The sequence below is a fragment of the Acomys russatus genome, chromosome 14 (genome assembly GCF_903995435.1).
Source record: "Acomys russatus chromosome 14, mAcoRus1.1, whole genome shotgun sequence".
In the NCBI taxonomy this organism is placed as follows: domain Eukaryota; kingdom Metazoa; phylum Chordata; class Mammalia; order Rodentia; family Muridae; genus Acomys; species Acomys russatus.
The window spans coordinates 34,916,754-34,987,770 of record NC_067150.1 but is presented as its reverse complement, the minus strand read 5'-3'; the positions used below and the strand labels follow the sequence as shown (position 1 = coordinate 34,987,770).

Below are 71,017 nucleotides of genomic sequence, written 5' to 3'. Positions count from 1 at the left end.
TCACTAGCCATGGGCAGGAGCAGACTGTTAATGGACACCCAGACTTGGCATAGAAGACAATACCTTCTATCTGCATCTTACACCTGCGACATAGGAAGGCTCTTAAACCTATTTCACAGATAGGCAAATGGAGGCTGGACCAAGGGCCATCCTCCACCTCCGTGTTGCCCACATCTTGGGTCCCTGGAGAATGGGAAGAGAAAATAGTGACATGAACAGACCACACTGGCAGCAGTGTTGCCCTCTTAAGAGTGGGGGGGGGCGGGGTGGAAGGGTTGCACACACCCTGCTTTTTTCCTGCTCTAGAGGATGGAAGCAGGTGGAGCGTCTTCCAGGGTTCATCTTTATGTGTCAGCTTGACTGGGCCACAATGTTTTCGGAGGCTTGGGCATCCATTGTCCTGGGTGTGCTCAGGGGCTTTGTGAGCTTAGCATTCAAGGCTGAAGAAAGCAGACCTCTCTTCTCGAAAAAGGGCTGACCCTCCTGAGGTGAGAAGGAAGCTCCCCAGACCGGCAGCTTTTGAGCTGGGATGTTGGTGTTTTCCTAATCAGCAAAAGCACCTGGCCTTCCTGGGTCTCCAGCGGGAAGCTGCACCCTCAGCTTTGCTGGGTCCCCAGATTGCTGCCTGTGGGACTTGGAGCTTGCCAGCCTGTGGAGAGGAATGGATCTCCTCCTCTATAGATGTGTGCTTACATGGCTGTTTCTCTGGAAGCCTCGGTTAATATGAGGCCCTCAAATGGGCCCTGACTGACAGAGTGCTAAGAATCCAGGCTAATAAGGCAGGAGGCGTCCTGTCCTGACACTCATACAGACTCCACTCAGGAGCCACTCTGTCTTTCACCAAGTGTTCCTTCAAAATGATTTACTGATGCCTTGCATGACTTTGAGGACATGGGCACACCAGGGAACAATGCAGACAGCAGCTCCTGCCTTGTGGAGCTTAGATTGCTTTGCGAATACGAGGAAATGAGTATTATCATATTATGAGAGATACTAAAACCCTGGTTAGGTTCTATTGCCAACTTGACACAACCTTAGAGTCACCTGGGAAGGGGGACCTCAGTTGAAGAGTTGCCCTCAATCACACTGACTCATGGCTGTATCTGTGAGAAATCCTCTTGATTCATAATTGATGTGGGAGGGCCCAGCCCACTGTGGGTGGTAACAGCCCTACGCAGGTGAGTCTGGCGTGGGGACAAGCTGTATAAGAAAACAAGTTGAGCATGAGCCAGGGGGCAGGACAGTAAGCAGAATTCCTCCATGGTTTCTGCTTTACTTCCTGCTGGAGTTCTGATCCTGACTTCCCTCTCTAAAGAACTATGATCTGGGAGTGCAAGCCTGGTGTTTATCACAGCAACCAAAACCAAACGATAACAGCGTTTAAAAATGAGAAGTTGACCAGGCCAAGGTGACCATGTGTCCTGGAGCGAGGACAAAGGAAACCTCAGTGTGGTGAAGAAAATTGAGAAGATTTGGAGGAGGTGAGAGTTGTGGAAAGATCATTCCAGGTAGAGGGAAAACCCAGCACTGTTTTTCTGGAGGCTTCCAGGAGCCACACGAAGGCCAGTCAGCTGGTGCAGAGCATGAGGTGGCCTGTGGCTGGGTCACACGGTGCCTCGGGGGCTCCAGCAGAAAAGCTGTGTGATCTAAAGAGGGTGTGGAAATGGGCCCTACGGCTACCTGTATAAGACACAGACAGAGGAGTCAGCTAAAAAGCTTATGTCTAAACCCCAGTGGTACTGGGGCGGGGTTTGAGGTGGAGTCAGGCAAAAGGATGGAGACCTTTCCTAGGGCTGAGCAGGAAAAGCAACCCTTCTGCTCCTCTCTGCCCATCTGTCCCAGGACTCCAGGGGAAAACCTTGGCACTACTAGGAATGGAGTAGCTTTCTCTGGTGGGAGCTAGGGAGACTGAAAAGAAAGGCCAAGTCTGTCTTATTCCCAGCAACTCGAAGAGTTATTTTCATCTTGTTTATTAAAATGCATTGTGTGTATGTGTGTGTACTTGTGTGAGGTTGTGCACCACATGTATGCAGGCATCCTCAGAGGTCAGAAGTCAGAGGTCAGAGGTGTTGAACATCCTAGAACCCCTTTTACGAGTGGTTGTGAACCTGGATATGAGTGCTGGGAACCAATCCTAGGCCCTCTGTAAGAGCAGTACGTACTTTTAAACAGTGAGCCATCTCTCCGGCTTCTTGGTTTGTTTTGTTTTGGTTTGGTTTGGTTTTTTGTTTGTTTGGTTGGTTGGTTGGTTTTGTTTAGGTTTGGTTTGGTTGGATTTTTGAGACAAGGTTTCTCTGTTAGCCTTGATTATCCTGGACTTGCTTTGTAGACCAGGCTGGCCTCAGGCTTACAGAGATCCACCTGCCTCTGCCTCTCAAGTGATGGGATTAAAGGGGTGCGCCACCACCTCCCAGCTTGGGTTTTTGTTTTGTTTTGTTTTTTTTAATAAGATAGGATTTGTGCTGTGTAATCTAAGCTGGCCTTGAACATCGTCATCTTCCTGCCACAGCCTAGAGAGTGCTGGAATTACACATGTGTGCATCCCCACACCAGGCTGACAGTAATTAAGGACTGATGGCACCAGTGCCAGGGGAAGAAAGGAGAAAATATTAGCCACACCTGTGTGTACACTCAGGTGTATATTGCAATTCCACCAATATGAAAGATGTACCCCATATATTTCACAAGCAGTAATCAAATACGCAACACCCTCTACTGTGGAGGTTTATGCAAGCAACAGGGTCTCACAGAACATTCTAGAGTTTAGGTTTCTCCTAAACTCCTGGCATTGCCACCAGCCCATGGCTGTGATTGAACGTGGGCTGGTATTTTCATTTGCACTACTGGGAGGAAAAGAAAGGGAAATAACAAAAATATTTACTGGCCCTTCTCCCATGCCTCAGGGGTTTAGCCTCCTTTTTGCTGTTTCAGATAATGATCCTCCTTTGCTGCCAGAATATTTCCTCATTTGTGTGTTCATTTGTGTGTGTGTGTGTGTGTGTGTGTGTGTGTGTGTGTGTGTGAGTGTGCTACATACAAAGCAATATCTATATATATGGCACACTTTTAAGTTTAAGGGTGTTCATGGTTTTCTCCGTGGCTTATTCAAATCTTGACAAATAATGAAACAACAAAGTCTTGGTTACTGCATTTGCCACTTTTGTGTCATGAATGTTCCCACCCTGGCCGGTTGTGAGCCACTGAGCAAACTGATCATGGCCTTGGGAATCCACACATCGCTGTGTGCTCTTATATAGAAGTTCTCCCAGGCAGAAACGGCACGTATAAATAACCTCAAGAGCATAGAAAAATAGTAAAAATGTAGTGAAATAATTAGAAAGTAATGAGTTTTGAGTATTTATTGCCTTTGTGTTTAATACAACTTGTTTAATTGTACTTTATATAATTCAGTTTTTAGTGGTAGCTGCATTGAAAACTAGCTTTCAAAATGACTGAAAGTTTAACACTTGACTCTCATGACCAGGCATCACCCAGCTCAGGGTCGCCCCTGACTAGGTGGTACTCACAGAATCACCCATCCTCCCAACTTAGGCCAGGAAGCTATTCCTGGCAAGAATGAAGAAACTGGACATTCAAGGGGCAGGATGACTTACCCAAGGCACCAAGTAGGTGCATTCTGAAGTGCTGAGGTAGGCTCAGGATGTGACTGCTGGAGGGAGGGGAGATAGCCAAGGAGCAATGAGGATCTGACAGCAACTCCAGGATGTGGGGTGCTGCACCCCACACCCACATTGACACTGCAATCCCTCCTCCCAGACCCTGGTGGACCTCCATGGAGGTGCCATAGAGAGTGTTAAAGATAAGTCTTACGACTATGGCTGACCAAGCAGCCAGCCACCAATGGCATACCAATTGCACACCAATCAAATAAATAATAAATTTGTACATAGGACATGTAAGAGCCCTAGACCACAGCCCAAATGCCAATTCTGCTGCTGAATAAGTGGAATATACTTCCCCAGGCTACTAGGAGCACAGTGGGATATCTCTTTCCCAGAAAGTACAGATTTGAAATTCAACCCAACTCAGCCTTGGTCACCATGGGGAGGATGCTAGTGGAGTGAGTGGCAGCCCTGAGAGAAACAGGACAAGAATCGTAAATTCAAAGATTAAAAATTGAACAGCAGCCCACTTTGCAAGGTCTGCTGCAAATCACCTTCATGGTGGTAGGGGCCTCAGGAGTCCAGATTCCAAGCCCAGAATGTTCTCTGGAGGGTCAAGATGTCAGCAGCTCTTTGCTCTTCTAAAGAAAACTGGGGCTGGAGAGGTGGTTCAGTGGTTAAGAGCATTGGCTGCTCTTCTAGAGGACCTGGGTTCAATTCCCAGCACCCACATGGCAGCTCACACAACTATCAGTAACTCCAGTTCCAGGGGATCTGATACCCTCAAACACACACACACACACACACACACACACACACACACACACACACACACACACACAGAGAGAGAGAGAGAGAGAGAGAGAGAGAGAGAGAGAGAGAGAGAGAGAGAGAGAGAGATGTACGTGTAGATATGATGCCAGGAGCCATCGAGGTCCCCCATGCCGGGCGTGAAGAGCAGCAACAGGAGCATTACTAAATCATTATTGTTCTGAACAGTATTAATAGAAAAGCGTGCCTGGAGCTGGGGAGCGTGCCTGCCCCCGGGTGTGGTAGAAGAGCTAATGTTCTGTGACGCCTCCCAGCATGGAGGCCACGCGCACATATATTTTTCTCATTTGATTCCCACAACAAAGCAGCATAGGTAGGTCAGCGTTTTCTTCTTGTTTGTTTTGCAAACCAGGAATTACATGTTGAGGGAGGTAAACGGTCTCCCCAGGCCACAGAATTGAGTATCAAGGGAATAAGAGCTTGAAACTGTCTTCTGTTTCCACACCCCACCCTTTCTCTCCTCACTACCTACTCAAAGGAGCTGGGAACCGGGCTGGATCCTGGCGAGGTGGGAAGGTAGAACTGGGGTTTGTAGTGAGGCTCCAGCAGTGTGGCCTTGGCTCCCCCTGGACAGTGAGGCTCATATGACAGGCGACAGCCACCTCCTAGGGCTGCTAGGGCTGGCTGAATCCTCCGGAAACAGAACATATCAGCTTATCATCCCAAAGGTTCTAGGAAAAAAGTGTAGCCCCCTACGTCTTGCCTGTCATTCCAGAGGCAGGAAGTGGATACAGGCGCGCGCGCGCGCACGCACACACACACACACACACACACACACACACACACACACACACACACACACACACACACACCCCAGTTCTCAGATCAGAAGTGATTTCTCCTCCCTGCCCCAGGTTCCCGCCTCTCTCCTCACAGCACCTGGAGCTTCCTTGGGGGGTGGGGTGGGGTAGGGTGCTGGACTCACAGTCCGGAAATGTGCTAGGGAACTTCCCCCCACCCCTCCACCCCCCTATCTCCCCCACCCGGGCCCTCAGGTGGTGACTGACTGAATTTGATGCTGGTGGCTAGGGTGGGGTGGGGTGGGGGGAACTTGCCCTCTGAAACACAGTGAGCTCAGCTCCAGTCTTTGCCTTAGAGCTGGCCCTGGATGTATTTTTCCCCAGAGCCATGTTTTGGGAGGAAATGTGGGCTATGTGGAAAACATGATCTGACAGCCATCCAACCCCACCTGTTCCTCCAGCTAAAGCTAGATGGGATAGAATGTGTTCCCGTGGGTAAGTATGCCTTCCTCCCTTATCCAAGGAGGCCAGAGCAGGCAAGGTGAGATCGTCCCATCAAGCAGAGTGGCAGGGTGACAGGATGGCAGGGTGGCAGGGTGGCAGGGTGGCAGCATGGTGGGGTAGCAACGGGAACATTTGGAGGTCTCCCCTATTCTCCAAGGCAAGTGTCCCTCCCTCCCTACCGCTCCTAAACTTCAGACATCACTGCATTCCATTAGACAGTCATCCATATGCCCAATGTCCCTCGTGTGCCATCACCTTGTCCACTGACACTTCCCCAGGGCAAATGGGCATCGTGAGACCCTCAGCAACTGACATTGGCACACTCTGGCACACGCAGGGCAGGCTGCCATCACACTCAGGCACACGCGGGGCAGGCTGGCATTCTAAGGCTTGAGACGAGGAGGGGTCCACTGCTAAGGAGTGCCATGTCGCCCAGGTCCTGTGTTTTGATTTCACCCAGCTGTGCCTGTGTGCATTTAGATTAATCCTGTTAGCTGGCAGGAGCGGGGCTACCGCTGTTTATCAAGAGTTCTCATGTGATTCGGCTTGATATGCTGAGTAACGCGGAGCACTGCAGAGCGCCAGTCTCTTCATCTCTCCCCAGCCTCGGCGAGAGGCAGAGGGCCATGAAGAAACTGGACCCCCAACAGCAGAGGGAGGTGTGGAGTCTAACCCAGTCACAGAACTAAGCATCCACTATCCCTCCCCTACTGCCCTCCTCAGCCCCTGCCCAGAGCCACGCTTTTATCATAGCCAAAGACTCCTGGGCCTGAGGGGACCCTACCACTCCTTCCTTAGAGGAGCTGGTAACATCTGTCTGCTTTTAAAGGTATGTGCTGCAAGTGAAGTTGGTTGTTGTTGATGGTACTCTTGGCAGCGTTCCCAGCGTCCAGCTACAAGGACAGACTGGGGATGCACATTTGGAGCAGGGTCCGGTCTTGACTTTGTATCCTTTGGGAAAGCACTATACATATGACCCCTCATTAGTTCATCTGTTAGTTGGAGTAATCTGCCCCTCATCCACTCATGGGATAAATTTAAAGACCAAGACCAACAAAATCAGTTCTGTTTGTCACTTTACTCTTTAAAAAGGGGGAGAGGGGGACCTCATCTGCCCTAAGCTGACTTCAAACACGCAGTATATAGCCAAGGATGGCCTTGACCTGTCTCTTCCTCTCAAGTGTTGGGATTACAAACATACATTGCCACACCTGGCTTATGGAGTGCTGGCCTCAAACATAGAACTTTGTGCATAATGAGCAAGCAGTCTATCAGTTTAAACACACACACACACACACACATGCACGCATGTACTCACGCACACCTAGCCGTTTGTAGAGGACAAGGTTTTGCTATGTAGACAAGACTGGCCTCAAACTTACTGCAAACTTCCTGCCTCTGCCTCCTGAGAGCTGGGATGACAGGTGTACACCACCACGTCCAACTTATCATGTACACTATGTCCACCAGTGGGGACTGACACCCTCACACACCTGGTACGGAGGTCAGAGGGTCTGAAATCATGCCTCCAGGCCTGTCATACATGGTCAATCTTGGAGAGACCTAAGATCATTTATAACCATTTGCACAGGGTCACCATGGCATGATAGCCTCTATGTGGAGGCAGCAGGGGAGGGGGGTGGACCTCTCCACCCCACTTTCCAACCCCCACCCCCTGCAGTGAAGATGATGAGAGAAATTGCTCAGTTGGATACCTCCCTGAGAAAGACAGTGGACACTACCAACAGGTCTGGGATCAGCGCTGAACTCCACTCTCCATGGCTATACTTGAGGCACAAGATCCCAGAAGGAAGTCCCAAATTCCACTTACACTCCACCCAAAATGCCCATGAGCAAAGCTACCACGCCTCAGCCTCCACCACTCCCCAGCCTCCATTGCTCCTCAGCCTCCACCACTCCCCAGCCTCCACATCTTACCCTCAGCTCAAGTTCTGATATGGCTTTAATTCTCTTTTCAATAGCTTTCTTCATAAAGAATTTAAATGCCATATAGTTTACTCATTTAGAATGCACAATTCTGGGCTGGAAGGTGGCTCAGCCAGTAAAATGCTTGCCTGAGCTCACACTTCCAGAAGCCACATTTAAAATGACAGGAATGGTAGCTCGTGCCTGTAATGCCCGCACCCGGGAGGCAGATCCCAGAGACTCACTTTTTGGCTGCATTTTGGTCGTTTGTATCCTCCTTAGCAAAAGGCACAGCCAGAGCTTTTGTCCATATTATAATTGGGCGCTTGCCTTTTATTAGCTAGCTGTGTTTTTATATTTTTGGATTGCAAGCCCCTTGGTTCCGATTTGAATATCTAGCTGAGCCCAGTGCTGTGGCTCGGGAGGATGATCACAGTTCTGCTTAGACTAACTCGGGCCCAAATTTTCCTTCTGATGCTTAATGGTGGAGTGTTTATTATAGACCCCTCTATGACGCAGGGAGAGCCACACAGAGGAAGTAACATACACCAGGCTCTGGTGTGTACTTGGAGCTGGGAGATTTCTTTCTTCCTTTTTTTATACAATATATTTTATTGTATTTCTCTCCCCTGGCTCCTCCTAGATCCTCCATACCCACCCAATTTCATGTTTTTTTCCTGCTCAAAACAAAAACACAATGAAAATCAAAACAAACAAAAATACCAATAAGAAAAAAAAGAAAGAAAGAAAGAAAGAAAAGAAAAGAAACAAAAAACTCACACACAAAAAAAAGAAATAAAGAAAATAACATGGAATCCATTTTGTGTTAGCCAAGTAGTCCTGGGCATAGGGCCTGCCCTGGAGGGTAGCTGATGTACCCCGTGTCACTCCACAGAAGAAGACTGATTTTCCCTTTCCTAAAAGGCATCAATTACAAATGGATTTTTGGTTATGGGTAGGACTGTATTCACCTCCCTGTGCCAGTGTCTGATTTGAACCCGCGTGTGCTGTCACAGTCTCTTGCGGGTTCATTTGTGGACCAGTGCTGACCACTTCTCATCTTCCCTGAAATATGTAAGGAGCCACCTTATTCCTACTTGGCAGGTAACACTGAGCCACCAGGAACTGGCTGGGGATAGTGATGTGGTAAGCGACAGAACTGAGACCTGAACCCATGTCTGTGAAACCCCAGTAATGGATCCATGTTGCTTCCCCAAAGCTGACAGTCAGTGTGTGACAACTGAAGGAGTGTTCAAACACTTTCCCTGACAGCGCTACTTCCCATAGGCCTAGGATGCCCACTGTGTGCAGCCTTCAAGGGGAGATGAGACGCTGGCCAGAGGTAAATTAACTCTGCATCCATCCCTGACTTTCAGCTAGTCAGCTACCAGGAACATGGCCCGCGCCTAAGGTGGCAGCATGCAGACTGATGGGCACGAGAGAGCACCTATAGGGGCTTGCTCACACTGGCCACACAGCAGTCCTATGCTTGCTTGGCTCTTTGAGTGAAACCACTTTGGAGCTAAGCTATTGTAGCTTTGGGGCATGTAGGATCCCCACCTGAATCTATGAGGCCAGGTTTGTCTTAGTGGGAACAGTGACCAACAGTAAGTTGATGCTAGTACCCTTCTACACATACCCGAGGCAAGGGAGACCCCTCCAAGCCCCAGCCAACCTTCTAGACATCTGCCAGCCTCACCTTCATCTCTGCAAGATCACACCCACCATGGAACCATGGCAAAGGCCCACATGGGGGCTTCTCTCCTGTCCTTAATAATTCAGTGGTCTTCTTCTTCCTGGGAAAACACCAAATGGCGGATGACGCCGGTGCGTGCAGCAGAAGAGCCTGGAGGACCCGGGGCCCAGGATTAGGAGGATGAGGCTGCTTTGGGCAGAGGATTCGGCAGAGGTCTTAGGGGTCACGGTCATGGCCACGGGGCTCGTGGAGGTAAAGCAAAAGACAAGGAGTGGATCCTGTCACCAAGTTGGGCCGCCTGGTTAAGGACATGAAGACCAAGTCCTTGGAAGAGATCTATTTGTTCTCCCTGCCCATTAAGGAATCGAGATTATTGACTTTTTCCTGGGTGCATCCCTAAAGGATGAGGTTCTCAAGATCATGCCAGTGCAGAAGCAGACCAGCAGACCAGGTTCAAGGCTTTTGTCGCTATTGGAGACTACAATGGTCACGTTGGTCTTGGTGTTAAGTGTGCCAAAGAGGTAGCCACTGCTATCCAAGGGGCCGCCATCTTGGCCAAGTTTTCCATCCTCCCTGTGCGGAGAGGCTACTGGGGAAGCAAGATTGGCAAGCCACACACTGCTCCATGAAAAGTGACAGGACGCTGTGGATATTTTGGTGCGTCCCATCCCCGCCCCCAGAGGCACTGGCATTGTCTCTGCTTCTGTGCCCAAGAAGCTACTGATGATGGCCGGTATTGATGACTGCTACACATCAGCCAGGGGCTATACTGCCACCCTGGGCAACTTTGCCAAGGCCACCTTTGATGCCATCTCCAAGACCTACAGCTACCTGACACCCGACCTCTATAAAGAAACTGTGTTTACCAAATCTCCTCGTCAGGATCATCTTGTGAAAACCCACACCAGAGTCTCTGTTCAGAGGACCCACGCTCCAGGATGGCTACCACATAAGGATTTTATACAAGACAAATAAAGTGAATTAACTCTGTTTAAAAAAAAAAAAAGGATTCAGTGGTGCATGTCTGGGATCCTAGCACTCAGGGAAGCAGAGGCAGGCGCATCGCTGTGAGTTCTAGGCTAGCCTGGTCTACAAAGCAAGTCCAGGATAGCTAAGGCTACACAAAGAAACCCTGTCTCAAAAGGAATAGGAGGAGGAGAAGAAGAACCCAGGCTTGGGCTGGAGAGAGACGGCTCAGCAGAAAAGAGCACTGGCTGCTCTTCCAGAGGTACCGAGTTGAATTCCCAGCAACCATATGGTGGCTCACAACCACCTACAATGGCATGTGGTACCCTCTTCTGGCACCTAGGCATACATGCAGATAGATCATTCATATACATAAAACACAAAAATAAAGCCTTCAGACTCAAAGAGCATGCAGACACTGTCACTCCAGGGATTGAATGGGTGGCAGGCCAAGCCAGGTCCAAACGGTGTTCTAAAAGCAGCAAGGAGCCCTGTTTGCCCTGGGGAAAACTGAGTTCCATCAGCCTAAGCCATACCTGCAAGGCCACATTACATCTGGTAGCCTGGGGCTGGAGGATGGGTAGGGTGGCCTATCCTAGGCTGCACCTTCTTCAAAGAACTTTGCCACTGGGCTCCCACCTTCCTCGCTGTGAAATGGATTAGTGACCCTTGCCTCACTCAGCACAGTGTGGGGATCTGTGAGTTTTCAAGGTGGTCTCCAGAGCTAACAGCCTGTTGAGCCTATCTGTGAAAAACCTAAAATTATAGACATGGAAAACAGTCGATGAATGGTTGCTACAGTCCAGGGAAGAGGGAGAGAAGAGGGTGTAAGGTTTGGATTTTTTTAAAGTATTCATTTGTATTTCAGTTTTTCACAGATTTATTTATTCACTTATTATGTATACAGTGTTCTGCCTGCAGGCCAGAAGAGGGCATTAAATCATATTATAGATGGTTGTGAGCCACCATGTGTTTGCTAGGAATTGAACTCAGGACCTCTGGAAGAGCAGACCGTGCTCTTAACTGCTGATCCATCTCTCTGGGCCTTTATTTCAATTTTTAGTTATGTATATATGTGGGTAGGTAAGTGGGGGTTAATATGCACATGAGTGCAGGTGCTCAAAGAGGACAGAAATGGCATCAGCTCCCCAAAACTGGAGCTACAGGAGATTGTAGGTTGTCTGACATGGGTGCCGAGAACCACACTTGGGTTCTCTGCAAGTGCAGAAAACACTTTGAGTTGTCTCTCCAAGCCCTGGTTTGGATCATGAATTTCTCCTAACACTTGTCTTTGAAGGCCTGGTTCCCATTGCAGCGGTGTTCAGAGTGGGACTTTCAGAAGGTACTAGACCTCTAGGGCTTTAACCGCCTTGGGATTCATGATTTACCAGGCTGTTGGGAGGAGGTAGACTCTTTAGGCGGTGGAGGAACCTCACTGGAGGAAGAAGGTCATGTGACCCTGCGGTTCCTCCCTCCTGGATGCCATGGCATGAGCAACACACACACACACACACACACACACACACACACACACACACACACGATTCCAGCTTCTGCCACAATATGCTGACCCCCACTGGCCTAAAAGCAACCAGGGACTAAAACTTCTGAAACCACAGGCCAAAATAAACCTTTCCTTTTTGAACCGGTTTCTCTCTAGTATTTTGTGACAGCAATGGAAAGCTGACTAACACAAGGGCCCTGTGAAAAAGCGATCTTTTTTTTTTTTCAGCAGGATGACCTGCAGTTTGACAACTATAAGTTATCTCAAAATAAAATATTTAATTTTTTTTTTTTTTAAGAAAACGAGAGTTAGTGAAATAATGTCAAGCAGAGAATAACAATCCGTGACAACATTACCTATCCCCCAAGGGCTCCTTGACAAGATAGTGTGTCCTGGGAATTTGTGTCAAATAAAACCATCACAGCAAATGAGGAGAGAGGCCAGGTAGGAAAAGCTTCATCACAGGTATAATATCTATTTATTTCTGTGCCTGCCCTGACTGCTTAATAAATGTGGAAGGGAATGAATGAATCAATGACTAGATGAATGAATGATGGAGCCAGCAACCTGTTGATCTCTCAGGAAATGAAGTGGAGTATTTGGGGCTAAGCCAACAGCACTCTGCAGCCTGGATGAGCCAGTGCAGGTCCTCACCTTGCCTCCTGCATGGAGCACTGGGAGCAGTGGGAGCACTGGGAGCAGTGGGAGCAGGCTGCGTGCCTGCGAGGACGGCAGAGTGATGCACTTTAATTAGCGCAAGAGTAAATTACATCGGACGAACAGAGCCCCGGCTCCTCCCGACGGCGCGGGGAAAATGGAAGCCTAGCATTTCCAATTTAAGGTTTAGTTAGATAATGCCTATTGGTGCCAGTAGATTACAGAGTGGATATTAAATCCTGCAGGATTTGGATTCGGAGCGTACAAATGGAATCCATAAGTAGAGGGAAGCAGCCGGAAGGAGCTGGCCTGCTGTCCTCAGTTAATGAGGAGCCTTGCTGTGGCAGAGCGGCTGGTGTACAGCCGAGTCCCAGGGCATCCACTCCTAGGCAGGTCTGGAGGATACAGTTGTCACAGACATGCCAGGGCTTAAGCTGGCTTTTCTCACTAGCTTCCTGAGCAGGCTTGAGTGGGACACTGACGGAACTGAGGAACCTGCATCTTTCTCCACTTCCTGTCCTCCCTCCAGCCAACTCCTATGCTGCCTTCAAAACACCTCAAGCCTCTGCCTGGATTCCTGTATTAGCCAAAGGACCCCAGGCTCTCTCTGGCATTGCATTCACCACCAGTTCTCTTAGACCTTATTTTTTCCTCACCTCTCACTCTCAGGAAGAGTGTGGCACAGACTTCCTCTCCCACACCCCCCTCCCCAGATGGGAAGCGGTGCCTGATACACACGTGAAGAAGAAGAAGAAGAAGAAGAAGAAGAAGAAGAAGAAGAAGAAGAAGAAGAAGAAGAAGAAGAAGAAGAAGAAAGATGTCTCCATCTGATTCCTAGTTCCCTCTCAACAGCCAGTGTGCTTTTGAATACATGATGTACTCACAGCATTGGAGACTGAAGACCCTTAAAAGGACCTCAAGGGAAAGTCCCTCTGCTGCCCTGCCATGTGGCTTCCAGATCTACTGTGGGGACAACAAACCTGTCCAGGGGTCATTCGCCTCAGCCAAGCCAATGTATCTGTGACTTTCCACCTTTGAACAGCAGAATTCAACACACACTATTCAACTCCGGTGTCTTCACTTTGAAACCCTTTCGTGGTGGAGGCTGTGCCTGGGTTGCTCTGCGGAGGCCATCATCGTGCGTCTGCTTATTTCTGAGCCAGGCTTTGCTCTGAAGGGGTGAGAGCAATAGCCAAGAGCTACAGAGATGGACTCCTGGGTTTTAGTTTTCCTTCAGATGGGGCACAGTGGGCTCTCAGAATCCGAGAAGGTCTTGTTCTGGGATGCAGTGGATAGCAAATTCCATGGATGATCTAGCCTCGTGTATAAAACCACGTCCTTTCGTGCAACCCACACGTATCCTCCTGTATACTGTACATGGCATCTAGAGGACTCACCATGCCTCAGATGATGCAAGCGCTATAGAAATAGGGAGTCAGGTTGTTTAGGGGCTAATGACAAGATAAAAATGCCTATACATGTTTAATGTAGATGCCGGGGTGGTGGTTTTTTTTTTTTTTTCCCAAGTAATTTTCTTCCCTTGTTGCTTAGATGCAAGGGTACAGACTCTGCAGAGCCACTGAGCTGGCTGCACCAAAGTTGATTGGCATCTTTTGATAGCCTCTGTGGTATTCCCGGACCAGCATCTTCAGGAGTGTGGACCCCAGGACCTGAAGCCTTGGACGGAGACACGGATACCACCAGGGAGGGTGGGTCTTCCCTAGAATGGAGATGACATCACACAGGCTCAGCGTGAAGGCTCAGGCTCAGGGGAGGTGGATGAAGCGGTTTATTGTGTGAATTAATTACCCCAGCCATCCTTACATGTAGCGGCCGGCCCTGCACTCAGGAAGGAGCCTGGCCCCTGTCCCTCCCTCAGTTTGGCACCCCTACCAGACAAAGCTTGGAGGACCTGTAGCTACATGCACACGGGGAAAGAAAGGGCCCAGGCTCACCTGGCCACTGCGTGCACAGTCAAGCAACCTCAAAGATCAGCAGTCCTTTGCCTACATGGGAAAATTCCGTTTCCAAGCCATCATCGGCACAAGAGCGGTGGGCAGGGAAGGACAGGGCCACCCTTGTCCTATTCATTTGTTCATGAAACACCTGTCCGCCCCTGACAACAAGGAGCCAGGCCCTTTGTGGGCCAGTGCTTGCTTTCATCAAATCCCCACATTTTAGCACATGATTAGTCCCATTTTGTAGACAAGAAAACTAAGGATGAGAAAGGAAAACAGGTATCTTGTTCTATTGACCCAACATGCTCCCTCCCAGGCAGGCATAAGAGAGAGGCGATCTCTGGATCAGCAGTCCTTTGCCTACATGGGAAAATTCCGTTTCCAAGCCATCATCGCACAAGAGCGGTGGGCAGGGAAGGACAGGGCCACCCTTGTCCTATTCATTTGTTCATGAAACACCTGTCCGCCCCTGACAACAAGGAGCCAGGCCCTTTGTGGGCCAGTGCTTGCTTTCATCAAATCCCCACATTTTAGCACATGATTAGTCCCATTTTGTAGACAAGAAAACTAAGGATGAGAAAGGAAAACAGGTATCTTGTTCTATTGACCCAACATGCTCCCTCCCAGGCAGGCATAAGAGAGAGGCGATCTCTGGCATAGTAGCCTCCTTAGCCCTTGGCAGTGGAGGCAAAGCACCTTCACTTGCTTGTCCAGCTTATCAGCCCTCCGTCCACAGCTGCTTCCTGCTTAGCACAGGGCAGCATCCCTGACTGCCTGCCCAGCCACCTCTTCCACACTGGGCTCCTGGGTAACGTTTCTACAGCCATCCAGTTCGTGTGGACCTCTGCTCAATCTCAGTGTATGCTGAATCCTCCTCTCAGGCCCCCACCCCCATGGAGACTGCTTTACCATACGCTGCCAGCTCACCTCCCCCCCCCCAAGTGAAAGCTAGACTCAGGCCCTCTCCACCCTGCAGCCCTCCACCACTCCTGTGCTTACCTCTTGCCATGACTCCAATAATGTCACCCCTTGGTGCCTGACAAGGATTGATTACAATACCTAGCCCCCATGAGCCACAGATGCACAAGCCGCTTGTGTAAAATGCTGTGAAATTTGCATATAACCCACACACATCCTCCTCCTGTACATTTCAAATCTTACCAATTTCCTATACCTGATACAATGTAAATGCTATGTAAATAAGTGTATTGTTTAAAGAATAATGACAAAGAAAAAAAGGTTCCCATGTTCTATACTGGTGCAATTTTTTTTTTTTTCTGTAACATTTTTAATCTGCCTTTGGTTGAATCTGCTGATCTGGAACCTCAGATACAGAGAGCATGGAGGGCATGCTAGGACTAAATGAATAAATTGAGTTTTGTATCTGACCCCAATCCTGTCCACTCAGGGAGACTCCTGTATATCTGCTTCACCTGGGCCTAGGAAATAAACTCATCAGGTCCAGGTCACACCTGTTAGACATTGGAGACACGCCTTCATCCCCAAGGCCATCAGAGTCCTTCTGAACATAGGCTCCCCTAGCCAGGCCCCCTTACTAACAGATTAGCCTCCTACAAGTAGGTCATTGTCAATAACGGGGCTTGCATCCCACCAATTCATTGCCGTTGAAGGTCCTCAAGTAACAACATACCAATCTTAGAAAGAAAGAAAGAAAGAAAGAAAGAAAGAAAGAAAGAAAGAAAGAAAGAAAGAAAGAAAGGGTCTGCCAAGGACCAATGGGCCATCGAGATAACAAACCATTGTGTTCAATTGACATTAATGTATCGATAACCATGAGCCCAGTCAAGAATCTTCCTCTCCCTCTCTGCCCCTTCCCTCCTCTAGAGTCCTATCCATCCTGGTGGATCTTGGGGACCCTGGAAGTACTTTCATCACCTAGGGGAGACCTGATGCATCTAGCCCTGTAGAATCCTCATCTACTGGCCCCAAAGGGACCAAGGGACCAGCTCTCTCTCTCGCCCTCTCTCTCTCTCTCTCTCTCTCTCTCTCTCTCTCTCTCACACACACACACACACACACACACACACACACACACACACACACCACACTACCTCTCTCCCTTTCTGAGCCTCAGCCTTGGCAAGGTGATGGATTCTGAACCAGAAGTTGGCACATCCACCAAGTGATTAGTGTTTATCTCCCTTGTTTATGTGGCTGAACAACAGCTCGTTTTCGAACTTAATAGTCAATACTCAGAAAGACAAAACTGCTCTGGTCACTCTGGGAAGATGGCTTGAAGATGTGATGAGAAAGCAAACATGAACAGGGGACTGCAGAAAGATGGTGCGTCCACAGCCCCTGCTCAGGCCAGTCCTACAGCTGGAGTCCCACTGCAGAGTTCACAGAAATGTGCCAGGCCCTGCTGGGACAAAGGGCACGCCCTTCACTCCTGCACAGATTGGGGGTTTAATCCTCCAGCATTATGCACCCTAGACCATCTTGTCCAGGACAAAAAGGCAGGCTTAGCTAATGAGTGTGGGGGCAGCAGGTTGGCCCTCTTTATGGAAGAGGTAGTCGAGCAACGCAACACACACATACACACACACACACACACACACACACACACCCTGCAGATGAGTGTGGCTTTGTGTGCATTAATCATGGTGAAATGCTGCCACCTCCTGGTAAGTTCTAGAACTCCAGGAACCTGAGTCCAGGCATTCTAGAGCTAGGAAATGCATGGGGGGGGGGGGGTCCTCATCACCAAATGCAGAAGCTATGGGAGGTGGGGAATGGGGTGGCAGGGAGCAAGTGAGCTTTAATCCTAACATGTGAGAGGAAGATCAAGAGTTCAGGGTCATTCTTGGCTACATAGTGTGTTTGAGGCCAAACTGGGCTACAAGAGAGGCTCCAAAATTAAACGGTATTATGATAGATGAACATGTATGAAAATATGAAAAATATATAATAACAACAACGATGACGGTGGTAGACTTAAGCTTCTGACCAGGTTATCGGTGTTCATTGTTGTTGCTTTGATGGTTATAATAAAGTTACAATCTCTCAATTAGTGGTCACTTACAAGACTAATATTTGCAAATGTGGTTTGGGAACTCACTGTCATCTTCCAATGATGCAAATATGGATGGTACCACTTGCCCAAAGTCATGCATGGAACAGCCAGGACCCCAGGCCAGGCCAAACGGCCCTGACTATGCACTGTCATCTGGCTCCTCACATGCAGAGAAGCCCCAACACATCACTGTGTATCTTCCTAGGTCCCCTTTGTGTCTGATACCCCACTCTCCCACTGCCTCTACTTAGGAGACTATTTCTGAATTTCCCAAGCTTGCCTATGTGTGGGAATCAGTGTTCCAGGACATAATGCCATTGTCCCTAGAGTCCTGGAGGCCCAGAGCAGAGAGCAGAGTTTAAAGCTTGTAGGGCCTCCCTCAGCTCTCTCTTCCTAACTGAAAGCCTTCTCCTGGGTTGAGGCCATTGAGGGGGGGGGGCGGCACCCTGAGGGTGGATCCTAGTTCATCCCTGATCCCAGAGCCTGCCTGTGACCAAGCACATTGCCCAGATCCTTCTGAGCCTCTGTACTATGACCATTGAGCATGGAACCCAGCAATGATCCAGTGGAAACTCTGAGAAAGGCTGGAGCCAGAGATGGTAGATGGCTTGCCCAGTTCTACTGAGAGGATGACAGAGCCAGAATGAGAAGTCAGGTCTCCCAATTGCCCGGTCAGAGCTTTCTACCATACCCCAGTGCAGCCCCACCTCCCCCGTGTCACCTAGAACTGTCATCCAGAGATTTGCTGGGTCTGAGATGAACCCAAAGTGACAAAAGTCCCTGCTTCTGTCCTCTCTCCTAGTGTCCTGGGACCTGAGATCAGTCTTGTTATTTTTCTCTCAGGGGGAGGTGGCTTGGGAACTGGGAAGACAGGATTCTCTGGTTGCGTCATAGTCACCGCTTCAGAGATGGTAAGCCAGCTGGGATTTATGAGCATGTGGGGTGTGTGTTGTGGGGAAGGGGTGGGGGGTAAGCACTTAGTGATGTTGACACCTGGGTCCTAGCAGAGGGCCTAGGTCCTCCAGATGCTGTCTTTCCATTTTACCTTACCTCTGTGCTGTAGGTGGTGGCCCTACTGAGAATAGGCAGTGACCCGGCCATGCCCACCCCCTGACTTTACCCCTGGAGAACTTTGGCTCCTCTTCTAGTTCTTCTGCTGCAGTGGGTAGTGGAGACCACTGCCCTCCAAGACTGGTAGCCTCTAGGGACAGCACTGTTCGCAGAGTCTGGACCACTCTGTGACCTTCACTGCATCTCAGTTCCAAAGCAGAGGTCCTAGAAAAGGTCAATGGGCTTCATAGCATTAAGTACCCAACCACTGGGGACTCCTTGGGGGCCTTACTTAGGGAAAACAGGAGCAAGATTAGGGCTTAGGGAGTGTCAGCCAAGAACAGGAAGCTTTGTCTTCTCAGCTCTTATGGGAGACTACCACGGGGTCAGCGCATGATGGCAGGACCCTTAGCTGTGCTGAGGGCTTTCCACCAAGGCCTGTAGCCCCTGCCTTTCTTGAGCCCTTTGATACCCCCTTCTTCTTTATTCTTTCTAGCCCCCCATTCTTCTGGTTGGGGTGAGGGTAGGGCTCTTGGGAGGCCTGGCTGTTGAGATCTGAAAGCTCCCCTGGACCCCGTAGGCAGAGAGACAGGGAAGGAGGAGGTGTGTTGCTGTTCCAGGGGCACCAGCTGAAGCTGATCTGGGTGCTTCTCACACTGTGTGGTGTGGGGGCCATATTGACAGCCTGGGGAGGAGGAAGAGGGAAAACCATGAATGATGCCCTGGCTCCAGCAGGGGAGGGCATGTCAAGTTTGTACTCTCTCTCTCTCTGTTACAGCATGCCTGGTGTGATCATCTCTTTCAGGAAGTCCTCCCTGACTGTCCCTTAGGCCTCTTTGGAGTCCCTGGGATTTGGATGGTGCCAACTCCTTCCTCTCCAAGCCGGGGATGGTGCTGTCTTTGGGAGGCAACCTCTGTCCTGGCCTCCACCACCCAGGGCCCCAACATGGAGAATGACCTTGGGCCATGCCTCTGGTCCATCTCTACCTCAGGGCTCAAGTCATAAGCTCAAGGCACCTATGGGAGACTCTAGGGTGGTGCTTCTCAACCTGTAGGTCGTGACCTCTTCGGAAGATTTAATGAGTTTTTCACAGGAGTCACCTAAGACCATCAGAGAACACACATATTTACATTACAATTTGTAGCAGCAGCAAAAGTGCAGTGATGAAGTAGTGATAAAAATAATTTTATGGTTGTGGAGGGAGGTCACCACAACACGAGGAACCATAATAAAGGGTCCTGGCATCAGGAAGGTTGAGAACCAATGCTCTAGGGTCTGCTGGCCAGAGGATCTGGCCACTCACAGTGGCTCTCAGGGCACTCAGGAACTCCCTAGGCCTCTCTCCACCTTTTGTGTTCAGGGTTACTGAAGATGTGCCTCAGAATGTTCGAGGTTTCTGTTCCTCAGAGACCCAGACTAGACCCTAAGGCACCATGTTTTCAAGATATAAAAAGAGAATGTCCGTTGTGGTGGCGCACGCCTTTAATCCCAGCACTCGGGAGGCAGAGGCAGGAGGATCTGAGTTCCAGGCCAACCTGCCCTGCAGGACAGCCAGGGCTACACAGAGTGACCCTGTGTCTCTCTGTGAGAGGGAGGATAACACCAGCTCCCTGCAACCCTGAGGGACCACCCACTCATTACCAGAGAAGTAAAGAGACAAATGGTTTATTCAGGGAGGGGGAAGCCCCAGCCAAAAGTAGCCCTCCCCACCCCTGCAAGCTGACCCGTGAGGCCCCATCAGCCCAGAGTGGAAGACAAGCTCCCAACACCCAGTGCTATTCCTGATCTGGCCCTCTCAAAGCCCAGTGACATGTGACATGGATGGAGGCTGACTGCCCTGATATGGATGGTACCTCTCAAGTGACACTGCTCTTATCAGCCCACCTGCAGTCCATTACTGTGATAAGCATCAAATCCCCATAGTAGTGAAAGTCTATGGGCAAACTTTGATGAGTGAGTTGTGGTACCTCAAGGGAACTGCTCTTCCCAGCAATGGCAGAGAAATGCCCAGGCTACAATCCTCTTGCCAAACAGGAGAGCCCACTCTCTGGCTTTGCAGCCTCAAATAGACATGGCTGAACATCACCATTGGGCCAGGAAAAAGCCAAGATGCTGAGAGCATCCTCTAAGCCATGGCCACACTGTAATTAAGGGATACAAGAGGACACACAGGCCCTGTCTCTTCCTGCTGGGCTCAGGCTGCTAATAAAAAAAAAAAAAAAAAAAAAAAAATGAGGGGATGGGAGCAGAAAGGTTGCCTTAACTGGGTACCTAGTGTCCACAGTGGAGGGAAACGGTTACCAAGCCTGGACATGGCAGAGCTGAGACAGGTAGATAAGACTGGTGCCATGTGGGCCTGGTGACCAGCTTTTGGGGGTGCATGTTATGAGAAAGGAACCCAGATATCTCTTACCCATGTGGTATGTAACTTGACCTCACACAGAAATCACAGTGACTATATGTCACCAGGCAGAAAAGGAGCCCATAGGGGAGCAGAGTAAGCCAGGATGCCCTGGTAGGGCTGTCAGAGGCTGTGGGAGAGCAGGGTGGGGCTGGGCTGTCCATGGGAAAGCGCAGCAGCTTGGAAAGCAGGAGCGACAGGAGGATGGGGTAGTGGAGCTCTGCGCTGAACTCAGGGAGCCTCGTTGGACCCGACGCCGCTGCCTTTGTTGACGTAGAAGGGCCGGTAGTGAGACTGTGAGGAGAACAGGAATGGTTAGGGTAACCAGGTGGTAGAAGAGCTCCCTAGCCAGCCCACCCATCCTCGATGCCCTGAAGTGGCATTGTACCAAACCTGCAACCCACAGCGCCTCACCCTGTGGCCTGACCTGCAAGATCTACCAGGAGGTGGCCTGTGAGATCACCAGAACTTCTGGGTCCAAATTTTAACTAGAGTCTATTCCTGTCACTTAGCACGTGAGCTTGGATGTCATCCCCCCCACCCTCGATATCCTCCTAGTGCCACTGCAGCCACCATGCACATAGCATTTTGTGTTCTGCAGAACTACACAGCACTGTGCCAAGGGCTTTCCATTGACAGACTCAATTAGGTTTTACAACCATCCAATTAAATATGCTACTATGATCACAGTCACTTTATAAGTAAGCAAACCAAGGCACAGAGAGGCTGGGCGACTTGCCCAAGTCACCAGGAAGCAGGTTGAGAGAGAGACCCAGAGTTAGACTCTGAAACCCCATCACCCCCTGCTCCATCCCACTTCTTGGTATCTTTCTTGCGCCTCAAGCATCCCTGACAGAAGGTACAGAATGGGCAACCTACTGTCCCAGCCCAGCATGCTTGCCATCAGCCTCTCTGGCCAGTGCCAGGGACAGCTTTCTTGACCTCTTCTGTGGATCATGCCACATGACAATTTCAGGGAAATCAGCCCTCTTCCCCCCCCCCTCCTTCCTTCTAACCCCTACCTCAGGGCTCTGAGGAGTCAGGTCCCCCAAGCTGAAATGGAAACACACAATGGAGCCATCCCTGACCATTACGAGCCTCACAAGGATCTCGGGAATTGGCCCTGTCCCTAAGTGAGTCAGATCCAGGGCTGCTCTGTGCCTCCTAGAAGCCCCTGGTCTGTGACTCTTACACAGCAGCAATCAGGCCTTGGCAAAGCTGGGGCAGGAGGGTCTTGGGCCCAGACTTAGGCTAACCCATCAATTCACAGAGGAAGAAACTGGAGCCCAGGAAAGAAAACAGAGCATGAACAAAGTCCCCGGGGGATGCTGTAGCCCAGCAGGGCCTGGAGCCAGGTCTCCAGCCTTCTGGTCCATTGCAGGACCCCAGAGCAGTCACAGGGTATGGTGAAAGGACTCTTCCTTCAGAAGGGCTGGGTCAGTTGCATGTGGCTTTCAGGCCAGTGGACAACGCTGCTGCCTGAGAGGTGGCAGCTGTGCATGAGCAGGGTGCCCATTTCTTTCCCTCTCTAATTAAGGTCACAGCAGATGAGAGGTAGAAGGGCTGTGAAATCACCCAGGCTATGGAATTCATGTTAGAAATGGGAAAACTGAGGCATGAAAGATCAATTCATACACAGATCACAGGGCAAGCCTGTGATGGCTAGGTCCCAGTTACCAGGCAGCCTGGACTCTGAGGCTGGCCTCTGTGCCCACCACGTTGGCTTCTATCCTCCCGACACTAAGCGCCAGTTGGACACCCCAGCCTTGTCTTGCTGGAGTCCTCGGAGGCTTCTCTGTGGGGGACTCTGGTCTTGGGGACAGGAAGGTACACGGTAGGGGGAGGAATGACTCCCTCCCATTATCTGTTTTCTGCAGTTCTGTTGCTTCGATGCCCTTGGGCCCAGCTCCACATTACACACACAATCACTTAGCTCCTCTCGCCCACAAATTAAAGAGTTTTTCCAATTAAACCAGCCCCAGTCTCTCTTTGTAGAACAGAGCAAATCCTGTGCTCTGACCTCAAAAGTGCAAAAACAGCAGAAGTGAGGGCTCTAGCCCCTACCTCATCAAAGCCCTGATGCTACCTGCTTGGTACACTGGATAGCCGTCCTGGGACCGAACAAGCCTTGGGCGGGAAGCATTAGGGGAGAGGAAGGCTCCAGAGTGACAAGGGTAAGATACATCTGGTCTGCAGAAAACTGGGGGGCAGGGAGGACTTCATCTTACCATCGTATTAGAAGAATATGTGAGAAGGGTATGTGGTTCTGAGGTGCCAGCAGGTGGTCTGGCTCCCTTGTCCACACATACCACAAGTGCTGCTTTCTAAGAACCCCAGGTTAGGGCTTTTAGAGAGTAAATCCTGAATGTGCCTTTCTAGTATTCCAACTTCCCCCATAGACACACTATCACCCCTAATGGCCTCTGTGCTGTCAGAACTGAAAAGTAGCCCCGGGAATAGGACCCATCTCCAGGATGCCTGGCCAGTAGGCTAAGTATATTACAATCACCTCTTAGATACCAAGCCACCACAGACAGCCAATGATCACCTGCAAATGCAAGCAAGGGCTGCCCGCATTACGGGTTCTAAACTGTGGTCAAAGGCAGTGTGTGCTTACCCAGGTCCCCTCTGGTTCTCTATCTTTCCTGCATATGGGTGTTAGGTCCATTGCTGCCTCCCGTGCTCCCAGCATGGCCCAGAGAAGGCATTCTCTTCACACAGACCCTGAAAGCCTATACAGGTACCAGGTCCCTGGACATGCCTGTACTCAGTCACCCTCCCTCCCAGTGCACCTTACTCACCAGCAGAGTCTGCTTGCCAGATTTCCAAGTCTGAGGCTGGGCCTTGGGAGCCTGGCTCCGGAGGATGGAGGGATAGCCTGGGAAGACAAGATGCTCCAGTTAGGAGGAGCCCTGGCTCGTGATCAGGGACCCCCACAGATAGAGCGGCATAGCTGCCTGTCCCAAAGTGACCCCCAAGCATCATCCAGGCTAAGGCCAAGTTCAGAGCCACCTGCAGAGGTGTGCAGCAGCTGGGGTGGGACAGTTGCCACCTGAAATCCTGGGAGGCTAGCCAAAGGAAGGAGGCAGCAAGGCAGACAGGAGGAGGAGCCAACCAGATGGGCGGGGCCAGACAGCAGGAGAGCGTTGTCTCCAAGTCCGGTTCTGCGCTTATGCTGCTAGGATCACCACCAACTGGCCCTGAAGGCTTATTGTCCACAGACTTGTCCCTTGGCCAGAGTCCAGAGCCACCATTCACTCAGCATTCCTTGCCAACACTGCCCAAAAGGAGGGACTCCTGGTTCCCCTGCACTGTTCTGGGAGGTCAAGGTGATGGCTCTCATTTATTGAGCCCCACTTGTGCCAAGCGCCATGTGAGTGTCTGCCCCTTGCTTGGTTCTCCCATGCTTTCTAGCTCAACAGTTTGCCTGAGTCAGATGCCAGGAGGCGGCTATCAGGATTGGAAACCAAGGCTTGCCAGACTCCAAGATCTATAAGCCCAATCCTTCTACATGGCTTTGGTTGTCTTACATCTCACTAGCAGCAGGCCAGGGGCCTGCAGAAGGGTGGCCATTTGCCAGTGTGATTGTCGCTCAAAGCTAGGACAGCAAGCCTCAAGTCCCAGCAGGTGGCTCTCAGCACTTGGTGAGAAAGTGCTAGTCCAGGGTGAGGCAGCCTGCCTCCTGGCCCTCCTTCTCAGCCCAGAGACCTCTATAAAAGGCTTAGCTGCACAGCACAAGGGAAAGCCTGCTCAGCCACAGGGCAAACTGCAGTGGCTGGGAAGAACCCTGTAGCATGGAGAATGAAAGGCTGGAAAAGTTAACAGAGTGTGTGCGTGCGCTTGGCAGCCACTGGCCAGGCTGTGGCTGTATGGGGCAGGCCATACCACCTGCAAACTTCCCAGGGCACTGTGCGGGAAGCCCTGAGGCTGCCCCTGCATCTAAAGTAGAAGATGCCTGGGAAAAAGAAGATCCTATGGGTCCTGAGTGATGATGAAGATGGCAATTGAGACGTCACCTCTCAGTTTCCAGAAAGAAAAAACCCATACCAGCCGTAAGAGCTAAGGGTGGGGACGGGGCAGCCCAGGAGACCAGCTTGGCAGCAGGCAGAAGTCCAGAGAGAGTGAGCTAGGATGGCAGGGGCAGGGGACATGCATCTCTCTCTGGGTGAGCTCTGAGGAATAGGGACCAGGACACCCTAGAAGTGGCAGAGATCTCCCACAGGATGGCCCGCCTGGCCTACTATGGCAGAGGAAGGGAAGGGACGGGAAGCAGGCAGGTACCAGGATTGTTTTTAAACAGCCCACTGCGGTCCAGTGGCTTGGAAAACTCTGCAGTGGCCTGGCCCAAGCTTGTGAACTGATAGGGGGCTTTCCCAGTGCCTGCTGGGAGAGAGAGAGAGGTGTTAGCAGCACGCGCTACTATCCAGGAGGCTGAGGCTCTAACACCTCACTAGGGCCTTGTGTTCCTCATACTTAACACTGTTGCTCAGACCCAGGAGCTGGAGCTGGCTTGAAGGCCACAGGGGTTCCCTGCCTGCCTGTCTGCCTGCCTGTGGGCCTGCTAGAGGGTGTGGGGAAGGGGGTAGGGCATCTCAGGGTTGCAGGCTATGCTGCTATACAGGACACCCTGGCTACGCCATTCCTAGTCAGCCTGGTGAGTGAGTCTGCTTCAAGGCGAGGTGGACTCACTGTAAGTGAGAGGTCTTCCTTTCAGAAGAGGGCCTCGGCATGAGGCTGCATGCAGTCTGAAGGGGAATGTCTGAACCATGGTTAAGAGCTGTTGCCCTCTCTTGAGCGACCTTCAGGCTACGCTTGAGCAAGGAGCAAGTGAGCACCTGCTGGAAGCCAGCATGCCAAGGCCAAGTCCCAGAGTGTCCCAGGCCTGGCCCAGGGACTGGACTTCCCTAAGGTCCTATAGGCTGGATCCCTCTATCCATTCCCTTTTTCCTCTTGCGAGTAGCCCAAAAATCCTGTCCTTGATACAGCCTGTGCCGTGGACTAGACCACAAGGTGATAAAGCCACTTCATGGGCCACTGTTTGCTGTGAGAAGTTTTTCTTTTTTTGTGGAGGAGGGGGGAAGGGGTTGACATGGACTCCTTTCCTTTCCCATCCCAAGGCACCAACCTCTGATCCTTCCAGGACAGGTGTTTTGGGTGTAGGGAGAGGTAAGATCCCACCTCATCAGGCCTCTAAGGCTTAGAAGGGAGAGATGGGACGGCCCTGGGCCTACTACACACTGGACTCTGTTTCGAGCCTATGTCCTCAGGATGACCCCAACCCCAGGGGGCAGGAAGTATAGACCATTCAACCTGTTCAAGACCTTCAGGAATATAGTAGGTAGATGGGGGTGGGGGTGGGGTCAAGTATAGGAAAAGAAGGTCAGGCCTGAGAGGCCTGATCTCACCTCCCCAAAGAGGCTGCTACAAGATAGCTCTACTGGGACTTGGGGACTGCTATATGACCTGGGGTCTAGTCAACTGCCGGGAGTCACTGGGTAGACAGAGCTAAATCAACTCCATAGCAGAGAGGCTGGACAAGTAAGCCAGAAGAAGCATCTGGGCCATAGGGTAGGGATGCTGAGAGAGTAGGTACCTCTCCAGTCACTGAAGCCTGTTGTCCCAGCCCATCTTTAAAAGCCAGTATGTATAGCCCAGCCCTCTCCCCTCCCTTGGGATGCACCAAAGGTCCTGGCCCAGTTTCCATGTAGGTGGGGGCCCTCGCCTTCAGAAGGTGAGATAGTAACTAGCCAGAGAGGGAGCAGAGACTCAAGCAGGGCAGCCTCCAGGCAAGCAAGGGGCAGGGGACTGAGCTCACCTTTCAGGGAGAAAGAGGAGTTGCCTTGCACAGTGGGCAGGTCCTCAGAGTTGTGAACAGTGGATGAGTACTCCCAGACCCTGGAGGTATAGTTACCTGGCAGGACAAAGAAAGCACATCAGTCCCAGGCAGGCCAGAATGGGCAACGAAGGGCAGGACCAGGACATGATCAATCCCTTGACTCCTGGTCCCTTTGCTACCTCTGAGGTCAGGATGTCACTATGCCTGCATCACATGTCCCTGCTATGGAAGGTGTGTAAAGAGTAGGTGTGTTCCTACAGGCCGCTGTCCTCAGAATAAGATGGTGATTTGTACTTTTTCATGTGTATCCTGGGATGTGGCGTGGCCCGTGCTACCGTGCACATGGAAAGATCAAGAGAAGACATTTGTGCTGTTTCTCTCCATCCACCTAAACATGGGGTTCCAAGGATGAAATTCAGGTCGCCAGGCTAACATAGCAAGTGCCTTCACCCACTGAGCCGCCTTGTCGGTTCCTGTCCTCAGAATAAGGAGCAAGCCCTGAACACAACCCACAAGTTGCCCTTAACAGAACCCATGAGTCTTGCATGAGCTGATCCCTCATTCCCACCCATTTCGTGGCATTCCAGCCAAGCTGTGACCTCACTTCCTCCAACACTAGCTTCTTTCTTGTCTCTAGCTTTGGGCCCAGAATGGTTGTTTGCTTGGGACATGCCCTTGCATCCTCAGCAAATTCACATAGCAGGTCTCCGTGTCATCTCCTCCAAGTCTCTGTGTGCCTGCCTCTACCTGCTCCCTCCCACCGCCCTGCCCTTCCTGGTCCCTGGGTTGCAGCTGGCTGCATAACTGCTCATCTCCTGTGGCGCTGGGGATATGTTTGTTTGGCCCAGCATAAAACTGATGCCCACCAGAGACTTATTTCTAGAACGTATTCATTGTATGTGTGATAATTCATGCACTTGCAAATGAACAGATAAATACCAACACAGCCTATCACTTGAGGACAGAGACAGTTGACAGAATGCCTGGAGTCCTATTCTTGGGGGTGTACAGGCTGACAGACGGGTATGTGCAAGGCATTTTCTGCAGTGTGGAGGAAGAGGAAATGAGAAGAAATAGCAGGGGAGCCAAGATGACATTGGAGTCCCCATTAATGGGGCACCCTCCACCAGCCCTTCCTCAGCAGCAGAGAGCCTTGGGTTCCACCCAAGTCAAGCTCCCTTGGCAGCAGTGCCCATTAGCCTGTGTGTTCCTCTTGTCCCTGAAAGATGAGTTGAACGGAGTGGGGCAAGTTGCCAGCCTGAAGTTTGATTTGGAGACCTCCCTCAGCAAGTGTCAGGACCCGAGAACACACCTCCACAGACTCACATACCAGCCGTGAAGTGGTTAAAATGAACTGTCTTGGTGCTGTTCTCTCCTTTAGGTACTCACTGGGTGTGGTCACAGCTGTGAATCTTTTGTATGTGGAACGGGGACTAGGTAGTGGGTGGCAGGTGTGTACACATGCCTGTGGAGGCCAGAGGTTGACACCAGGTGTCTTTAGTCACTTTTCCACATTGTTTTGTAGGGGGACAGGGTCTTTTCTGAACCTGGAGCTTGCTTATTTAGCTAGGCTGACTGGTCAGTATGACCTCAGGATCCCCGTCTCCCACTCCCCTAGCACTGAGACTACAGAGCCATGCCCAGCTTTTGCACATGAGTGGTGGGAGTGAAACTCAGATCCTTGTGCTTGCATGGCAAATACTTTCCCAACTGAGCTGGTGTCTCTGGCCCCAGAGCTGTGAATCTTAATGACAAGTAGGGAGGCCAGGCATTGCAGTCTCCACCAGATGGCAGTGACCTTCCAGCTTCCAGGGGTCTAGACTTCATTGCAGCCGTCCTAGAGCTGTATCTGTATAGGGGGGGGGGGGTGCCTTTCGGAACTGGCCCAGTCCTCCCTGTACACGGCAGGTAGTACCCAAGAGCTCCAACACAAAAACCAAGCCCCGCCACCCCAAACAGAGGTTTCCTGAGCACATGATCCTCACCTGGAGCACAGTGTTCCCCTTAGTACTTGGAGCAGGAGATTCTGTACTTGACAGCTCCCCTGGGAAAGGCACGTCCCCAACCCAACCCCCTCGATTCTGCATCGGGAGTGGTTGTGGTGGTGTCTCCAAGATTCCAGGCACACCCGTGTCAGGTCATGCAGCTGAGAAAAATCTTTTTAGCCACTGAATGGCTGGTAGAAAAGTCAGCTCGGGTCTGCAGGCCTTCAGTTCTGACACTTTCTGGGAGAGGCCACCACAGCTAACCTCAGGGTAGACACTCAGCCCATTTCCCCCAGCTCATCCTTCAGCGATAAGATGAGCAAATGGACTCGGGTTTTTGAAAGATGCTTTTCAGTAGCTTCTCCCTAGCCTAACCAATGACATCACGCATTTATGCCTAAATCAGTAGGAGCATAGGAGCAACACACACACACACACACACACACACACACACACACACCCCTCAGGAGGATCCATCCTGCCCCGACTTCCTACACTTATCTTGCACTGAGTTGGGTAGACAAGACACTCAATCCATGGCTCAGCCCTGACATCCCAGCCTATGTTCCCTCCTGCACAGGATCTCCTGCCCACCGTAAGCTGAGTCTCCTCCTACCCTTTGTGCCATACAGATTGTTGAAATTCTTCTGGTTGGTTTCCTTGGAGAGGCGGCTGGGTGATGATGGCTGGTAGGATGTCCGGCCCCCACCTGTGGGACAGAAACATCGTTGCAGAAATGTAGGCCTGACTTAACTCGGGGAGGGGGGGTGAGGGAGTGGTGTGGCCTCTGACTTGTTGAGGGGATCTTCAACAGGACCCTAAACAGCTCCCTGAGCGCCCTCTGGACTCTTCTATTAGGAGCAGTCCCTGGTTCTAGCCTGAAGCAGTCACAAAACTCAGCCTGAATAGAGACCCTTTGGGAAGCAGAGGGGACACTACTGGTCATTGTCCCCAGAGCACTAGAATTCTGGGTGTCTCTGTGTATGCTAAGATGCTCAGTCATTCTACTTGGGGGCTCTGAGCAGGAGGCTGACAAGGCAACACTTCACTCCTGAGCCAATGCCTGTCTGCACTGGAAGCTGCACTTCAGAGACTGGAAACTGGGGGAGTAGGAGGAAGGAAAGGCATGACAGTGGGGGCAGGGGTTAGTGGGAGAGGCTTGAGGTCCTCACCCAGCAAGGACCTAGCCTCCTCCAAAAGGCTAATGAACCAGCTTAGAACCTGTCCGAGATATCAACACAGCCTGTGGCTTCTCACTGGCCTCCTGTATTGTGCTCCCAAACAGTCCTGTGTCAGGGCCCTTCTGTTGTACCCCTCTTGCCTAGACACCACCCACTTCCGGCTCACCCAGCCCAGCACTGCCTGTCTGTCCTTTTCTCATCACAGCCCTACCCTCCGCACTGGGCTGAGAACTACTCCTTCCTGCACCTGGGAACTAACTTCCCCAAGGGAGGGAGTCATAGTCACTGCCTAACCCCTCCACTCCAAGCCTGGTAGCCTTTGGTGGCCCTGTTTCTCTGATACTCTTGACATTTCAGCAGCCCCTCCCATGCCTCTCCTCTAACCCTGAGCCTGGGAGCTGCAGGTGTCCTGCCCATCCTGTCCCCGCAGGGCAGAGACACCAGAGGAACCTGTTTTTTCCACCTACAGATGTCACAACTGACGCACAGGGCCAGCGTCAGAGCCAGAAAAGCTCCTAGCCCTGGAGTTTCACTGCCTGTCTTCACAGAGACAGGCACAGGCCAGAGGGGACAGTGACCAACCTCCGGCTGATTCAGCCCTGGCACTCTCAGGGAGCTGTTGTGGCAGGTTGCACTCCCTACACCAGGTGGCCAACAGTAGGGCCACTCTGTCCCTGGGTCTCCCTTATGCAGCAAGAATCAAATAGAAGCCAGTGGGGTTTGGGGCGCCCCATCAGGCTATTCCTTGATCAGGGGAGAACTGAAGAGACCAGGCTGGAGCGAGGTAGACAGGGGCTTGTATAAAGACATATGCTGGGGATCTGGCCACCACATGGAACTGCCTAAGAGCAGAGCTCTGGACAAAGAGGGGACAAGACTGATGTCAGAGTCTTGTTCACCCCAGGAGTGCCAGAGGAGAAATCCTGGCTCCCCTCTGCTGCCTAGAACCTTCCAGAAAGTCTGGGTGTTGTTATGAAAGGCGGGGTGCAGAACTTCCTGTCTGGTGAGCTCACTCACTGCTCCCAATCCCTAGCCCTGCTCACTGTGGATTTATCTGTCTGTCAGGAACTGTTCCAGGTCTCTGGCTTCTCTCTCCATCTAAGGCTTCCCCCTCCCCCTCTCCTCTCCTCTCCTCTTCAACATCCCCACTCCTCTCTAGGCTCCCGCATGCACCTGCATACCCCCTCCACCCTGGGCCTGTGGTCTGGTACACCCACCTTTTTGTAACAAGCACTGCTGGAGGTTGTTGTGGCCTCTAAGAATATTCCAGACTATCCTGAGCCAAGGAAGGGCAGGCCCTGGCCTAGAGCCCACCAGGCTGTCCCCCTGGAGGGTATACTAAGGAGGCAGGTGACTCAAGGAGAAAAATTCAGAGGGGCAGACTGGCCCTGGGGGTTGCAGCCATGCCCAGGGCTCACAGTTTGCAACTTGGGCAGAAGGTCCACAGTCTGGGAGACACTCTGAGGGTCACAGGCTACAGGAGGGAGTGACAGACTGCTTCAGGGGACCGATGCGTCTAAGGAGCAGAGAGCTGGATAACCTGCCACCAAATCAGAGAGTGTAGGGAAGCACCCATCGCCACCACTCGGGGACAAGATGCAGGTGCCAGACACACTGAGTCGTGGTCACTCTATCTACGAAGAGCCTGTCTTTGGACCTCTGCCGTTGGTATCATACTCTCCCTCACCCTTGGGTGTGAGGTACATGGAGTATCTCTTCATGGTGTCAGGCGTGCTCCACTCGTTCCCATAGCTGCTTGTGTAGCTGTTCATGTAGCGATGGTCACCACCTGGAAGAGAGGGAGGGTCGGCAGAGGAGCAGATGGGGAAGAGGAGCTAGTCTATAGGGAGAGCCAACCCCCCACAGCCTCAGAAAACATGATGGCGCTGTGCCCACACCTACTCTCCTTCTCCAGTGAGCCACTTCCCGTCACACTGTCTCCTTGCTAAGGCCACTGTATGCATGGCAAGGAGATTTTGATACTCATTTCTTTTGGGGGGGGGGGGTTCAAGACAGGGTTTCTCTTTATAGCCTTGGCTATCCTGGACTTGCTTTGTAGACCAGGCTAGCCTCGAACTCACAGTGATCCACCTGCCTCTGCCTCCCGAGTGCGGATTAAAGGCATGTGCCACCATGCCCGGCGATACTCATTTCTTATTTGATCTGTACACTAACTCTTGGGCAGGTGTGAACATCTCCATGTGACAGAAAAGGAAGTCAAGGCTCAGGAGGTAAGAGTAGTGATCTGTCCCTGGCATTATGACAATCAGGGCTGAGTTGGGATTTGATTCCTGACCCCACTTCAGTCCCAACCACTGCTGGCAGCATCAGGCAGTGGACTAAGTTTCTCTCTTGGCCTCTGGTGCAGAGACCTGGCCAGCTGTGTAGGGTAAGCTGCACACAGCTTCAGCCTCTCAACCTCTTACCTTGCTGCCTTCCACCCTTCTCCTGCTCCTTACCACCTCCTGACTGGCAGCAGATGGTCACTCTGGGGTCTGACTCACATGCTATCCATCCTCTATATCCTACAACAGATACCATCTAACCACTAGGCAATGGTGACAAAACATGACAGAGGCAAAGGAGGCTTCACCTGGGAGCGAGGCACAGGCGCAGGGCAGCTCCATCAGCATACCCAGCCTTGCTCCTGGCTACCGTCTCACTAACACCTCACAAAGGACACTGGGCCACACCTGCACAGAGACTGCAGCAGAGTCATCGTGACCTTGAAATGGGACAATGATCCACTAGGAGGCTGGGTGGTTCCTACAAGGTTCACAGGCTACCCTACCTTAGCTAGGACTGTCCTCTCGCATCTGCCCAAACCACACCCAGGGACTCCATTGCAAGGTTTGTATCACAGAGACTACCACTGTCCTTCTGCAACCCATTGAAGCTGCTGTCAGCAGTGGTGGTGGTCCCATTTAAGACGAGAAACCATAGCACCCAGACTAGCAGAGTGGTAAGCCCAACACTACCCCTCCCCATCAGCTGGGGGTCCCTTGAAAGGCTGCTTCTCAAGACCCAACACCCCACCACCACCACAGGGAGAGGCCAAAGAAGGAAAGGGCTCAGAATAATGCCCACGATCAGGGAGCCCTCAATCACACCAGCTGTCAGCATCCCCATTAGAGTCATGGCTATGGTCATTAGGAAGAGTCCGTCAGATAGGAACATATTTCATAGGGACACTGTGTGATATCATGCAAGGGTGGTCCCCTGCACACTCATAACCCCTCTCCTCTGGGAACAATGACATGTTCCACCTGGAGACCAGACAGAATCATTCCCATTGGTGTTGACGGCAACGAGGCCCAATCAGGCTGTTTTGGAACATCTTGCACCGGGCCTAAGCCACTGGGGTGTGGCGTTGGAGAAAGTACCCAGGCTTCCAGGCCCTACAGGGATCAGGATTGGGTGGAATAGGGCTTAACAGGGCAGTTCCTCAGGTTAGCAGGCTTTCTGTGAGATAATTCAGGTGACCTTTACAGGGAAAACATGACTCAGAGAAAGGATGATTTTAGGGCAGGTGAGTCAGAGGCACGCCATGTCCTCCCATCGCCTCCAACCCACCAGCAGGCCAACTTCAGCCTGTGGGCTCGCCACTACTCAGAGCAGCCATGGCGCCAGGCCTCGCTCCAAGCCCAGATGTAACTAGTTCCGAAACCTGTAACTCATCTGTTCCAAGTCTGGCCCATTCAAGCAGCAGAGGTATGCAGCTGCTAGATTAGAGCTGTCAGTCAGACAGAGACCTGAATGAAGCCAGTCCTTGACTTTAGTGAACGGCCCACAGAGGAGGCACCTGTACAGCACTTCCCAGAATCTCTCTGCTCTAGACCACCCCCCCGCCCACCCATAATAGCTGCCAGTTCGGTGGGGGTGCCAGCAACGCAAGTCTGAACATACTTTGATGGATGAGAAAATGAGGACCATGAGGAGTCAGCTAGCCAGGATCTTGTCTAGATCAAGGCAGCAGGAATTGACAGCAATACCCACAGCCTCAGCCCTGCCGGACAAGGGGGCACCTACCATTCTCCATGTGGTTCCTCTCAATGAAGTTGCGGCTCAAGTCGGCCTTGCACATCTTCTCAACATGGCGCATGCACACGTTGAGCAGGTCATCCTTGAAGTTGCCAAGCGACTGCCCCAGGCCCTCTCCCTCTAGCAGGACATGGTAGGTGGGCAGAGGTGGAGGGAGAGAGTAGTTGCTCATCAATGCACCAAATTCCTGCCAAGAAAGAAAAGCAGTCATTAACTCAGTCAGTCTCTGTGAGTTATGGGGACCTTGGTCTGCAAGGGAGTGCTTGGTTTAGCTGGAGACTCTGCTGAGAGCCAGAAGGGCTGAGTCCTGGGATCAGCTCAATAGCTAGCCTTACTTTTCCTCATTGGACAGGCGAGTCAGCTAAAATCAGCCTTGGTTGAATTAGCATTCAGATGAGCGACTCCATGGCTCCCACCACTGGTGTGTGTATAACATACATACACAGGAAGTTGTGAAAGTTACACAGGCTGTGTAGACTTTAGGGGAAAGGATAAAAAGCTATGAGAAAATACTAGAACAATGTGACAGCCTTACTCAATACTTCTGTGGTTCCCGTACATCCCTTCCCCTCTCTGGAGCATCCCTCTTCCTTCTGAAGCCCTAAGCAGCCTGCAAGACCCCATCCACACTCCACCTCCTCCACTAAGTTGTCCTTAGATTGCTCCAGCCCGCTGGCCTTCTTCTCTGAATTTCCATAGGCACTTATCTCCTGAGCCACACGCTTTATCATTTAATTACACACTTTTCCATATTGTTCTCTAATTGTATATGTCTTATCTTCCCAGCTGGATTGCAGCCGCTTGGGGGCAGAAACCATGTCTTCTACTTCTCTATTCACCGTGGCACCTGAGATAGTCCTGCATGCCCAGGAGTAGTACCAGAACAGTCCAGCAGACAGAAAGATGGATGCATGAATGTACAAACAGACTAGATTAATGACAACAAATATACAGCATTCCTATGCCACTCCTCCCTTTCCCAAAGCAGGCATTACTAATTAATCACAGAACTCTTTCTTATCAAGCCTAGGGCACTGCCGGTACACAGCAATTGAACTCGGTACAAGGTGACATTTGTGTGCCTTCCTTAGAGTAGACTGGATAGAAAATTAAATAGATTGGAAGACTGGTCGTGAATGGATGGATAAAGAGTGGGTGAGTGGGTAGTAAGTAGACGGGGTGGATAGATAGTGGGTTGGTTGGTAGTGAGTGGATGGGTTGATGGGTAATAAATGGATGGGTGATCAGTAGGTAGATTGGTTGGCACTGAAGGGGTAATAGGTGGATGGATAGTGAACAGATGGGTAGTAAATGGATGGATGAATGGATGGATCGACAGTGGGCATATGGATAGGGAGTGAATGGATAAGTAATGAGTAATGGAGGTATGGATAAATGAATGGCTAGTGGGCCAATGGGTAAATGGATAATGTGTGCATGGATGGATGATGAGTGAGGGTCTGAGAAACTGGGTGAGATGGGTGGGAGGACTGAGGACGTGAACGGTGGCGCCTGCTACCTGCAGAAACAGCACGGAGTCACTGATGCTGTGCAGCTGCTCTCGGGTCTGCTTGTCCTCGTGCAGCAGCTTGGCCCTCTCATCCAAAGCATCCATGATCACTTTCACTTGGTCCACAGCATCCTGCTCCCGCTGCTCCAGTGCAGCTCTCACTTCCTCCTTTTGCTTCTCCAGGTCCCTCACCAGGTCCCTGAAGTTCTGCTCCAGGATAGCCTTCTCGTTGGTGGTAAAGCTCTAGGTCCAGAATCAGGGGAGGGTTGGAGGAGAGTTGCATTAAGTTAAAACAAACAAACAAACAACAAACAAACCTAGGCTTCCAACAGACTCAGAGAACTCCCAGGGCCCTGACTTGACCACCCTACTTGTCCACAAATCTTATTCGAAGGCTTCATTATGAGATGCCACTTACTGATAACCGTGCCAGGGCGCACGGTCTTGTTTTAGATTGATTTCTTTGTTGTTGTTGTTGTTGGTTTTTGCTTGAGACAGGATCTCAAGTAAACTAGGCTAGCCTCAGATGTCCTATGTAGTCAGGGTTGGTGTTGAATTTCTGATTGTCCCACCTCTACCCACTGAGTGCTGGAATTACAGGTATGTGTCACCACATCTGTCTGCAGGCGTTTCTTACAGCCCACTCTTCCTTATCTACTGTGGCTCTTTGCCCTGAGTGTGTCATGTGAGCCCCTATTCCAACTCTCTACAGGCTCAGACAATCACTTACAAGTCAGGGGGACACCTGCTGAAACCCCAACCACAGCAAATAGTATTTGGAAAGTAAGTCAGTTGGCTGTTCCTGAGGCCAGACTCCACAGTCAGTAACTTAAGACCGGTTTGCAACCATCCAAGCCATGGCAGACATACCGCTTACCATGCTGGGCCACATAGGAAAGAAATGGCATGTGTTTAGTAGCTGGGTAGTCTGGTAGGCAGGGTAGGCATTAGAGGACATTGGGAATGTCAAAGGGGGTTAAAGGAAGCATTAGTATCATGGTGGGCCAAAGCCTAGGGCAAGAGCAGAGGTGTGCCTTCTCCCCAGCACACGGGGCGAGCGAGGGCACAGCTGGGGTGCCTCAGGCTGCTCACCTTGATCCGATCCTTTTCCTTCTGCCACTTCTCGGCCTCGTCTTCAATCTCAATGATCTTCAGCTGCAGCTGCTCCTTTTGCAGTGACAGCTCGGTCTGTAGGGAAAAGGGTGGCAATGGAAATTATCAGGAACAGGGAGAGAGGGGAACAGAACCAGAGACCCAGGCCGGTGACTCATCACAGAGCAATGTCAGGCAGATTCAACACTCATCCGTATAGCAAATGTTCTCAGTACCTCAGATCTGCTGGCCACTGTGCTAGTGGTCAAAGCATCCAGTACTGCATTGAACACCACCATACTTGTGTAATCTTGGACCACTAAGGCTGAGCAGCTTGGCCATGTCCCTACAGGGGCTAAGAAGCCTCCTAGATCCTCCCCACCTAACATGAAAGGTGGGAGGCTCTGCCTCTTTTCAGTGGGCCTGGGACCCTTAGTGAGCGAGAGAGGATCTGGACTTGGCCCAGTTCAGCGGGGCCCTGCCCAGGGAGTGTCTCATAGCAGTAACCCCATGCAGCGTTTCTGTGGCATGACGCAGGCCTTGTGTTGTAACCAGGAGCTGAGGTTGCCGCCGGCACAGACTCCGTCAGGGCAGGCACAGCTGTAAACCTGATTACAAGAAAGGGAACGCATCTGCAGTGTAGGCAACATGAGAACTCTTCCCCAGGCTCCCTGAAGGAAAAAGACTACAGGGTGAGGCTAGGCAGGGGAGGAGAGGGCCTGGGAGCCCTGTTCAGAGGCTTAGGGACTGTCAGACTCTGTGATGGGCTGAGAAGGAACTCTATCAGGAAGGCCCTAAGGGGTCAGCATTGCATCCATCCTTGGCTTCCGCTCGGAGAAAGGCCCTTTTCTGAAAAGCAGCTGTAACTGATGCAGATTGGAAGGTATGAAGCTAAAGCCAAGGACGTTCAATGAGTCAAGGGCCCCATCAGGGCTCCCAAAGCCCTGTCCAGCTTGTAAGATAAAGGGGTGATCATTCGAAGAGGTCTTACGTGACTCAGACCTCCTCACAACCATTGGGGTTTGAAAACAGACTCTCACCCCATCTCCCTCAGGAACCTATAAGAACACCTTGGCTCAGGTGAAGAAATCACAAAGCATGAGGAGGAGGGTGCAAGGAGTCCTGAGGAGCTGGGCCTGAGGCATCAGCAGCTGCTTTTGAACATCCCACGAAACTGAGGGGTGCCAATGGGGAACCTGAGACAGAAGCTGAGGCAATACCCTGGGATGTTCACTGCAAACCCCAGAGCGTGGGATCTGATGGTAGACAGGCTCCCATTGGCTTTTTAGAACTGATGTCCAGAGTTGGGGAAGGCAGAGATGCCACAGAGATCCCCAGATAGGAAGTCTCACTTCTATGGCCTGCCCACCACCACCACCACACTCCCAGGCTCTCCGGACAAAAACAGTCTAAGATGTTCTCAGTAAGCACCTGCCCCACCTCCAAAGTCTGAAAAGCCCACAGCATGGAAAATACCATCACTGGAGAGGAAGGCAGGCTTTCAGGAAGAGTGAGGGTGGGGACTTGGCCAGGTCTCTGGAACAAAGCTTTGGAGAACACACAGCAGTGGGAGGGAAGAGAACCAAGAGAGTAAGCCCCCACCTCTGCTCTTTAAGGGTGAAGAGTCAAAGCGCCCAGGAAACAAAGGCTGGCAGAGCTAGTGGCCTGGAGAACCTAATGTGGTCCAGGCCTGAGCAGCAGAACCTGTCCCTGAGGAACAGAAGTGAGATAAGGGGTTTGTCCCAGCAACTTTCCCATCACTGCAGAAGTCCTGGGAAGGAGGAACCAGGGCTGAAATACAGCCAGAGAGGCCTCCTGTCTTCTGTGGCTCAGCCAGAGCTCAGGAATAACAACCCAAGGTGGAGACCCTTGAGGCCGACTGTGGGGTCTCACTAAGTCCCTTCAACTCCCTATGCCTTGGCAGCTTCGTGTGTGCTGCAGAGGAACCCTAAGCACCAACGCCCACTACAGAGGGTGTAGAAGAGATGGGAATCGGTAAGTGGGCCTCCCAGAAAGCACCTGGCACAGAGCAAGTACGGACTGAATAATGTCCCTGTTGCTACTTCTACATGGCACCTCCCGGGTGGAGTAAGGTCGTAGGCATAGCAAGTGGCAGATGCGCTCAGATGAGTTGGTTTAGTGTTAGATGGCAAGGCCATTACACGGGGTCTGATGGGGGTCCAGATGTGCTATGGACACAGCCAGGATACTGAGAGCAGGATGAGAGGTGGGCAGTGGCTGAGACAACCAACTTAAGTTTAAGATATCATGAATACTTGAAAGTGGAGGACACTAGGGGACGCAGGATGGAGGTTTTAAAAAAGGCTAAGGTGAAGCCAGTGGGAGAAGTCAAAAGCCAGAGTCAAGAGTTAGGCGTGATCAGTGGAGCCAAGAGACACCTATCAGGAGCTGTACGTTGAGCTCACAGCTGAGTAACGGCTCTTCCTAGGAGAATGGATTGGCTAGCCAAGAGGAAGGAAGGAAGTACTGAGTACAAAGGGTTGAGTCCAATGCGGCTTAGGCCATGAAGCATCTAAGCTAAGGATAAAGAGAGATCAGCCCCTGGGAGTCCACTCTGTGAAAGGCAAGGAGGGAGGGAGGGAGGTGGGCAGGGCCATCTGAGGTCTGGAGAGGAGAGTGGCGGTGATGCCCAGCCACCTATGTTGGGAGGAGGAGGTGGCCAGCCTGGGCACGTGCAAGGGCAGGATCAGAAGTGGAGACAAGCTGTCTGCATCAGTGGGCGGCAGGATGGGTCAGGGCAGAGGAGAGACTGGCCCTCCTCTTCTCTAGGGCTCTAAAGATGTCGGACACAGTCTGGGAGGGGTCCAGGGCTCACACCACAGTCAGCAAGACCAGACCTGCAGGATACAGTAGACTCCTGGGGCTGGGAATAGCGCCACAATAATGGTCCCTTCTCCTATCTAGGAGATGTCCTGCCCCATGGCGGAGAGCTGTTAGGGTCAGATCTCTAGGGATGTGCCTCAAATCTTCTTAGTGCTTGTCAGATTTGTTGTTGTTGTCGTTGTTGTTGTTGTTTTATTTTGTTTTGTTTTGTTTTGCTTTTCTGCATAGGAAGTAACAACAGGATTTCCAAAGATACCATGACTACAGGAGGAGGAAAGGCACTGAGCTACTGATTGTCCCCTACAAGTCAAAGACCCTGTGAAGGCCAGTAGTGTGTTAGCCATGTGTCCACAGGTGCAACAACCAAGGCCTCAAGTGATTAGGTAGCTGGGCCAGAGTGTGCACAATGAGAAAGAGATGTAAAGTCAAGATGGAAACGAGGGGCTCACTTCTTATTCTGTGGCCTTCAGTGGCACCTCTCAGGCAGGAGTCTAGACACTCCTAGGACACAGACCTAGTCCTTCACCCATATTCCCTCCTCCTTGAAGGTGGTGAATTTCAGCAATTCTCCCCTCTTACTGCTCCTCCAACACACAAGAGCTTCCTCTAGTCTACTCTCCCTCCCTCAGCCGCCCCCCCCACACACACACATAGAATGTAGTGGCAGCCCCAGATGTCTGACAGGCCTCAGCTCCCCAGTGCTCCACCCCTCCCCATTCCCCCCTCCTGGCTTCCTCCCACTTCTCGCTTCTTCCCCATCACCTTGCCCAGGCCTGTTCCCTAAATACTTCCTTTGTTCCCTTCTCCCACACTGTCTGGGGCCTCTTTTCTCTGATGGCTAGATGGCTCTTGCGTGGGTCACCCAGCAATGAAATTCTTATGGTCTTGAGTGAATAGAGGTCCCCTCAGAGTAGAGGGGTGGCACATCCTGTGGTGCTTCAGTTTAGATTGGCCAACAAATGTAGACATAGTCAAACACCACACAGAGGAACCGCCAAGGTCCCCAAGAAAGAGGAATCTGCTGGCCAAGATCTTCTGTCAGCCTGAATTAACTGCATGGGCCCTGGGCTGTGACATTTACCAAATGAGCCAGTTAATTGCCAAATTTGTACTCCCAGACACATGGTAATTACCTGGATAAGAATCTGAAATGCCGAATAGATTTCATATTTCTATGCTCACATGTCAAACCACCCTGTATCTGTCCATCAGCTTCATTGAGGTGCCCCCACACGCAGCCTGCATCCTCACACCCTCAGGTCAGGGGAAAGTGCTGGCTAGGGTGAGAGGCTTCATCTTGGCATCGTCAGACCACTGAGAGATTCTGCAGCCTTCACCACCCATCTCCTAGCTTTGCTTTCCTTGTGGTGAGTTGGGCTGCTTTCCCCGATAGAATCCATGTGAGCCTGAACATCCTGGAGCAAGGCCTGGGACTCTGTGTTCTAACAAGTCACTGAGCGACCCAACCCGCAACCTGCTGTTTGGTGGCCCTTGGATCTGATGATCACAAAACAGCTCCATCCTGGTGTGAGAAGAGGTTTGAAATGGTAGAGAGAAATCACAGCCCCTCTGCTTTTCATCCCTGGCCTCAGTGTGAGTCTGCGTCTCAGAGCCTGAGGTGGTACCTCACCCTACAGGACTGCTTCATTTGTGACTGCGCAAGTGCTGAGACTAACCCTGGCCCACACATGAGCTCCATAGAGACTGGATCACCACCTCGCTGCCAGGTTCTCACTTTCCTCCCTGCTCCTTGTCTCTAAATCTCTCATCTCATTCATTCCCCTCAGCATCCAATGGATCATGTGCTCTGTCTCACACCTAGACTTCCTGGAAATGCCCAGAGAGTTTCTAGGCTCCCCGGCTTTTAGTCTGATTTCTCTTCCTGAATCCCAGTCCCCACTATCTGCCCAAAGAACTTTCCTCCCCAAACCAGCACAGCAAAAAACCCAAGGACCAGTGGCTGCATTAGGCTGGTAACCCAGGGGCTCAGCCTGCTCAGGGAATTGGGCAAAAAGATAAGAAATCAAGCTTCAGAGCCAGGTAAGAGAACAGGCAAATGACAGTGTCTAGAATGTACACGAGCCATTGGATATGAGCCCCTTTAGGCAGGCACTCTGGTTTCAGCGTCATCAGCACATGCCTTCCTATGCCAGTGATGTTGTCAACACAGAGACTAGGTCAAATGCATCCCTAAGACAGGGCCACCTAGAGCAGGCAGCTGTACTAGAGGGAGTTGGGATGGATAGAGAGGCCAATGGACAAATAGGATGTTCACATCCATCTTCATCACACCTCCTAACATAGCCTAAGAAAACCCAGAGGGATAAGCTAGACTGGTGAGCATCAATGGGACCACTCAGGACAGCGAAAGCCGAGAGGGAGTCCTAGGGCGCACTAGAGGAAGGGACCTTTTCCAACACAGCCTATGCTCCAAGTCTGTACACAGAACGGAGGTCCAGGAGATGAGTGCCTGTGGCCATGGTGTCATCTTCAGCTTTGTGCAACTCACTCAGACACTGCCTGGTGACCTCACCCGGCCTCACCAGCAGGCCTGCAGAGCTGGTTCTGCCTGCTTCCTTGCACAGAGCCATGCAGGAGCTGGTGTTTGAGTCTGTTTCAGATGCCTTCAGAGGATACCAGAATTGGCACTCAGCTTCACACCAGTCCATCAAAACACCTCCCCTGTTCTAGGTCCAAGTCCCCTAAGCCCAACATCTCATAATAGCTGGCCCTGGACAGACTGATCTATTGCAGTCTTCTGGCTACTCAGCCCCACCCCTCTCCTTGTGTTACAAAAGCATAGACAGGTGAGTTGCACGCGCGTGCACACACACACACATACACACACACACACACACACACACACACACACACACACACACACACACACACTACCCCAAGTTCCCACCATAGAAGTTAACTCCGGTATCCAATTCTCTCCCAAGGTGACCTCAAAAATTACAAGAAGACCTAGGCCCATCTTTCTCCAGCCAGAATATATATCCAGGTTCCATCCTTTCCTTGGGTGTACCCCCTCATCTTTGGGGATGAAAGGGCGATTGTGAGACTGTGAATGGTCCATCAAGCCTGCTATTCTCCCTCTGCAGCTCTGTGTTTGGGCTTCGGCACACCTGGGAAGGGTGTCCCATCTTGCTGTCTGTCTGAGCCTCTGCTTACTTACCTAGAGTGAGAGCCCTATAGGTCAAGGGCTCTCTGAGCCTTACAGCAGTCCCTGACTGAGAATAGCAAACTCCGAGCTCTTGGTGTCTCTAGGCCAGCCTGCCCACACCTTCCTGCCCTCCAGAAAGAACCTGTTCTTCTGAAAAAAAAAAAAAAACCAACAACAACAACAAAACTCACAGTGAAGGCAAAGGTTGCCTAGGAAAGAGGCCAGTCTGTACACCTGGCTCTCCATGGAGGTTGGCCCTGAAGCCTTTGCTTTCTGTGACCATTTGTCCCCTTCCCATGCCAGAGTCCTCAGAGATTCTTCTAAAACTCCTGGGCTTTCCAGAGAAATGTGAAAAACAGTCTAGACCAGTGGATCTCAACCTTCCTAACACTGTGATCCTCTAATACAGTTCCTCACGTTGTGGTGACCCCACAACCATAAAATTATCTTACTTGCTACTTTATAACTGTAATTTCACTACTGTTATAAATCATACTGTAAATATTTTTGGAGATAGAGGATTGCCAAAGGGATCATCACCCAACAGGTTGAGAACCACTGGTCTAGCCCATCCCTCAGTTTGACATCGAGGGAACTGAGCTCCTGTCTTACAGCTTGTGACTGTCAACCTCCTGACACCAGGCCTGAGACTCAGTGGCCTCTCCCAGTGGCCTTTATTCTGTTCTGAATTCCCAAGCACAGTCCCAGAAAATAGGCTTCATGTTCCCTCTCTCTGTCTCCAGACTCGGGTCAGGGAGACACTAGGGCTAGGAGACACTGGGGTCAGGGGACACTGGGGCCAGGGGACACTGGGGTCATGGGACACTGGGGCCAGGGGACCCTGGGGCTAGGGGACACTGGGGTCAGGGGAACAGTAAAAGCTTAAGACACATTTTGGAAGGCAAATGAAGCTTCTAGAGAGGCTGTTCCCACATGTGACTCAGTACCTGCTGCCTAAGGGTAGGGGCAAGAGGCACAGAATGAGAGTGACCAGCAAGCACAGCATCACACAGGATCAGGGAGCTGGGTACAGAGAGATCCCCTGCTACTTAGAACAAAGGTTAGGAAGATAGAAAAGCCCCTGCACTGGGCACCAGGGAGGTTTGTTCCTAGGGAGGCCACATGCAGCTGAGTGAGTGAGCTCAGCAAAGGGGCAAGGCCAGCAGCCCCAGCTGGGCCTAACCCAGAATACCTTCCCCAGGTGCAACACATCCACAAGCCCCCACTTGCCTCTACTCCTCCCCGTGGAAGTGCCGCCTAATCACACACAGGGAATTCACACAAACATACTTACGTAGCCCATACACAAATATGGGCAGACACCCACATTTTGCAGACACCCGAGTGCCTATAAAACACGCATTTGCATCCACCCACCCACACAGGCTCTTGCTTCAGTGCTATCCACCCACAGGCACAGACCTGTCCGCTGCAGCCACACAAACAAAGCGCACAGGGGCCCTACTGAGCAGAGTAAGGGATGGGGGTGTGTGGGAAAGGAGTGGCTTAGGGACCAGGTACAGCGAGCAGGGCAAGGAGTTCCAGAGTGTTGCAGAGCGGGAGGGAAGAGAACGGCTTTCCAGGTTAGGGCAGAGTGAGCAGATGCCCGACTGCAAATGCAAACCAACCTGGAGGTAGCAAAAAAAGGGTCTTCAGGAGCCCGCAAGTGTCCTCTTAGTGTCTCCCTCACCCTTGACCCTTTGCCTGGGGTTCTATAAAGGAGAGGGAGAGGGAGAGGGGGAGAGAGAGAGACAGAGAGACAGAGACAGAGACAGAGACAGACCAGCCAAGCAGAGGAGAGTTCCGAACGGTTCAGTTTTACACTCTGGCCTGACTTAGATTCATCTTATGAGCTTGGTACAGCCTCTCATCTTTATGGGATGCCACTCACCCAAGATCTTTGGTGGTTAGAAAGTGACCTCTGACCCCCCCCATACATCTCCCCCCCCCCCCCCCCCCAGGCTGGATGTGCAGAGGGTGAAGACATGTTTTCTAAAAGAGCAGAGCATAGCGGAGACTTAAGTCCCAAGTGAGGTGGCAGGGGTGAGGGAGAGCGGCGAGGGGTCCTAGCAGCTCACCTCTTTCTCGGCCTTGGCCTCCTCCACGGTCACGGTGCTATGGTTCTTGTGTTCCTGGAACATGCAGAGGTAGCAGATGCAGGTCTGGTCAGTCTGACAGAAGAGCTCCATGGTCTTGCCATGCAAAGGGCACTTTCGGGCCTCGAAGTCCCGGATGGGCTCGAGTAGCTGGTGGTCACGGAAAGCGGCACCCTCCAGGTGGGGCTTCAGATGCAGCTCACAGAAGGAAGCCTGGCACACCAGGCAGGACTTGACTGCCTTCTGCTTGTTGCCAATGCAGGAGTCACACAGCACTTCCTCAGAGCCCGACTTAGCCCTCTGCAGGAGGCCTGAGTCAGCCCTAGGGTAGCTATTCCTGCGGGCTTCCCCTGGCTCTACGATGGTCACCGTGGGTTTGCGGGGCTCGGAGAAGATGGACTTCCGCAGCTCCCCCTTCTCAGCAAAGGTCACAGGAGGTTTCTTGGAAGCACCCAGCTGGAGCCCCGCATAAGGGGACCTCCTGCCTTCCGCAGAGTCCATGCTGAAGTAGTTAGAGCCTTTGTCGTCTACTGACTCCACAAACTGGATGATAGGCCTGCGCCACTCATTGCTGGAAAATAGGGCACTTTTCCCCTCCCCTGACTTCAGGGCACTGCCCAGGGTCTTGCCCTCCGTCACCTCCCCACTGTGCCCGTTCGTTGTCTTGGTGTCCTTAGAGTCTGCTTTAGCGCCATTCTCCAGGCTGCCGTTGGGACCTGGTGGGCTACGGGCGTCCCTGGCTTCTGGGCTGGCCCCATTGCTTCTGGAAGCATCGGCACCTTCCATGGCAGGTCACTTGCTAGCCTGTTTCTGCTGGTTGGGGTCTCTTGGCAGGTGACTTCAGCGGGTGTCTCAGGCAAGCAGTGGGGCTGGCAACCTGAGGCCAGAGACACACCTGTGGGGAGGGGAAGGTGGGGCAGGAGGAGGAGCCATGGGAGGAGCAACCTGACACAACGGGCCCAGAGAGACAGGGCGGGGCAGAGTGGCTAAGTACCTGGGCCACGCTGGCATATTCATCCCTAGCCCGGGATTTTAAAGAAGTATCTTTTTGTTTTGTTTTGTTTTTTCCTCCCAGTTTTATTACCTCTCGCCATTGACAACCAGCTCGGCTGCTCCCATCTGATGCACTTCTAGCAGGAAGGCAGAGCCTCTGTCCTCACAGGTGGGCAGGCTTTGAGGAAGTCAGTGCCCCTCGGGGCAAAGGGTGAGGTGTCCACAGAGGTCCATGGAACAGAAGGCTCTTAATTGGGTCACACAAGCCAAATGGCCTTGTAATTTGCGGGCTGGATATCAAAGGTAAAGGCTAGTCTCCACCCTGGGACAGCATATGCTAAGGGAAGCTGTGGCCTGGGTCTTATTTGGAAGACTGATTCTAACCAATTTTCATGTCTGAGTTTATTTAAGCCTCCCTTCAATCCTCAGTCTGGCTCTGCAGGTGTCTGTCTGTCTGTGCAACATCTTCCTCACTGCTCATCACCTTATTTTTTGAGACGGGAGCTCTCCCCGAGGCTGGCCCTGGCCGTTGGATCTGCCTGTCTCCTTCCTGGCAGTGGGACTACAGACACATGGCTAGCTTTTACATGGTGCTAAGGGTTGGTCCAGGTCCTCGTGCCTGTCCAGAGAACACTTCGCCCACTGAGTCATCTCCCCAGCTCCCAGCTGTGCCTTCTGACAGACATGAAACTTAGGCACAAAGACGACACTGGTTTCAGCCCATTTCAGGGCTTGGACCAGAATTGGGGGCTTTTGAGATTGTGAAGGCCCCTCCTTCTACCCCTGGATCTAGCAGCCACCCAAATATCTCACTAAGGCATATTACACATGAACTAAAACATAAACTAGAACATAAAAACATGCTGACATTTTCCTGTGCCCATAGCCCTAGGAAAGGGCACACACAGGCCTTAGATGTCTCTTGGAAACAGACCAGAACCTGCTTGGGACCCAAGAACCCAGACACTTGACTCTCCCCTTTACGGTAGGTTTGCGTGTGACTCAGAAAAACCTGCACACCTTCTCTGGGCCAGGTCATGTGGGATAATCTCCAAAATGACACAGTACAATGTGGGTGTTAGAAAACTCTAGAGACATGAGATTTGCCAAGCTCTCTTCCTCTCCCATCCCCTAGCCAAGCACCAGAACCTTCTGTTGTTATGGGACACGCCCCTCGGCCACCTGGAAATAGCTGCCCCACAGAGTACAGGAATGCCCCCATTTGCCCTTGGTGATGGATGGATGGGGTAGAATATGGGCATGGCTGGAGTAGAAGGTCCTGAGGTTTGTGCAGAGAAAGGGTTTCCCTTCCTTCCCCCAAAATGCAGATTAAACTGTGGGAACCCCACCCCTTGACTCAGGAGGCAGGCAGCTAAGCCTTTGTTTTCACAGTCCTGGGAACAGGGCAGATACACTTGGTTTACAAAGAAGGTAGAGTTGTAAAAGGGGTGTATGTGTTGGAGGTGGGAGTGTGGGCTTGTTCTTGTCTGGGGGAACCTCGTGGGAACCCTTCTCATTTGAACTCACTGATGGCTTACCTAAGAAATCCTGGGGGTTTCTGGGTTGGAGAACCCACCTATGTCAAAAAGCCAGAGTCTGTGGAACAGTTCGAAGTTGTAATCCTAGCCACTTGGGAGGTAGAGGCAGAAAGATTGCTACAAGTTTGAGTCCAGCCTGGTCTACATAGTAAGTTCCAGGCCAAAAATAAATTAATTACAAATAAATAAATAAAGCCAAACAAAACAAATTGAAAGTTAAAAGGAGACAAGAAAAACAATAAAGGAAAGGTGAAGAGGAAATGGAGGGAGGAGGAGGGAGGGAAGGCCAGTGTCACTACACGGCACTCTTGCTTGGCCTAGGAGAAGCAGATAGGGAAAGGGAGGGGTTGTCATGGTCTTTTGGTATAGGCATGCTCCCACCTCACCCCCTGAGCATCTCCTCATCCAGAGGGACCAGATGAGGAGGAGGAAAGAGGAAGAGGAAGAGCAAGAAAAGAGGGAAGGAAAGCCACTGGGCTCGATATGATCCAACACCTGCTTCTGGTCCTTAAAGTTCACACACCTGCCTCCCAGACATCCAGGAAGTACCATGAGCCTTAGGCATAAGCAGATGCACAGGCACCCAGGCCAAAGACCAAAAAACAATCTGTGGGTAGTTGGCTGGACAAAAGAAATAAAATGGGTACATGGATTTGCTAAACAGATGAATAATTGATAAAATAATTGGGAAAGGCAGTAAAAGAAGAGTAGGAGTGAGGAATGGAGTCTAGAGGGAGGAAGGAGCGATATAGGCAGTTTGTAGATGAGTGGCTTGCAAAGGTTTGCTAAATGGAGACTTGGCACCTCACTGTTCTGCAAAATCCTGGTCTGTGGAGCTTGCTGCCTCCTCCCTCTCTGCTATCACCATCTTGAGGTGTCAATCTGCACCTAATACCTCAAGATGCTGACAGTACCTCCTGGTGCTCTCCTGAGTCAGTATGAGCCTGCTCCAACACATCCCCAGCCTTGGGATGGATGATGGAGGTACCCAATGGACTGCAGAAAGGTAGAGAGATGGCAGATCCTGGGGTAAGCCACTCTCAGTTGTCCTAAGGGAGGGGAAGCAGGCTCATGGGATGAAAAAATGCCATTCTCTATTCAAAGAGGCTTTCCCTCTTATCTGAGGCCTTAGGGTTCATGCCTCAGCCCTAGCACCTGAAAGTCCCATGGGAGACATCTAGCCCAGACCTGCCTGTGCTGGTTAGAGTTGGTTCATCCTCGCCTACTTTTGAGCACTATTGTGTGCCTGGCATTGAGCAGTGACCCATCACACAGACAGGAATGAGTTCTTGATCTGCCCTAAGAAGCTTGCAGTATTATAGGGAAAAGGCAAATAATCCATTCAAATTTTTGGCTCATAAGAGATTAAGTCCAAGGAAGCTTGGGATAGGAGGGAGAGCCCAGACTATCCTGAAAGTGACCTCTTGCCTACTAGGTCGAGCAGGTTCCAGGTCTTGTTTAAAGCACCCTCCCTGCCCACCAGACAGTCTTCAGTTTCCCTAGCAGGTGTCTGCTGAGCTAAACCAAGGAGATGAGGTTAAAGCTGGGACAGTCACTCTAGGGAAGGTGCTTGCCTAGCGTGCATGAAGCCCTAGATTCCGTCCTCTGCATAAACTGTGCGCGGTGGCACATTCCTGTAATCCCAGCACTTGGGAGGTAGGAGTAGGGGGAGTAGGGAGAAGGTTCAAGGTCCTTCTCCCATACTTGGGGAGTTCAAGGCTAGCCTGGACTATATCAAGCTCCTCCACTGAAGTGGAGGAGGAGCCCAGGGGTCCAGAGAAAGGCCACTCTCCTTTCACTTTCCCAGGCTTCGCGTTCTGGTCCTGCATTTGTGCCCACCCAAGGGCCTGACTGCACCCTAGTGCCCATCTTCCTTCTTCATGGCCCTCTGAACCTGTGTGTCACATGCAAACTGCAAAGGGCTCCCAGAGGACCAAAGCAGAAAGACCTTTGTGTTTTAAAAAGCCTTGAAAGAAAAGAAAGGAAAACACTCTGAGGAGGTGGGCCTCCTCAGTTGTTCATCGTCCATCTTATCCTGTCCTCCTCTGGTCTAGCTTAAAGCTTATAGTGTAGTTCCAAAGCTGCAGAATCCTTCATCCCTACCAAGGGGTTAGGAAGCCGAGATGTGGCTCCCAGAGAAGACTCTTTTTGGAGCAGAGGAGATTTTCATGTCTTCCCTCGACTGTCTCTGGAAAAATGCCAGGCTTCCCTGTCTGCCAGCCCCCTCTGGGTTGCCTTCTCCCACATCCACCTTGGCTGACCCTGGACTCCTCCCAAAGTCCTTTCAAGAAGGAGCTTGAAGCGGGGGTCCCCCTGCCGCAAGCCTTGATTCAGCGGGTGGAGCAGCCTCCTCCCTCTCCTCCGCCCACTTTTGGTGGCCTGACTGCACCTGACTCTTCCACTAACCCTCCTGTCATGAAAGAGGAAACACCTTAAAAGGCAAGGCCTCCTCCACCTTCCTGGGAACCCAGGGTAGGCGGGGAGTGGTCAAAGGGCCCATCCTCCCTCCTCTGGGGAAGACTCTACCGAGGAAGTCTTTTATGTTCCTGTCTCATAAAGGATGACAGACCCTTAAAAACATGGGAGGAAAACACTTTGCAGTCTTCCCCCCCGCCACGCAGCCCAAGCTCGAGGACTGTTTTTGCTGCAGGCAGTTCTTCTTTGAATCTCACTTCAATACACTTAGAAGTGACAGTTTACTGAGCAGGTGCGGTTGGGGAAACCGAGTTTTTGGTCTTTCTGAAAATGAGCTAAGCGGCAATCAATGCTGTGAGAGAAGGGTCTAGGTCAGTCTTAATTCACCTGTGGTTTTGACTTGGGGACTGCAGTTTCCTTTTGTTCTGTTTTGTTTCCATTTATATTTTATTTTATTTTTTATTTTTTTTGATTTGGAGACAAGGTGGTCTCACGCTGTAGCCCAGGCTATCCAGGAACTCAAGGTCCTCCCACTTAAGCATCCTGAGTGCTGGAATCACAGGTGTGCACCACCAAGCACAGAAATCTGCTGACTTTAAATAAAGAATAGCCTAGACGGCCTAGACAGTGTGGCGCATCTTCTCTTATGAACTGAAAGGCTGGAAGCGTTAAAGACAGGCACTTCCGAAAGAAGATGTGGTCCAGCCTAAGGATGCTGCAGAGCTCTTGCCTCTCCTCCCTGCTTCCCCATGCCCTCCAGGTCCCCACGGTCAGTCCTCACAGCCACTGGGCAACTGGAGAGGAGGAGGCCCTTTGTAAATTCACAGTCATGCTGTTGGTTCTGAGTTGATCTGGGCTCCTGACTCCACTCCCTGGGCCTGAGCTGTTTTCCCTCAAAAAGATCATGCTGTGCTCAGGGCTGTGTGAGAGTTGGGAGTTGAGGGTATGGTGGTGGTAAGGGTAGGTGTGAGCAGAGCTTGGGGGAAGAAACCTGGGCCTTACATTTTACCTCATTTAATTTTGCTGCATTTTACTTGTTTTATTTTATTTTATTGAGTCAGAGTCTCTTATCTCAGGGTGGCCTTGGTCTTATTATATAGGCCAGCCTGGCCTTGAACTTGTGACTATCCTCCTGCCTCAGTCTCTTGAGTTCTGGGTAACAGCCATGTTCCAGCCAAGGCCAGCAAGGGACCTTTTCAGTGGGTAGATTTAGGTACGTTGCTTAATCTTTCTGTGTCAGAAAGATTTTCTTATCTACACAATGAGGCTGACCCTCACTGCCTAGAAGGACTGTGGAGGGTTAAGAAGGGTGGCACTGTCTACAGATAAACAAGCCCATCCCACCTCCAGTTTCTCCTCTGCTGGAAGAGCCATTGGGAAGGTCTGAGAAGGGCCATTGACCAGTTCCCTCACCTGTGGAATGGCTGAGGAGTGCAAGGTTTGCCACCTCTGCTGTTGGCCCACCTCCAGGGTACATCCAGGGAGCTGGAAGCCCTGAAGATCCATGATTATAGGCCTGTGTTCTGAAATTTGGACAAGAGCAGCAAAAATAATTAAAGACTTGGGAAACAGAACCGGAGAGGAAAGGGTTAAAAGGTGCTGGGTTGTTTAGCCTGGAGAGGAGAGTGGCAAAGTGACCTACCCCCACCCCCTTCCTTCAGAACCAAGGCTGGGCCAGCTTCACCTTCCCCTCTAACTAACAGCGAGAGGGACTGAAGTCTGAGGCTAGGTGGCTGGCTGGCTTCTCTGCTGAAGGAGTGAGGGTTGGGGCAGGTGGAAAATTAATTAGGCAACACTTCATCCTTGACATTTGGATTCTAGATCCTTATTTTTGCACAATTATGTATGTGTGTGTGTGTGTGAGAGGGGGGGGGAGGAAAAAAGAGAATAGGAAAGAAAGGGCTACTAGGTGTGGTGCCTGCATGCATGCTTTTAATCCCAGCACTCAGGAGGCAGAGGCAGGTGGATTGCTGTGAGTTCGAGGCCACCCTAGTCTAACACAGTGAGTTCCTGTACAGCCAAGGCCACACAGAGAAACCCTATCTCGAAAAACCAAAAAATAAAAGAGAGAAAGAGTTGGTTTTGACTTATGGTTGTAGAGGGAGATCACTCATGGCGGTGAGAAAGGCATGGATGACAGAGATGGGGGTAGGGGGAGGGTGGCGCTCAGTGGCAGGAAGATGGCTGAAGCATTTGTGTCCACACACAGGAAGTAGAGAAGAGAATAAGAGGTTTGTTTGTTTGTTTTTAATACAAAATGAGCAGATATCAGGGGGTAGGGAGAGGTTGGGCCAACAGCCCTAGCCCCAGAGAACCATGGGATATCTCCCCAAATGCTCTCCTCAACCCCCCAGAGGCTTAGCTATGACAAAGGGCCACAAAGAGAAGCATGGAGTCCCTGCCAGCTCCTCAGAGGCCACAAGGCACCTTCTCTCCCTTCCTTCCTGGAACAACTGCCCAGGTGTACAAAGGTAAACTTCCAAGGAAAGCCTGGAGAGGGGCATTTTGTCTCGAGCCTGCCCTTCCGCCAACCCCATCCTGCCCCCACTAGGCCCCTTTATCTTAATCGTGGGTGCTCTTGAAGTAGCAGAGCAGCTACTGTTTTGGGCTGGGTGCATACTCTCTGCCAGAAACTCTGTATAGACCCAGCCCCGACTGCATTATTGCCTACTACAAGACACAGGTAAGGAATCAGAGGCCCAGAGATACAAAGCAAGCCTCCAGAAGCTAGGCAGCGAGCCAGGACTCAGCCTTGAGCCATTAGCCCAGGCCCTCTGAACTGAACTGTACTTCTAGCCACAAGGGGACCGTATCTCCAGTCTACAATTAAAAAGAAAAAAAAAAAAAAAGCATGAAAAGTTGGGCTGCTTCCTTCCCTCCCTCACTGATGCCAAGGATGCCCAGCTTTCACATTTCTCCTGCATGTTCCCTTCTGCTGTCATATGCCCAAGCATAGAAGAGAAAAACCCCTGCAAGGCCCCCACTGGGTGACAGGAGGGAGTGTCTACAAATCTCACAGCAAACGGCATGGCCGTTACATGTGTAGTGTTCAGCAGGTACCAGGCAGGCACCAAGCAAAGCCTCAGCTGTGGTTATCTTAGTCCATCCTCTCCTAATAGGAAATGGGTGCTTTCTCATTCTCCTCCTTTTAAATATGAGGAAATAGACAGAGGGGTTAGGTAACAGGCCTACGGTCACTAGGTTAATAGCAAGAAGTTCTGGGTTTCAACTCCGAACAGTCCAGCCCTGGAACTTTCTCTTTAATACCCTATACTCTGCTAGTGCTTTTTTCCTCGTGGCATGCCAGGAGCTACTCTGAAGTGTCTAACGAGTTTTTCTGTGCCTCCACATTGCTCCAGCCTCCCAGTGTGTGGGGAAGGAGGCCTCCTCCAGCAGCCTTTCCACCCTAGGGAAGCCTCTGAACTCTGCTCATGCCAGGGCTGCCCAGTGCCCTTCTATTCCAGCTCAAGAGTGTGTGTGTGGTGGGGGTTGGGGGTTGAGAGGGCTAGGGGGCTAGGGGGCTAGGGGGAGGGCCTCTTCCTCTGAGTGAAGTCAGAACAAGGCCCGGCTCCCCGGGTATTCACTCATCTGGGGACACTCCTGTACTCAGGGCCAGCAGCAGCATCAGAGCCACAACCAAAAACATGACCCACATTCAGAGACAGATTTCCCCAGAATTCCCCAGAGGAAAAAGGGAGCAGGTGAGCCACAGAGGCTGAGGCGGGCGGGGAGTCACATGTCAGACACTGAGGCCCAGTTCCTCCTGAGTCATTGCCCAGCCTGAGGTTTGGTGGAGTGGAGTGGGGTGGGTGGGGTGAGGTGGGAGGGGTTGGGGAAATAGGGGGTGGGGTAGAGGATAGGAATTGGGGTGTGGAGGCAAGGGCATGGGGAGGGGGGCGAAGGCTGGGCACCTAGTTCTACTTCACTCACTCCAGGAAAGGCCATGTGTGGTTCAGCTGAGGAAGGGTGGGCTGGGCATGGCCGCTACTGGCAGGGAGGCTTCGAGCATCTCAGGCTTCTTCTTAGCCCGACCCTCCCTTCACACCAAGAGTTTAACCACCTGCACTGTTTGCGGTTCCCAAGGAGCCACCCCGGAGAGCTAATCTCACTGCCACACTGGCTGTGTTCCGTCCTGTTTGCCTACTTTACATCTTTAGCTTCACTGGTGTTTTTTCTAGAGTGGCTTGACCTGTGCCCCCCAACCCATGCTGTCTATGAGTCCTCTCTGTGCTCCCACAGCTTCCCCAAGCACCCCCAGGATCTGCTCGGCAACACTGTGCCATAGCCCACTGTTCTATTCCACTTCCCTCACCAGCGCTACGGCCTGGCCTAGCAAACAACAAGTGCTTATGCAACATTGTCGAGCTCATGGGCGGTTAACAGAGAGTGGGACTGAGTACAGAGGGTCAGTGTCTCATGAGACTGCTCCTGGCTGATGCCTGGCAAGAAAAGTCAGAGGGCAAGGGCTGGGGTGCTGACAGAGAAGGAAGGCTGTCACCCAAGTCTGTCTGAACAGGAGCAGTTGAGGTGGCACATTTGGCCAGGTAGGGTGGTGTCTGCAGGGAGGTGAGCCAGGGCTGGGAACCAGCATCAGATTTCCCCTAATCTGAGAGATTTCCGGGAAGCCAGATAGAGATGAGAAGTGGGAGCCTGCCCATCCTGTTACAGGAGCACTTGGCTTTCAGACAGTAAGGCAAGGATGTCACCAGCCTCTGCTGGAGGACACATGCCAGCGTCAGAGTGGAGAGCAAAGGCCAAGGAAGAAAGCAAGCAGAGCCTCAAAGGGTTTCCAAGCCCCTCCCTCACCATCTCCCTTAAAATTGGGCACCTTTGTCACCATGCCACCATGCCACCATGCCACCCTGGTGGACAAAAAAACTATAGGGAAAAGGCAATAAAAGCTGACAGCAGAAGTGAGGGAGGTAGAAAATAGGGGAAAGATTGTCAGGGGGTGTGGTCTCGTCTGTAATCTCAGCACTGGAGAGGCTGAGGCAGGGGGACACCTGGGCTAGGAAGTGAGACCCTGTCTCAAAAACAAACAAACAAAAAATGGAGCCGGGCAGTGGTGGCGCACACCTTTAATGCCAGCACTCGGGAGGCAGAGGCAGGTGGATCACTGTGAGTTTGAGGCCAGCCTGGTCTACAAGGCAAGTCCAGGACAGCCAAGGCTACACAGAGAAATCTTGCCTCGAAAAACCAAAAAAGAGAAGAAGAAGAAGGAGAAGAAGAAGAAGAAGAAGAAGAAGAAGAAGAAGAAGAAGAAGAAGAAGAAGAAGAAGAAGAAGAAGAAAGAAAGAAAGAAAGAAAGAAAAGGAGATTGGGAAGGAGAAACAGTAAAAGAAAAGAAGTCAGCAGGAAGGGTGAAAAATAATACACTACAGCAGAGAAAGCTAGGGCCTAAAGAGAGGAGGAGAGGAAAGCAGATCAAACAGAGAGGCCCAGACTTCAGAACTATTCCACAGCCCTCAAACCCTTCCCCCAACCTTCGCAGGAACTTGAAAGAGCCCCTCAAGGTGCAATTATCCTTTTCTTCCCCCTTTTATTTTATTTCACTTTTTATTATGGAAAACTTGAAAACACACACAAAGTAAACATAATAGTCTAATTGAAATCCCTGTGTGCCTATCACCGGCTCCAACAAAGCTCTCATTGTGCCGTTCTTGTGTCACTATAATTTCACCCACTCAATTTTTACTCTTTTTTTGACATAGATTTTTCCAAGAAAATTTACATACATAAAATGTGCAAATATTAGCCATGTGGTGCTGATAGGTATTTATATCCTAGTGCCCACATCTCTGTCATAACATGGTACGTTACTACCTTACTAGGAAATTCTCTCTCGTTCCTTTCCAGGTGATCCCACTGTGTACCTCCATTCCAAACTAATACCATCTCCAACTACGGCTTTGCCTTGCCTCCTCTAGATCTCGGAGAAAGCAGAATTACACAGCAAACTTCCTCCCAGCCTTGTTTTGTTTCTGAGCATTATATCTTGGTGACTGACCCATCTTGTGCCTGTAGTCTTTTATTCCTCTGGATGAGGGCATTGGGATTTGTCTCGAAGTTTTGCTGGTGAACATTGGGTTGTTTCCAGGGCGTGACTAGTGTGTATAAGGCACCTGTCTTTGTCTCATATTTGTCTTTCTGGGTATGCCTTCGCAGCACCCAACAGTGTGTGTGTGTGTGTGTGTGTGTGTGTGTGTGTGTGTGTGTGTGTGTGTGTTTAATTTTAAAGAAGCGGTCAGAGACTGGCCAGATGGTTTGGCAGGAAAAGAACTTGCCATTCAACCTGAGGACCTGAGCTTGGTCCTTGAGACTTACATGGTGGAAAAAGTAAACTGACTCCAGCAAGTGTCCTCTGACCTCCACATGAACACTGTGGCACTTGTGTATGCTCTCATGCGTGTTCTTGCTTGTGCATGCATGCTTGTATGTGCACATATGCACAACACAGAAACAAGGAAGGAAAGAAGGAAGGAAGGAAGGGTCAATTTTTCTCAGCAGTGGCTGCACTATGTGGCATCCCCACACATCAACTTTTGTAGCATTGCCACCTTTTTATCGACTTAGGCTTTTCCTTCCACTGGCCCTCCCCCCAACGATTACTTATTTTTACTTTACTTGCCTGTATGCCCGTAAAGCATATGTGTGCCTGGGACTGGAGGAGACTGGAAGAGGCATCAGATCTCCCAGAATTGAAGCTAGGGACAGTTGTGTCATTGTGTGGATGCTGGGGAGTGAACCAGGGTCCTCTACAACAGCAGCTGGCCTTCTTTCTTAACCGCTGAGCCATCTCTCAGCCCCTGTAGGTTTTTTTTCTTTCAATGCAGCCAGCAGAAGGCCTGTGGTGATGTCTCATAGTTGCCTAGTAACTAGTGATGTCAAGCATAAGTTTTCCTTTGTGTGTGAAGACTCTGCAATTCTTTTTACCCATTTTTAATAGGGTTACTTGACTTTTTAGGGGGGGTGCATATGTGGTGCATGGATATGTTCATGTATGTGCATGGATATGAGAATGTGTGTGCCCATGTGTGCACGTGAAGGTTAAATGTCAATGTCTGGTATCCTCCTGAGGCACTCTCCACCTTCTTTCCTAAGACAGGTCTCTCACTGAGTCTTGATCTCACTGATTGGCTGTGCTGGCTGGTTAGTGAGCCTTTTTGGATCCTCTTGTCTCAGCATCCTGGAAGTGGGGTTACAGCCAAGTAGAGTCATGCCCAGTCTTTACACAGGTGCTGGGAGTCCAAATTCGGATCCTCACACCTATGTGACGAGCCCTTTATCCACTGAGCCATCACCATAGCTTCTTACATGACCTCTTATGCTTCTTCTTATTAATATAATTGATGCTTGGGATTGACCCCAGAGTTTCACATACCCTAAATTCCACCACCAAGCTACTCCCCGGTCCCTGTCATTGAATGGAAGGACTTCGCTGTTTATTTTGGTAGTAGCAAGTCCCTTTCAGACATACGCTTTGTGGATATTTTCTTTAAATCTGTGGCTCGCCTATTAATTTTCTTAGTAGTACACCTTTTTAGACTAGTTGAAACATTCTTTACATAAGGTATATAAGTCTGTATAAGGCATACTGTACATAAACTAACTTCAAGTGTGCTGATCAGTGAACTCTTAGCAAGTGCATTCACCAATAAGAAACATGATACAGAAGTTTTCGTCTTGCCAGAAAATTCCTTTGGGCTACTACCAAGCACTGGGCATCACTGACCTGCTTTCTGGCATCAGTTTTCTAGACTCGCATATCAATGGGGACTTGTAAAGTGTCATCTTCTCTGCCTGATACAATGTTTTGAGAGCCACCCGCCGTCTTATTATAAGTTTCCTTTTCAATGTCCATCACTGGATGAACCATGACTGTTTTTCCTAGTTGGCACTTGATGGGCACTCAGTCTTTCTTTGAAGTTGTTATATTAACTGCCATGGCTACACTGGGCATGGTGGCTCATGCCTTTAATTCCAGCACTTGGGAAGCTGAGGCAGGGGGTTTGCCATGAGCTGAGGTAGGTTACAGAATGAGTTCCAGGCCAGTCTGGGCTACAAAGTATGACCCTGTCTCAAAAATAAAAGGAAAAGAAAAAACAAGAAAAAGAACAGGAAGGAAAGGAGAAAGAAAAGAAAGAAAGAGAAGAGAAAAGGGAAAGGAAAAAATAGAAAAGGAAAAACACACTATGAAGAACTACGGAAATATATATTTTTTTTCCTTTTCCCATTCTCACATGTATGGCGTATGTATGTGTGCATACAATTTTTATTGTGCATACACATGTGGATGTGAATGCACATGTTGAATGTGCACATACATATGAAGGCCTGAGGATGATAACAGAAATTGTTCATCCACTCCTCCATTTTATTCATGGAGCCAGGGTCTCTCAATCAAACTCAGAGCTCTCAGACATGGCTAGTCTCCCTAATCAGATTGTTCAGGGATCTCTTGTCTCTACCTTCTGAGTCTGGAACTGCAGGCTGGCTCTCATATCCAAGGCATATAAACATGGCTTCTAGGCATCGGAACACCTGTCCTCACACACCTGCAGCCAATGCTTTAATCACTGAGCCATCTTCCTGGCCGCCAGAAATGCCTGTTTTCATTTCTTAGGGATGGATTCTTTGGTCATGTAATATGTAAGCAGCTGTCAGACTCTTGTCCAGGGTGGTCACACCATCTTACAACCCTCTAACGAGAATTCTCATTTCACATCTTGCCAACACAGGGTCTAATCAGCCTTTTTCTGTTGTAGCCCTTCTGGCCATTGCATACTCGCCCCCCAGTGTGATGGCGGTGCACGTTTATATAGTGACTAATGATACTGAGCTTCTGTTGTGTGCTTACCATTATTGGGCTCAGTATCTCTGTACCTTTGGCCCAGTTCTTACACAAGCTGTTTATTTGCTTATTGCGTGTACAGGAATATATTCTAGACCCAAGCCCTTTGTTAGACATAAATTTTTCAAATAATTTCAGCCCCACAATGGCTTGCCTTTCCACTTTCAGAACCATGTCCTCTAAAAAGCCTATTTTCACATTGATAAAAATCCAAAATATTGATTGTTTTTCTTATAGGAATTATGTTTTCTATATATTTTTTAAAAATCTTGACTAACCTTAAGTTTCAAAGATTTTGGGCATTGCTGGATAGGCGTGGCGCACACTTTTAATCCTAGCACTCAAGAGGCAGAAGTAGGCAGATCTCTATGAGTTCAAGACCAGCTTGGTCTATAGAGTGAGTTTCAAAATAGCCAGGGCTACACAGAGAAATCCTGTCTCAAAAAAAAAAAAAAACAAAACAAAACAAAACATAATTTTACCAACATTTATGGACTTTCAAACTTTATAGAACCATTTGTTAAAACTTTGGTTGAACAAAAACTGTTATTTCCCCCATTAAGTTACAGTGTCAGCTTTATTTAAAGAATCTATTCACTATACTTATATAAATCTATTTTAAGACTATCTTCCAGTCACCTAAATGACTTTTCTGTGTCATAAAACACTGTCTTGGCTATTGTCACCGTGCCATAGGTCTTAAAATAAGGTATGAAGTCCTATAAGCTTTCCCTAACAAAGCCAGAAATCCAAAATGAATTTTATGACTCAAGGAAGGAATGTGCTCCTCCGAGAAGGTTTTAACTGAGATTTTTTTTTTTTTTTTTTTTTTTTTTTTTTTTTTTTTGAGACAGGGTTTTATATAGGGCAGACTGGACTCAAACTTGCTGCACATAATCAAAGATGACCTTGATCTTTTCGCCCTCCCTCCTCCACCTCCCAAGTGCTAGGGTTACAAGTATGTGCTACCACACCTGCCTCAGGAAGTTCTGTGAACCTTGTGCCTGTAGATAAGCCCTCCGCCAGTTGACCTACATCCGCAGCCTTTGTTGCTGATGTTTTTTGCAAGACAGGGTCTTACTCACACTTGCAGTCCAGGCTGGCTTGGAACTCAAAGCAGTCCTCCTGCCTCACACCTGGCATTCCAAGTGTGAATTGCCGCTCCCAGCTAAAGCTTCATTTATTTCTGGACAAAAATGTTTGATTATTTCTTCACCACTTGCTGACAGATTTTCTTTTCTTCACAGAATTTCTTTGATACCTCTGTCTAAATTCAATCAACTGTGTAGTGCCAGCCTGAGCCTAGAGTTTCTATTGTATGGTTCACGGATCTGTCTGTCTATCTGCCAGTACAACACCATCTCAATTTTTATAGCTTTATTTACAATCGTAAAGCAAACCCAGCACTCAGCCTTCAGATTGTTTTTTCTTTTTTAGGCTTATTTCAGTTCTTTGTGCTTCCATATGCTTTCAGTATGAACCTGACAGGGGCATTACAGGAATTGCAGTAGGTCTATAGATTAATTTGTCAAAAACTATCTTCTTGATGTCTTCCCATTCATAAACAGCATATCCGTCCATTTGGCTTGATTTTCTTCCATTTTACTCAGCCATGTTTGATGATTTTTTTTCCTGGGCACATTTCCTGCATATCTTTGTTAAAGACTTCCCTAACTATTGCGTTGTGTATAATACTATTGTAACTGAAATATCCCTTGTCTAATAAGTGGCTTTTCTGACCATTAGCATCAATAAATACAGTTTATTTGTATATAATGACCATGTATCCTGCAACATCGCTAGATTCATGTTTTTAGTTCTAGTAAGATTTTTTTATTTAATTAATTTATTCAGATTACAACTCAATTGTTATCCCTTCACTTGTGTCCTCCCACTCCTCCCTATCCCCCTCTTTCACCCTATTCTCCTCCCTTAGGTCTATGATGGAGAGGGACCTCCTCCCCCACTACATGGTCATAGGCTATCAGGTCTCATCTTGGTAGCCTGCTAGTTCTAGTAAGATTTTTATCTACATAAATCATCATGTCATATGTTTCATTTCTTCCCTTGACACTTATTTCTTTTTCTTGCTTTGGTCTCAAGGCTACGATCTCATTGCAACAGCAGCAATGAAGGTAAACACCCTGGCATTTGTTTTTTCCTGGGCTGTGAAACATGTGTTAGGAGGTCTTGCCAGTAATTGTGACTTTAGCTGCATTTTAAAATAAATACCCTTTGTCAGGCTGACTAAATTTTTATATCTTTCCAAAGTTTTCCCATGAGTGGCTGGAATTTTTTTTTTTAATGATTTTTGAATAGTTACTGATGAAATAATGTCAGGATCCAGCTTAGCCTGACTGCAGCCCTGTGGTTGTAACTACCATTCTCTCTCGCAAGCAGCCTTGGCACCCAGTCCATGTACTAGAAGATAAACAAAGTCATTAAGAGTCAGCCCAAGCATTTCGTGCCAGGCCCATATTGTTGCTCACCTGATGCGTGCCATGTTAATAGGTTCTGAGAAAGCCCAGGTACATTTCCATTGGCTGCACCCTTGCTTTGTCCAGCTTGGTATATAAGCCTCATCCTCCTGCCCTGAGTTACAAGAATCTATTTGCTACTGTCCAAGACACACTTTGATAAGTGTTCCTAAATCCTTAATATGTACACTTTGTGTACATATTTCTCTTTCTCCAGGCTGTCCTCCAAGCCTTCTGCCTTTCACAGGTGGTTCCCCCACCCCCAAGACAGGGTTTCTCTGTATAACTGCCCTGGCTGTCCTAGACTCGCTTTGTAGACCAGGTTGGCCTTGAACTCACAGAGATCAGCCTGCCTCTGCCTCCAAACTGCCTGGCCTCACAGGTGGCCCTTATACACAGAGTCTTTCTGAAACAAATAGTAAGACTTTTCACTTTGATTCTGTAAGGAAGGTGGGTTACAATAACTGCTCTGCAAACCTAACGCCACATGGACTGTTTACAATCTCTCACTAATGAAGGAGAGTCCTATTGGGAGTTCTCTTGCCTTACTTTATTTTGGTAGGAAATATCCGTCAATCCAAATTCTGAGTCCTGATCTTCTCCTGGGCTATTGATGTACAGTACCACAGTCTTTCATGACGATGGGCAACAGCGGAGAGCTGCACTCTCCAGTCAGCCACCAGATCACAAGGAAAAGTAGCCAGCAGTCTAACGTGCATCCACTGTGCTATTAAACCACTATGGTCCATAGGCTAATCATATCAATGTGTTTTGCTTTGCTTTGCTTTTTTTCTAAGTTCGTTTGGGTTTGATTTGGGGTTGGTTGTTGTTGTTGTTTGGTTTGGAGGGGTTGGCTTTGTTGGAGATTGAACTCACGACTTGGATCATGTTGGGTAAGTGCTCTGTCCTGACCTATAGCCCCAATTCAAATACATTCTAGGCTTGGATGAAACTCCGTTTGTGGAACAGGGAGATGGCCTCGTTGGTAAAGTGATCCCTGAAGCTCATTGGCCAATTACTATAGCAGAATTGATGAGCTTCAGGTTCAGTGAGAGACCCTGCATCATAGAAGTAGATGAAATGTGATCAATGAGGAGATCTGACGTCCACACACATACATGTACCCACACTAACAAGCGAATACAACACACACAGAAATAAAACATGCTCAGATAAAAAGTGTCTAGACTCCAGCTTTTGTGTGTAGGCTCAATATTCTTAACAAATATATTTTATTACGAACTTATTAACTGAGCATATGTCACTTATAACCCGACTAACTGAAACAATAGGAAAAGAGGATTAAAGAATGCAATAATAAAACCATAAGGATATCAGTTCCGAGTAACGATTCTCCTGGTGTAATCAGCAGGATTTCTTCTGCTGGAACCTGGAGTAACCAGAACCCAGAACCTCAGCCAAAGCCCGGAGCCCCGAAGCCTTCCCTCAAGCAGTTCTCTCTCAAAGTGTCCTGAAGTGGAGCAATGAACAGCCAAAACTATCCCAAGTCTCCAAAAGCCCCCTCTCTTGTTTCTGGCTGACTTATATATCTCCTCCCAGAGTCTGTTCATGGATCTTTTCAGCTGGCAACAATCAAGCTCCCGTATGAGGTGGTTTGCCTTCTAGTGGATTAACATCACCTGTTCTCTCACAAGACTGTTCCCTATCCCACATTTGGGATCATAACAAAAACAGGTTTATCTCTCCTTCATCTCCCCCTTTCTGTCTAATATCTCTCCTTCATTTGTGTATTGTTGGATTTAATTTAAAATTAAATAATATAGTTTTGGTGACTGTGGTGGTGCACTCTTTAATCCCAGCACTCTGGAGGAAGAGGCGGGTGAATCTCTGTGAGTTCAAGACCATCCTGGTCTACACAGCAAATTCCAGGGTTATGTAGAGAGACCCTGTCTCAAAAAAAAAAAAAAAAAAACACAAAAAAACAAAACAAAACCAGAAAGATTAAACACAAATATACATAGATAGTACACGGGATGTTTCATAAGAGTAAAAGGGTCAATACATTAAAGATTCATAATAATTGGGCTGGAGAGATGGCTCAGCAGTTAAGAGCACTGTTCACTCTTCCAGAGGTCCTGAGTTCAATTCCTGGCAACCACATGGTGGCTCATGACCCTCTATGATGGAACCTGATGCCTTCTTCTATCTGATGCCCTCTTCTATCTGATGCTCTCTTCTATCTGATGCCCTCTTCTGTCTGATGCCCTCTTCTATCTGATGCTCTCTTCTATCTGATGCCCTCTTCTATCTGATGCCCTCTTCTGTCTGATGCCCTCTTCTATCTGATGCCCTCTTCTGTCTGATGCCCTCTTCTATCTGATGCCCTCTTCTGTCTGATGCCCTCTTCTGTCTGATGCTCTCTTCTATCTGATGCCCTCTTCTATCTGATGCTCTCTTCTGTCTGATGCTCTCTTCTGTCATGAAGGCAAACATGCAATAGAATGCGTATACATAAAAAAGAATCACAGCCGGGCGTGGTGGCACACACCTTCAACCCCAGCACTCAGGAGGCAGAGGCAGGTGGATTGCTGTGAGTTTGAGGCCAGACTGCTCTACAAAGCAAGTCCAGAACAGCCAAGGCTACACAGAGAGACCCTATCTCAAAAAACAAAACAAACAAATAATCACAATAATTGCCCACATGTGCCAAAGCCTAGTAATAATAATAATTATGATCTATACCAAATCCAATAATAGAGTTTCAAAATATATGAAGCAAAAACCAACAGAGCAAAGAGAAAAAAAAACTACAACAGAAAATTTAAGATGTTTTTAAGTAATCATGAAAAAGCATCAAGATTTGCTAAAGATCCACCAGGAGGTGATGGTGCACGCCTTTAATCCCAGCACTTGGGAGGCAGAGGCAGGTGGATCACTGTAAGTTCGAGGCCAGCCTGGATTACAAATCAAGTCCAGGACAGCCAAGGCTAAACAGAGAAACCCTATCTCGAAAAGACAAAAAAACAAAAAAACAACAACAACAACAAAAAGATTTGCTAAAGATCTATAGATTTGGATTCGCTCCATTGTTTTGTTGTTTTTGTTTTGTTTTGTTTTGTTTTGTTGGGGGTTGGAGACAGGGTTTCTCTGTATAATAGCCCTGGCTGTCCTGGACTCACTTTGTAGACCAGGCTGGCCTTGAACTCTCAAGGATCCATCTGTCCCTGCCTCCCAAGTGCTTGGATTAAAGGCGTGTGCCACCACCTCTCACTCTGTCACTGGGATGGACTTACATTCAGTATGTAACGCAAACTGGTCTTGAACTCCAGGTCTTCCTCAGGACTTCCCAGTCCCCTAGTGCTAGGATTATGACTGTGAGCCAGCATGCTGTTCAATCTTGTGAAATCTGAGACTTTTTTTTTTTATCCGGCACCTTTGTTTGTTCATTTCAATTTTGTTTTTATTATTGAGAAATTTCATTTACACCAGGACTTGCTGTGCCGCCGGGATTAGCTCAACTGATCAGGTTAAGGTCATGCAACACCTCACCTAGTTGTCTATGGTGCTAAGGATCAAATGCCAGACTTTGTGCATGGTACTCAAACATTCACACACTGTCACTTGGGTCCCCAAGCCCAGCTACACCAGGGTGAGTGTTCCATGCACTCTTGGGGGAAATGAGCTGTTATGTGTAACATTTCAGAAATATAAATTCAGTCAAGGAAGCACGTAGTAGTATTCAGGTCTTCTGTATTCTGACTGAATTTATGTCCAATTATACCATCAATTACTTCGAGAAGAATAAAATCTGCAGCTGTAATTGTGAATTTCTCTATTTTTCTCTTTGTTCTGTCAGCTTTTGCTTCATGTATTTTGAAGCTCTGTTATTAGATTTGGTGCAGATTATAATTATTATTATTACTAGGCTTTGGAACATGTAGGTAATTATTGTGATTCTTTAATGTATTGACCCTTTTATCGTTATGAAATATCACTTTCACTCAGTCTTGAAATCTATTTCATCTGATATAAATATAGTAACTGCGGCTTTTTGATGAATTCTGTTTGAGTGATGTATCCAGAAAGATGGGAGAAGTGAAGGGAAGAGGAGAGGTGGGGGAGGGGGGAAAGAGGGGAGGGAGAATTTTAAGGACATGGGGACTTAGAAAATGTGTAAGGGGAGCAGGCTAGCAACCCTCAGTTCTCCGCAGAAACTGAGACTGTCGTCCTTAGGCAGAACTCTTTTCTGGCCCTTTGACTGTTGGACCTCCTTTACTGTGAGTCTGTGCTGGCACTAAACACATCTGTATCCGGCAGCCTTAGCATCACTGAGCCAAACACCCGAGAAAACCTCAGGGAAGGCGTGTTCACTTGGCTCACAGCTCCAGATACTTCCCCCTGTGGCTTTTGTCTCCATTGATTCAGGCTGGTGATGCTAATGAGAACACACATGGAGGTAGGTCACCTCCAGGGGACTGGAAGTGGGTCTGGAGAATGCCTGCGCTGGTGCGTTTTCTCACATCCAGCTTAGGGGAATGATTACCACACACTCTCAGAGCGGGTCTTCCTCCGTGGTTAGGTGTCTTTGGAAATATATAAGACACGCCCAGAAGTGTGCTTTCATGGTCGCCTAGGCATTTGTCACTGTAAGCAGGCTGACACACAACACTTAACTGTCACGGCATCTCATCTCTTCCCAGGAATGTCAGTGTTACTGTTTGAGTGGCTGGGTACCACAGTCAAGCCAACGGTACCCACAAAAGGCATGTCCTTTCCATCCTTCAGCTCCCAGATTGTATTTAAAGTGTGTCTCCTGTAGTCGATGCACTTGTAGTCTTGCCTCTATCTCCAGCTAGATAACCCACACCTTTTAATTAAAGTGTTTAATTCACCCATTTTTCATCATCAAATGTAATTTGAGGTCATTACTGATAAATTTTCATTTAGGCCGGATGTTCCCTATTTATTTGTTGTTGTTTTTGCCCTTTATACAGGTTCTCACGCAGCTCAGACTAGCCTCGAACTCTGTGTAGTTCCTGATTTTTTTTTTTTTTTTTTTTTTTTTTTTTTTTTTTTGGCCTTTGCCTTTGCCTCTCCAGTGCTGGGATTACAGATGCTTGACCACACCAGACTTAGATCTGTTCTAACTAGCTGGCTGGTGTTCGGCAGGTCATCACTCTGTGCACAGTCCTTGCCAATGATCTACCTACAAGTTCACTGTCTGTTTCCTAGCACCTCCCCCTCTACTGTTAAGCGTAAATGATATTTTTTATTTCCTTTTAATTTTAAAAAAAATTTTAGCTGTACATCTTTCATTTGGTTCCTTAATACAGCATTTTTTTTCTTTCCCAGGATCCCCTATTTGTTCATTCAAAACCTATATATTTTCCTTTAAATTATCAAAGGAAAATGTTGTTGTTAAAACAGAGTTTCACTCTGTGATACAGGCTGGCCTCCACTCTCAATCACTCTGTCTCATCTACAGCTGGGATGGCAGGTGTGTGCAACCAGGCCCAGATCGCAAACATATTTTAACAGCTGCTTTAAAAATCCTTATCCACTAATCACAAAAGCCAGATCATCTCAGAGTTGGGACCAGCTGGCGTTTTTGACAGCAGGTGACACTTTGCCATTTCTTTCCATGCCCCGTGACGTCCAGCCAAGCATTGAGCATCACGATATGTTAGAGACTCTGGAGTCTGCTTTATTCTTCTGAGGAATCATTTTCACTCCAGACATCAGCCCCTTCGGCTGGACTCAAACTCCAAACCACCTCCACCGTGGTAAGGCATGCCATCTCTGCTTGCTTTTTTTTTTTTTCCCCCCCATTTAAATTCTATGTGTCCTTTTTTTGTGTGTATGAGAGATTTCCCTCCTGGGCTTGATCATTTAGCCTGCTAGCTTAACAAGCAGCAAGGACGTGAGCCATCACACACAAACATATTTTGCATTGCTCTGGAGGTTGACCCCCTCTTCGGCATCTTCCCATTCAAAGCCTTACCCCAGTGTCCCGGTTGCTGCCACTTTAACACCTCAAACTAGTAGGTCTGCAAGTTTCACTCACAGATTCACTCCTTGCAAGTAAAATTTCAGTTTCTGCTTGCTTTTAATCATGCTTTGATGTTTGAAAATAAAAGGAAAGAAAGAAAGGAAATAATTGCTATTTTAAAAATCATTTGCATAAGGAACCAAAAGGATGGTGCAGTGGCTAAAAGCCTGACTGCTCTTCTAGAGGACCCGGGTTCGATTCCCAGCACCCACATGGTGCCTCACAAACCATCTGTAACTCCAGTCCCAGAGGATCCACCACCCTCTTCTGGCCTCCTCAGGCACCAGGCATGCACGTGGCACACAAAACATATATGCAAGCAAAACAATCATACACAAAAAATAAAACTAATCTCTTTCTTAAATGTACTTGTCTAGTGTTGGGAAGCTTTGTCAGCAAAGCTTTTGCCTTGCCAGAGGCAAGGACCTGAATCCAACCTCGAAGCTCATAGAAAGCAGGTGAGCTCAGAGTCATCCCAGCACTGGAGAGGTGGAGGCAGACTGATGCTGACCAGCCTGGGGGATGTGACAAAGTGATAGAGTGTCGGACCAGCACATATGAGGTTTCAATTCCCTGTAGTTGGAGGGAGGCAGAAGCAAGGGAAACAAAGCATGGGTGGTACCCAAAGAACACCACTAAAGATGGTCCTACACACTTGTGCGTGCACATATACACCCATCCCGTGTGTGTGTGTGTGTGTGTGTGTGTGTGTGTGTGTGTGTGTGTGTGTCTAGATTTTATCATCCAGATTTTATAAGCTGTCTGCCATGGCTGACTGAGGTTGGGGGGACTGGCCCAGCAAAGCTATTTTTCCACTACTAGAAGCCAAGACTTTATTATTCATTTTGGCCCAGAGGAAATGGAGGCCTGCCATCGAAATGATGTGACTGGCCCGAGTCATGTGACTAATTACCAGCGTCCAGCACCCAAGTCCTGCCTCCATGAGTGATGCGAGGGAGAATTCTGTCCTAGTTTAAAACGCTCCCATTTCTCTTCCTCTTCTCATGCTACAGACAGTTTTACTCTGGCTCTGGTGCGGGGTGTGAACATGCCACAGACTGACCATCATGAACAGAGTTTGTCTTACTTCAAAACAATCCATGCGGTGGCCACACCGGTGCGCTGTGCTGACGGGGTCACTGCCATCAGTGGCACCTGGCCATAACAGGTGCATTTTGATCACCAATTGTACAAAAACACAGAGGGGTGCTGTAAATAAGGTGTTGGGTCTTGAGGGTTTAGTGTAGTTGTAAACCTGCTACATTATAGATTGAGCTGCTGTCGTTCCAAGCATTACTTGGAATGTCTAAACTTCTGTTTCAAGTGTGCCAGGATCAAGGTAATTCACAGAGTTGTTGCATTGCTCTAAAGACCAAAAGGAAGTGCGTAGTTTGCAAGCTGTGAGGTTCACAAATGTGAGCTATCATCATCATCATCATCACTACCACCACCATCATCGTCATCACCACCACCACCATCATCACCATCCCCGTCGTCATCACCATCACCACCATGCCAGGTGAGGGAGACTAGCAGTAAACCTGGCCACACAGGACAGCTTTGCCAGCATTTGTAACAGGAGGAGCCTCCAAGGATGACCTTCTAAGAACCACTGAGCAGTAACCGAACAAAAAGAGTATAGAAGTGACCCAAGGGACTGACCATGAACAGGAAGCCAAAAGGATTCGGAAGCCTACATGTTCAGTTACAGGAACCAAGGTGCACACAGAGCTGCAGAACAGACGATGCTCAGAGTAAGAGGTAGATAGATGTGGCGGCTCAGAGCTGTAATCCTCGCACCAAGACGCTGAGGCAGGAGGATTGCCATGAGCTTGCAGCCACCCTAGGAAGCAAAATGAGTTCAGCCTAGTCTGAGATCCTGTCTCAAAATCAGAAGGAGAGAACGGGTTGTGGTGGCACTCGAGAGGCAGAGGCAGGCAGATTTCTGGGAGTTCAAGGCCAGCCTGATCTACAAAGCGAGTCCAGAACAGCCAAGATATACAGAGAAACCCTGTCTCAAAAAGCAAAACAAAACAAAACAAAATCAGAAGGAGAAAAGCAGTCTGAGAAGACACACTCTGTTTGGAGAAAGACTATGAGAGTATCAGAAAGAAAAAAAACGAAGGCAAGATGTTTGCCATCACCCAGTGGATCCTGGGGGACAGCTATGAATACCCCAATACTCTGGAGAACAGAGGCTTGCAAAGTGTCACAGAGGTATTTTCCACTGGGAGGCAGAAAAGTTCATGAGGCCTCCCTCAGGGAATTCGTGGATACACCACACATGGATGGATGAGCTATCACTAATACTCAGAAGACAATCAGACACATAGTGTAAATGGCTAACCTAAGTCCTGCACATCCTCTACACTCACTGCAGCAATAGCCAGGAAGCTGTGTGTGTGTGTGTGTGTGTGTGTGTGTGTGTGTGTGTGTGTGTGTGCATGCTATGTGCTGTTTGTGTGTGCTGTGTGTGTATGGTGTGTGTGGTGTGTGTGTGCTATGTGTCCTCTGTGTGTGTGTGCGGTATGTGTGTGCTGTGTGTATGTGAAGACTGTGTGTGTGTGTGTTATGTGCTGTTTGTGTGTGCTGTGCATATGTGCGTGTGTGCTGTGTGTGCGCTATATGTACTCTGTGTGTGTGTGTGTGCGCGCACACGCACGCGCGCGGTAAGTGTGTGAAGAGTGTGTGTGCGCGGCATGTGTGTGCTGTGTGTGTGCTGTGTGTATGTGCTCTGTGTGTGTTCTCTGTGTGTGTGCGCGCGTGCATGCATGTGCCATACATCACCATAATTGAGACTGTGCTCTGCATCTCTCTGAGACTTTTATAAACCACTTTACCATTACATTTTCTTATTTTGGCTTCCAGAAGTTTATCACGAGTCAGTACCCTGGAGATGGATTGCCTCTGATTGTGCCTTGAGATTGGAAAGCAAGAGAGACTATAAATTGTGACCCAATTCCCCACATACATACTCTCAGTGTAAACACCTTTGGGGCCTGGCAATGGGGGGCTGCCTCCCACTTTACCTGGAGGCATGGTAAATGTGGCTGTGGTCACAGCGTAGCGTGTGTGGCCAATCCGAAAGAAGCTTCGGGACAAGCACATCCTGGGGTGGGGATAGGTCTTCTGGAAGGCAAAGAGAGCCTAGGATCCAGTAACTGATGACCTGAGGTGGTTCCAAGGACTAAGGAGAGGCGACACAGCCTGTCTCCCACCACCAACCGTACACCGTTAGGTTCTGGGTTTTTTTGTTTGCTTTTGTTTTGTTCTGTGGGGTTTGTTTGTTTGTATCAAGGTCTTGCGATGTGGCCCAGGCTGAACTTGTGTTTCCAGTAACCCACCTGCCTCTGCGTACAGAATGCTGGGATTACAGACGTATGCTACCACATCCAGATAAATCCACTGATTTCTACAGGCATGTAGTCCTGGCACGGTCACCACTGGGATCTTTTTAATGTTGTGGCTGCTGTCTCAGAGCACCCTGGCTCACTCCCCTTTCTCGCCACAGCAGCCAGAGGGATCACTCCAAAACAAACCTGCCTTGTCCACCACCTCCCTCTGTCACACCCTGCCTGGCTCCCTGCTGTAATCTCCCACTGCTCTCAGGAGGCACACCCAAATCCCTATGATGACCAATAGTTAGACAAAGTCTCGTGGGCTATCACACGCTGAGCTCAGCACAAGGTGCGTAGGAGCTTAGTGAATGGACTGCCATCTTCCACCAGTGACTTGGCTTTGAATGTCACTCTCATAGCTCCTGGCCTGGGGAAGCAAATCAAATGACTCAGTCCAAGGGAAGACCGACCCAAATGCTATTCAAGCAATAGGCATCTTTTTGCCCAAGTGAAATGTAGAAAGAAGAAAGACACACCGGCCTTGATGGTCTCCTTGTGGGGCTCCTGAACCTTCTGGGTCCTTCCATCCCCCATCCTTCCCCATCACACTTAGCACTCCACCCAGAATTCCAGCATTCAATCCCAGTATCTGTCCCCATCCCCTGCTGGGTGGAGTCTGTCAGAAGACATTTTTGTTGGGTTAATATTCACTTATAAGTGAGCGTGTACCATGTGTGTCTTTCTGGGACT

The 71,017-nt window shown here is 49.7% G+C and overlaps 1 protein-coding gene across 3 annotated transcripts; it reads right to left on the bottom strand.

The window, feature by feature from the left end:
• Positions 1 to 20,747: 20,747 nt before the first annotated feature.
• Trim29 (tripartite motif containing 29) lies at positions 20,748 to 45,546 on the bottom strand. 3 transcript variants are annotated; one of them, XM_051156257.1, is made up of 10 exons: positions 44,628 to 45,546; positions 36,537 to 36,632; positions 35,454 to 35,687; positions 33,923 to 34,121; positions 31,581 to 31,682; positions 29,329 to 29,421; positions 26,707 to 26,802; positions 25,173 to 25,274; positions 23,693 to 23,769; positions 20,748 to 21,185 (listed from the first exon to the last, which is right to left on the bottom strand). In XM_051156257.1, the coding sequence occupies exons 1-10, from the start codon at positions 45,429 to 45,431 to the stop codon at positions 21,123 to 21,125; spliced, it is 1,866 nt and encodes a 621-aa protein (XP_051012214.1). In that variant the 5' UTR covers positions 45,432 to 45,546; the 3' UTR covers positions 20,748 to 21,122. The 3 variants fall into 3 exon arrangements, with proteins under 3 accessions (XP_051012214.1, XP_051012215.1, XP_051012216.1); XM_051156258.1 differs by having other exon boundaries at positions 25,173 to 25,271; XM_051156259.1 differs by lacking the exon at positions 25,173 to 25,274 and having other exon boundaries at positions 44,628 to 45,545.
• Positions 45,547 to 71,017: the final 25,471 nt, after the last annotated feature.

Bases quoted from the DNA above. Each gene is read 5' to 3' on its own strand.
- Trim29 (XM_051156257.1), bottom strand. From the start codon at position 45,431: ATGGAAGGTGCCGATGCTTCCAGAAGCAATGGGGCCAGCCCAGAAGCC. The intron at 36,633-44,627 runs GTGAGCTGCTAG...TTTTCCCTACAG, and splicing joins AGGCCAAGGCCGAGAAAGAG to ACCGAGCTGTCACTGCAAAA. The intron at 26,803-29,328 runs GTAGGAGGAGAC...TTGTCCTGCCAG, and splicing joins CAATCTGTATGGCACAAAGG to GTAACTATACCTCCAGGGTC.